We start from the raw sequence: 69241 nt of genomic DNA, 5'->3' as shown, positions 1-69241 counted from the left end.
GTATTGTAGTTCGTAACATGATTTGGTTATGTAAGCTGTGTTAATACATAAAAACACGTAACCAAAAAATATCCCTGCGAATTAGGCATGTTTGTGTTTTATTTTGTAAGTTTAACATTATTGCCTGGGGGGGGGGGGGGGGGGGGGGGGAAATATGCATAACTTGAAGCATTAATAACATTGCATGGACAAAATCAAATCAAACGGACCCTTCCAAGACTTGTGTTGCTGCTGCAGAGATTATGGGGCTATAGTTGGTAGTATAATGACCACTTTTGGTGTGTTAATATCTTGATGACAAGTCAAATTGACAGCTATTGGGACATTTTGCCTGTGGATGAGAAAGAAGCTGTGCTAATTGTGCACTAATGCAAAAATGCAGGCAACACAAAAATCCCACACTGAATGATGTCTACATAGGAGCTAAATAATGAACCAACCTTTCTTTCAACAGGGGACCAATCAACATTCAGTAATCAATTGTATATTATAATGCACTAATAAGGCATTCATTAAGCCAAGTAGCATCATGCTGTGTACCCGAATAGAGAGCCCTCTACACAACAGACAGGGTGTGTCTGAAATGGCACCCCATTCCCTATATAATGCACTACTTTTGACCAGGGCTGCCATTTCCTACACAGCCAGGGAGAAAGAAAGAGATTGTTTAACCAGGCTAAGCCCCCCCCCCCAGACTGAACACGGCACTCAATGGTAGTCAATGGTGAGTGAAGCATTCAGTCTGGTTCAACCAGGCTAGAGGGAAAAGTAGCACTTTGAAAGCTTTATACAAAGACTGCTTCAGTGGCCTCCTATTATAATCAGAGTAGGGAAAACAATGAAATTGGCATAAAATAATTACAAGTAGCCATCTGATACTGTAGATTATAGATGAATGACACTGCTTAGTGATCAATAAATATAATTTCTTCATCCAAGAACTGAACTAAATGTAGGTGGGGACATGCTATTTACACCATAAACACGTGGTGAGTGAGAACAACATTTTGGTCAAATAATGTAGTTAAGTATGTCCATGCTATTATTACTCAAGTATTCAAATGGCCTTCTAAGGCTGATCAGTGGACTGATGGGATTGGTGGGACAGAAATATAACATGATTTGAAAACCCTTACCCTTCCCTCTAGGCCTATATCCCTCTTCATAGTGACCATTCACCCTGGGGTAGTAAGGCCTCACCCTGCGTCACACACCCACCTTCATCCAAAACAGACAAAACTTTCCCACCACTCATATTATTCTCCATTCCCACAATGGAGGGCATTAAGAAGTCAGAATGTGCATTCTAAATGGCTTCCCTATTCTCTATACATAGTGCACTACTTTTGACCAGGGCCCTGGTCAAAATGTGTGGCAATAATGCACTATACAGGGAATCGGGGTGCCATTTCAGATGCAAACCAAACAGATACATACAGTCTAATTAAATCACATGGTAAAATCCAAAGATGCAGTCGATCGTCTCAAAGCTGTTTTATACTGAAAAACACAGCAGCGGCACCAGACACCAAACTCAGCCATTAAGGATAGTTTCACTTATACATTACTGAGGCTGGAATATGGAAGGAAAAAGAGGATGGAGAGAGGCAGAAGGAGAGGAGAAAGGGAAGGGGGGCCTTGAGTGTTCCTCTGGGAAAAGTTAAATGCTTTAGGAATAGTTCATCTTTTCCCTGGTGAGATATGATGGAGAGAATGGTATAGATAGAATGATAGAGAAAAGTGAGAGAAGAGAGAGAAAAATCACGTGGATCCTCCTTTCTCTTTTAGACTGTAGGCCTACAACTGGAGCAGGTGGTTGTGCGTCTTTGTGTCGTGGCCGCCCCCTGTGTGTGTGTGTGTGTGTGTGTGTGTGTGTGTGTGTGTGTGTGTGTGTGTGTGTGGTGTGTGGGGTGTGGGGGGGGGCTTGCTGTAGTGGTTTAGGTTCCTGAAGATGAATAGGATGGGGATGTTCTTGCTGGGTTGCTGTAATGCAGGAGTGAGGCTGGGGTCAAGGGGGACGGAGATGGTGAGTTCAGACTGCGACTCAGAGGTCAATCACTTGTTAGGGGGGATGTAGGGCTCCAGGAGTTGCATTGAGAAGGTGTTGACTTTTTCGGCCCCCCGTACCTCGTGGGGCAGCAGCGGCAACTTGATTATGTGGAAATCTTCATATAGATCCTCCATCTGGGACAGAGAATAAAGGTTAGGACATCATTTTAGGGGTTAGGACACCACTGTAGGGGCAGAGCACGTGGTGACAGACAACTGCCATTGACGACATGAAGACGACTAGCCGAGCTTTACCTGGTCCAGGTACTTGGACTGGATCTTGTGGCGGGCCTCGCACATCTTGCATGGCCGGTCTGAGTCGGGGAACACCAGCTGGTTGACGATAATGTTGTGCGTGTCGATGCGACACTTGGCCAGCTCCTGGATCAGCCGCTCCGTCTCGTACAAGGACAGGAACTCGGCGATGCACACACAGATAAACGTTGTTTGTTCCTATGAGGGAGTGTGGGAAAGGGCGGAGAGAGGCGTCAAACACGTAGAGACAGTCACTATACGGACTCCAAAAACTGTAATTAACACAATACTCAAATAACCACTACTTCACTATGTGGAGTTATTAATCAAATGAACATAATGCAGGTGTATATACACTGCATAAACACCACAATGTTTTCCTAGAGCGAAGATGTTAGGTAAAGCATTGTTATGGAGATCTAGGTTTCTAAATGGGTCGGTGATGGTCTGACTTACAGGGTCTTTGAACTGCTCACTGACAGAGCGGATGACTGGTAGGGTCTCCTCCAGCTTAGAGGCCAGCTGGTCCGCGTTCATGTCTCCCAGACCCAGCATGTTACACATCTACGGGGTAGAAAGAGTAAGCGAGAACTAGAGAGAAGATCATGTACAAGTGGCAACAATAAGAGAACTGATGCTACCGACACAGACAGCAACTCTGGTCAATAAAAACAGAGCAACTAGAGCTTCATGCTTAACACAGAAAAAAATCAACAGTCAGTAGGGATTACCTGTGAGATGAAGGGGCTGATCTGGTTCTTGATCTGCATGAGTCGTCCCAGGCCTCTCTCCACTATGGTGGGGAAGTTGAGCAGACGTAGCGTGTGGCCAGTGGGGGCAGTGTCGAACACCACCACAGAGAAGTTCATGCCTTTCACTAACCTGAACGGAGAGGAAAAGAGTATGACTGAGGAACACTGGAGTTAGTCAATATAACCTTATTAATATAGTTTCTAAGCTGAGGGGGGGGAGGGGATTCTACTAAGCTAACATATAGATTTGTTTTAAGATGGTCACACCAAGGATCATTTAGATACTTGATTATGAATTTTAAGAGCCCTTAAGGCAGGGTTTCCCAAACGGTTTTGTTTTTTGCCCTAGAACTACACAACTGATTCAAATAATCAACTAATCATCAAGCTTTGAATCAGCTGTGTAGTGTTAGGGTAAAAACCACAACGTGCACGAGTTGGGGAAACCCTGCCTTAAGGGGTCTTAAAATTCAAAATCAAATAGCTAAATGATCCTTGGTGTGACCATCTTAAAACAAATCTATATGTTAGCTTAGTAGAACCCCCTCCCCCCAGCTTAGAAACTAAACTAGTGCATCAAAGCTGGGACCGAGAGACTGAAAAACAGCTTCTATCTCAAAGCCATCAGACTGTTAAACAGCCATCACTAACATTGAGTAGCTGCTGCCAACATACTGACTCAAATCTCTAGCCACTTTAATAAATTGGATGTAATAAATGTATCACAAGTCACTTTAAACAATGCCACTTTATATAATGATTACATACCCTACATTACTCATCTCATGTATATACTGTACTCTATAACATCTACTGCATCTTGCCTATGCCACATGGCCATCGCTCATCCATATATTTGTATGTACATATTCTTATTCATCCCTTTACATTTGTGTGCATAATGTAGTTGTTGTGAAATTGTTCGATTACTTGCACTGTCGGAACTAGAAGCACAAGCATTTCGCTACACTCGCATTAACATCTGCTAACCATGTGTATGTGACCAAGAAAATGTGATTTTGGAAACGCTGCCTTAAGGTATCAAAAAATATATATATACAAAAAAGATTTGATGAAACATTGAATTTGGCATTACTGCTATTAAACGCATTGAATAACAGATCCATTACTTAGAACAGATCATTTTTTGGACTATACTAAGGAAGTTTGTTCTGAAGTGTCCATCCTATATCTGAGAGATAATAGAGATCTATTTTTATTTAGGCAATAAACTATTTTTTTTATCCCGTACAGGGGACCTTCATACGGGTCTTGTGAGCGTCCTAGAGACATGTATGTGTTTGTGAGAGACTCACCTTTCTACAGAGTGGTCATATTAGTGTGTAGCCCAAACTGTTTGGACGCTACAGGCAGAAGAGGCAGTAATGACTTCAGATGAGTCCCGTGATACTTGTGGGGGTCGTAGAGCAAAATGGAGAACACCATCGTGTTTGTGAGACTCTCAGTTTGTAGGCCAAACCGTTTGGACACTACAGGCATATTCGTGAGAAGACTGATTTTCGGGATGTCTAATGGTCTGACAAACAACGCTCTAGCTCTGCCACATTTCACCGCAAGTGCGGAAGGGCAATATCGGCGGATGCGGTGGATTGAGACCCATGCAAAAAAAACATCTTTCATTTAAATGGATGGATTTTGATGGGGATTTTTCAAATTATGGCCGTGGAAATTGTAGGAAAAGGGTTAAGCTAACCCAGACATATGAATTTGATTCGGGTGACAATAAAGCCCCAAAATAGCAGCCCAACTAATTTCTACCACCACAAGTACAGACCAACAGCAACACTATCATCCATGGATATGGTGCATTCTATCACAGAATCTGAACATAACCAATGATTGACTGAATTTAAAGAACTTTTAAAAACACTCAAAGCATAATGTGTATCGATAACTATGTGGAGAGCCATTAAGTGTTGACTTCATGACCTCTGTGTGTGTGTGTGTGTGTGTGCCTCCGTACCTCATGACCTCTGCGTAGCTCATGGCCTCATCAATGCCGGGGAAGGCACTCATGGCCTCCTGCATCATCTTCTTGCCCATACTCAGCATGTTGTCCTCTTCAAAGAACTCATCTGGGAGCTCCGCCACGCCCAGGCTGGGATCAATCTCCTGCAGGGGGGCACACACACAGCAGAGGTCAGGGCAAGACACAGGAGGAAAGAGGAAAATCTCCATCTTAGGGAAAAACAGACTTTGCTTGCAGGACTTTTTTTTATACTGATGGCTAGATTGTATGTGAAACACAAACTATTGTGTGAATCAAGAGTTTACAGTCTTGCTTGTGTTATTCTCCAAACAAAGCTTGCTGAATGTCACCCTCAAGTCAACATAAGCTCCTAAGTCAACTTCTATAAATATATTGATGGTGAGGAGGTAGTCTTACAAACCAGCTCTTTGCCTCTACTCATTCTCAAAACCTAGTAAGAGAGTGCACACTGCAGAGAGCAACATCACCAGTCTGTAGTGTAGACAGAAACAAATGGAGCAGAGAGACTGGGTCTAATGCTGACATACCATAGCGAAGAGGTTCTCGTAGCCCTTGACTTTTGTGGGCACCTTTGAGAACTTCTGGTCAAAGGCATCTGAGATGTTGTGTGCCGGGTCAGTGGAGATGATGAGCACGCTGTCACGCACCGCAGCCAGCTGTACAGCCAGACTGCAGCTGTGGGAGCAAAGGACAGACGGATACATTAGCACACATAGACAGAAATGTCATGAGCACGCAGACAGACAGATATGACCACAGACATGAACACTGATAGACAGACACATGAGCAGAGACAAACAGTTACCTTTTTCAACCCTTCAGTTAGAAACATTGTTTACGTATGTATACATTACTACATTAGAAACATGATGTCTTCTCAATAAATAATAAAAAAAAGAAAAAAAAAAAAATCAGCTTCACATGAAACTGACAACTTTATTAACCACCGAACTTTGAAATTGGTGTTTGAAAGTGATGGTCCATGTTGGTTTGATGGTAACTGTTAGTGTCTAGCTAAAACTAGTTAGCTAGATAACGTTAGATAGATAGCTGAGTTTACTAACCTGATGTTTGCTGTTAATGTAAAAGATTGTTCAGAACTGTTTAAAACTCGCTGGATTGCTAGCTAACGTAGTAAGTAGTCTTATGAATTTGACAGCTAGCTAACTAGTTAGCTACAGTTGCTAGCTGGCTAGCTATTGTTGTCATTTTAGTTAACCATATAACTAGCTAACGTTAGCTCACTGTGTTTCCCACTGAAATAAGAGCTACGCTGATGGTAAATGACTGTCAATAAAGAAACATTAATTGAACGTCGGGCTAGCGGTATTGAACAAGCTACGCTACCTAGCTAGATAGCTATACTTGGCTAGGGCTAGGCCATTCATTTTGCTAGTGACGTTAGCTAAGAGTGACAAAGCACTATTTTGCATCGACCTACCTGCATGTTGTTTTGCCAACGCCACCTTTGCCTCCAACAAATATCCATTTCAGAGATTTCTGTTCTATAATGTTTTTCAATGTTGGTTCTAAAGGCTCCACATCGGGCGCATCTTCAAATTCTTCTTCCAACGAAGCTGCCATCTTGTGTGTACAGGTCAGCAAATGGGATGTACCAAATAATATAAACAGCTGGGTAAAAAAAGCGACCCTCTTTTGGGCTATACCAAGGCTAAATAGTTCCGCGATCAAAATTTAAACATATTTTCAGCAAACAATCTAATCAAAAACCAAATTAAAAACACTCAATTTATAAGAAACAATAAAACAATAGATGGATATTGAGCAACAAAGACACAGGAGGCCCATCTATTATGAATTGTTGTCTTTATTCCACATCAAGAATAACAGTAAGAGGACACATTATAAGACATATACAGCTGACTGGCCATGGGGGAGTTCTGACAAATGCTTGATAGGCTGGTCCACCTTCAGCCAATTCTAAATTGTTAGCTTTTTTTGTTGCATTGAATTACCATTATTTGGCTGGGGTCCTCAAAGGGAAAACATGGGCCATGTGTGGGCTTCGAGGAAAATGAGCCGGTATGTCTTTCAAATTCAAAAGACATAAAATACATAAGCATGGAATAATAATGAAAATAATAAAATGTTTTAATATATTTATCTTTTTTAAATGTTCTGAATTTATAATAGACTAGACGCTGTGTTGCATATTGGGGCCGTGTGTGGGCTGTACCTTGCTCAAGGTCACATAGAAATGTTTCACATTGTCGGTTTGGGTATTCGAACCAGCGACCTTTCGGTAACTGTCACAACACTCTAACCTTTAGGCTACCTGCCTTTCGCAATGCGGATTACACATTGGTCCTAAAATAAAGAAAAGGGGAAAGGGAAAATCTTAAATTGCCCCACCACCTAACACTGCACCTATACACTATCCCCCCAAATCCACCACCCCATCCCACTACTTTGGCCCTAAACGATCCTAAACCAGACCGTCGGCCTGGGAGGATGGAACCCCTTCTCTCAAAACTTCCTGTAGATCTTCTGCACTAAAATCTCTCACACCCAAATATTTCTCTGCTGCAACTACCACATATATCTTCTGTGATTTCCGCTCCATCAGTGCAGTTGATCACCGTGGCTATAAACGCAAGACATCCAATCTTACTAAAACTCATTACATAGTCAAAAACGTGAATTGTTAATGCAGTAGTTTCCTTAAGATGGTTCATCATGGTAATGTCTTTGGTGGCCCTAAAAAGTTTCAAGTTGATAGGCCACTATGAAATGAATTTACAAAGGAAAATGTGTCCATTGATAAAGATTGATTTATCAATAACTCAGCCATCTTTTAACCAATCCCTTAGCTTTTCTCAAACTAAGTTAAGAGATATGCCACATACCCGTGTTATTTGGACTTCTGGTTCATGAGAATATGTTTTTCAAAGGTTTTCAAAATTGTTCAATATTGAGGAAAAATCGATCCTGACAGACCTTAGTCATTGATGCAAATTTGAGTCATGGGCAAGTGCATACATGGAGTGTTTGAAAGTAGGCATTACTAAATAATTGGGAGGGTCAACATAAGTGAGTGTATGGAAACCTAACCAGTAATTGTCCAGATTGGTTGCCACTTGAGACCTTTTTGCGTGGATGTTTTCTGCTTCCTTGTAACATTTTAGCTAAGCCTAACCATTTGCCCAACCTTAACCTCATTCTCCTAACCTGCCATGTTAATTATCCTAACCGGCTACGTTCATTCTCCTAACCTGCCTAGCTAAAATGTTACAAAGAAGTAGCAAGCAGCCACTGTTCTGAGGGCAAAAGGTGGTGAAACAATATTAGGAAGGTGTTCTTAATGTTTTGTCCACTAAGGGTACATCTACAGCTACTGGATAACATGACTACACCAGATAATAGCATAGTAGGACTCAGATGAACACATTGTGCAATCCAACAGACCGCGTGGGTGCAGACATTCGCCAACTCAAGAATGAAAACATCTCAACAATAATCATCAGTAATAGAAAGATATCATCTGTCCCAAATTGTACCCCATTCCCTACATACTGCACTACTTTTGACCAGAGCCCTATGGCCCTATGACTGCACTAAATAGGGAAAAGGGTGCCATTTGGGACAAATACATAGAGCTCCGCCTGTCTTGTCTTTGCTGGGGCCAGCCAGTCAAATCAGGTAAACTAAATAAAATGTTTATTTTTAAGGCAATTTCAGCAGAAATGTTGCAGTTGGGGAGGTTCAAGTCCCTAGTGAGACACCATGGTAGAATGATGATTTATTGAGAAAGATGGGTTGATCTGTGGCTGTCGGAAGGGTGGAATTTATGAGTGTTAAAGTAAGTATATACAGAAATGTACAGGGCAAATGTTTGGGGTGAGGGTGGGATGCGATTATTGTATGTTTTGCTTTTGTTATTTATGTTTTGTGGTTTGGCTTCATGCTGTGAGCAGTGTGTGCTGGTCCTGGTATTTATGGGAGCGCTCTCTTTCATGCTCGCCCGCGAGTCGGGCTTGGTTTTTCCCACCCTTGGAAAATCCCTTTGGGCCGGGGCCTTGCCTTGTTAGCCCCTCAGGGCGGCTGGGGGCGAGCGCACCCTCTGACCAGAGCACCCACTGACCAGAGCACCCTCTTACCAGAGCACTCTCTGTGGGAGCAGACATATATATTGTCTGTATTGTTGATTTAAAATAAGACATATACAAAAAAAGTCTGGTAAACTATGAGACAGACAGTCCATAGATACAGCACTGGGGTTCAATCCAGATAGCTCTGTACTGTACATAGCTACCACGGATAAATCAAATCAAATTTTATTTGTCACATGCGCCAAATACAATTTTACCTTACTGTAAAATGCTTACTTACAAGCCCTTAACCAACAATGCAGTTAAGAAAAATATTTACTAAATAAACAAAAGTAAAAAATAAAAGTGCAACAAAATTAAAATAAAGATGCTATATACAGGGAGTACTGGTACCAAGTCAAAAAAACAATAACATGTGACACCTACAATGGCGTAAAGAGGAGGGTCACAGTGTCTTGTCTTCCAGAAGTTAAGGAGTGATTTCATTTCTGGACAGATTCCAGGGAAAGTCAAAGTAATAGGGGGTTGGAGAAGAGTCTCAAGCCCTTTATGTCTGGTTAACCTTCTCCCAGTCCCCCTGCTCTGTTCTGCGGTAGTGCTGGGGCTGTCCTCCAGGGAAGATGCTGTCTGAACTGGGGTGCTCCAGGAGGAACTGGATGGTGGACTTGATGTGCTGGACAAAGTGTGGTGGCTCAGCCGTAGGGGACGTGGATAGGTACTGGTTGGGGGGGGAAAAAACAGGGGGAGTAACATATCACAGTGTGTATACTGATAACATACTATGCAACATTCATTGTATCAGTGTTGACAGAAACAGGGACTATAACACACAAGAGGTTGTCAATAAGGTTTTAAAGGGACATACAACTAAAGTTCTAGTGATTGTGGGATCAATATTAGTAATGTATTATTTTCTTACACCTTACCTTTAAGATGGTGTCATCGTCTTGCGACAGCCAGAAGGAAATATCCAGATTCGGGGACCACTTACATGGGCCTATCTTCACAACTCCTTTGTTCGAGTCATATATATCAGCCATCTGTGGAGATATAATTACAATGTTATATGACTGTCTGATGAAGTGTAGTTAGCAACTCAAGCATGGGTTCTATCCAGACAATCCACAAGCCATTCAATGTGTCATCTTTGATCTTTCTTTATATCAATCCTTCATGTAGTGTCAGAGATGAAGTGCAAGAGCATAGACAATATATCAGTAGACAGGAATTCTAGTTCTACTTGACGTCCCAATTAGAGCAGGCCCCAGATAAAATTGCTGACAAATTTGCCAATCTGATGCATAGTGGCTCTATGACATCAGCCTATTTAAGGTTCTATATCTATGAGCAAGTCTCTACCTGGCCCCCAGTGAATGTCCGTGCTGATCGCAGCTCCTCCGCGGGTCCTTTGTGAGGGAACGAGGCGGGGAACACCTCCCCTGTTTTAAGATTTACACCTGCCGACACACAGTCAATGCCATACTATAAACTGTGTGCTACAAAAAGGTGAATTGATTTGCAGTGTAGATACAGTACAGTACCTATGCCCTGCACACCCGGTCTGTGAACTCCGTCCACTAAGACGTCATTCATCTCTGCAAGTGGAAAAAAAGAGAAAGAGCCTTGAGATAGGTAGGGGCAGAGTCAGATATATAGAGAGCTGGGCCAATGCGGGTTTCTGTCTGAACGTTCCGAGAGCTCCACTTCCTTCTCCATAGCTGTTGCTAAGTGATAATTGACACTCCCGCGTTGTGCTGTTAATTTCGGATCGTTTTCAAAACCTATGAAGATGTCCAATGAAAGAAGATATGCAATTTGTTGACGCCACAACACAGTACAGACTTGGATACACCCCGAATGCCAATAAATAAAAACATAATATTCTCCTGCTTTGCTTGTTTACAGGGGGTCATTTCATAGGGAATTGTCGGAGACGCTCTCGTATTGTTACATCACCAAAACGTCAAGAATAAAGGCACTAACATGGCAGCCGTTCGAACATGGCCCCCGTGCTAACATGGCAGCCAAACTCTCTACATATATAGCTCTGGGTAGTATAAAGAAAAACAGGCTGAGAGAGAATATAACAGAGCGTAAACCTGTGATGCAGCAGGTCTCTAGGTGAATATCCTCTTTCTGTCTCTGGAAGGCCGCTGCAAAACACAATAGAAGGGTTGTAGTTTCGCTATGCAGCCTAATAATGGTGTTGCTACTATGGCAGCTACTATGGCAGAGATTTACGTACACAATAGGTTAAGGCTGAGTTTGTGGGACATCTTTGACTCATCATCAAATCCTCCAACGAGGTGGAGCTCCAGCCTGAAGGAAAAGAAGCAAGGGGACAATTACGTGTGTGTGTGTGTGTGGGTGTGTGTGTGTGTGTGGGTGTGTGTGCGTGTTATCTCTTACCTGCCCTCCTTGGCAGGGTCCTTGCTCAGAGATGTGACAGCTTTGACGATGAGGGGAACCTCACTCCACGTGCTGGAGCCATCACAGTGAGCAAGGCAAGCAGCTCCACTTCCTACAAGATGGTACAAATGCAGACATTAAGAAGCTCATATCTTGATGCTATCATAGTATCTACAAACACACATTACATAGATAACTGCAGTACCTGTGTGTCGCACCAGAACTAGGTGGCAGGTGGTTGCATCATCAGAACCAAGGACAGCGACAGAGTCTGGGGAAACAGAGGGGACACATTTCGTCATGGTCGTGGATACTGTGAAGCAGATTTTTAGCTACAATTTATCAGTGTAGAGGTAGCCTTTGGATGCAACAATATACTATGTTAAGCTAGGCTGACCTATTGATTTAACTATAGGTTTATACTCACTGTCCGCTGGTGTTGTGGCTGCAAACTCTCGTTGCTGTATGTATAGGAGGCACTTCGGGTCGACATCTACAACCGGCTTGGACCGAAATACTCGGGCGTTTTCCTATGATATAAAATAATAAAAGAAAATGTCAATATAGCATGAAGAACAAGTGATATGTTACTTAATGGTGATTAATTCCAACAAGGACAACTTGCTTACGACATGAGAGCTGCTAGTTTGCTTGGCTAACTAGTCAACTCACCTGTAAATAAAGGTGAAATAAAATAAAATAAATACAAATAGTTTGCTTGGCTAACTAGTCAACTCACCTGCAAATGCGGATATCTGGCGAACAAATCGACTGTCGAACCTGGTCGTTCGATTCTTCTATTTTGTATTAGCAAAGGCATTTCTTTCTACAATATAAATCTACCTAATATAACGTCATATTTATCTTCATGAAACATGAAAACTAGACCTATTACACAAGACAGATGGTTAGCTAGCTTGCACTTCCTGGATCCATTTTCTTCTTCTTTGGTAGGCTTTCTCCTCAAGAACGTCACTCACTGTCACAAGATGTATTACTGCCACCAACTGTTCACAAGTATTATTAGGGCATGAACGCTATAAAATGTAAATGTGGGCTACGCCGAATTCTCCATTTGCTCTACGCTCCTTGACACGAAACGTGCATGTTGTTTATGTGGGGTTACGACCCAAAACCTTACGTCCACAGGGAGGGAGTGACTGGAGGAGTTGACGTGATGTTAAGCAGCAGCAGCAACTGCAAAACAAAATTCTGTTTTGGCTTGTTCAATAACTTCAGGGCTCGTCTTACCTTTTAAGTTGTGTTTGTAAGTAAGTGTTTAACTTTATTGCACTTTCCTTATAACATAAGCTATTTTATCGGAATTGTAGGATCGAGACTGCACAACACGGTGCAACTCTTAAATATTTCTACAAGCAAGAATTTATTGACAACATGAGGGGGAGTTCGTCGTATGGAGACCGAGATAGAGACCGTGGACGAGACAGAGGGTAAGCAGATATTTTCTGCAGCATGTGAAATATAGTTACAGCCACGTAGGAATATCTGTCAAAAGTGTGTTTTTTATATGATACGGGGATATATTGGAATGCTGTTTAATGTTCGTTGAAACAACTATCTTGCTGAATGTCTACGTGCACGGGAGTGTCTCAGACATGTTGCACGCGCCCTGTTCGTGTATGATAAATAACTCAACTTGCTTGCAACAGAGTTTTAAGCGGTGCCCCCCCCCCCCCCCCCCCCACCACCACCCAGGGAAAATTGCACTAACTGCAAATAGATTAAAATGGCCAGGAACCTATTTAGTGTCTATGTTGCAGTGTTACTGATCATGGATCGTTCATCCCCTTTTTCATCACTCCTCTCGCTGCATGTTCTATAGGCCTCGGTTTGTGTCCAGTAGCTGGGGTGGCCCTCCCCCTATGAAGAAGTTTGGGAACCCTGGAGAACTCCTTCGCAGGAAGAAGTGAGATCTGGAAGAGCTACCCAAGTTTGAGAAGAACTTCTACAACGAGCACCCAGAGCTCCAACGCATGACTCAGGTACACACAAACACAATATATAAACATGTTCTTAGAAGGATGCTATCCATAGTGTGTCTATTGAGCCTGCTGATTCTCTGTTGTCTGTGTCTGCAGTATGACATAGATGAGTTCCGCAGGAGGAAGGAGATCACAGTCAGTGGTACTGGCTGCCCCAGGGCCATCACCAGCTTCCACCAAGCACAGTTTCCCCGTAAGTAAACAACAGTAGATACCAGTTGACACTTGTTGAACCTATATTATAGCCTGTCCCTTCACCTGTCAGCAGTCATGACGGTAAAGAGATGAGAATAGGAAGTTGAACCCATTTTAAAGAGTTCTTGGAACACAGCCCAAGCTTACAAAACACAAACCCCATAGGCTATTGGGAAGGGGAGGGGGGCTCATGGGCCACATTATTGGGTTAAAAAATAGAAAAACACTCCGGGCCACTCTTGAACATCAAACTAAATAAATAGTATGTTGAAATTATAATGGCCTGCAAATAGATTTTGACAAATCGGTCAAAAAGAAATCTGAATTTCAAAAGCCAAAAAGTTTGCCCATTCTTGGCTATAGGTAACTATTCCTTTAATTGTATATCTTTGCTGACAGAGTATGTAATGGATGTGCTACTGAGTCAGGAATTCAAGGAGCCCACATCCATCCAGTCACTGGCTTCCCTCTGGCCCTGAGTGGCAGGGACATGGTGGGCATCACTCAGACCGGCTCCGGCAAGACCCTGGCAGTAAGGACGCCATGATAATCCAACAACACGCACAGTACCGACAGCTGCAACATCTCTGTCTTTCTTTCTGTCACACACACACATACCAACAGCTGAGGTATAAAAACACATAAACTCCCAGAGGAACATTGACAGCTACAACACACAAAGACATATTGACACATGAGGACTAACGTCCCTGGACTGTCAGACTGGGACATATACGTCATGACCTCATTGTACTATTTGGCGCCTTTTCTTGCAGAATCTGCTTCCTGCCATTGTGCACATCAACCATCAGCCCTATCTAGAGAGGGGAGACGGACCTATTGTGAGTACACAACTGGAAACTATACACTGTTGCTTATTCATATATTTCAGGTCTGTGAGACTAGAATGTTTTGACCCTTTTCTATAGTGTACTTAACTCTGTTGTGCTTAGACCTACCTATGGTATGCTGTAGCTATATATCATGTGTTATTAAAGGTTATACACTACCGTTCATTAAATAGTAACCGCAAAAGGCAGAGTTGCAAAGAAAAAAACATATTTCAGACTCGCCAATAAAAATAAAAGATTAAGATGGGGGGAAAAGAACACAGACTCTGGACAGAGGAACTCTGCCAGCATCCTGGAGTCACCTCTTCACTGTAGACGTTAAGACTGGTGTTTTGCGGGTACTATTTAATGAATCTGCCAGTTGAGGACTTGTGAGGCATCTGTTTCTCAAACTAGACACTCTAATGTACTTGTACTCTTGCTCAGTTGTACACCGGGGCCTCCCACTCCTCTTTCTATTCTGGTTAGAGACGATCTGCGCTGTTCTGTGAAGGGAGTAGTACACAGCTTTGTACGAGATCTTCAGTTTCTTGGCAATTTCTCGCATGGAATAGCCTTTCTTTTTTCCGAACAAGAATAGACTGACGAGTTTCAGAAGAAAGGTCTTTGTTTCTGGCCATTTTGAGGCTGTAATCAAACCCACAAATGCTGATGCTCCAGATACTCAACTAGTCTAAAGAAGGCCAGTTTTATTGCTTCTTTAATCAGAACAACAATTTTCAGCTGTGCTAACATAATTGCAAAAGGGTTTTCTAATGATCAATTAGCCTTTTAAAATGATAAACTTGGATTAGCTGACACAACATGCCATTAGAATACAGGAGTGATGGTTGCTTATAATGGGCCTCTTTATACCTATGTAGATATTCCATAAAAATCTGTTGTTTCCAGCTACGATAGTCATTTACAACATTAACAATGTCTACACTGTATTTCTGATCAATGTGATGTTATTTTAATGGTTTTCTTTAAAAAACAAGGACATTTCTCAGTGACCCCAAACTTTTAAACGGTAGTGTATGTATTGATATCTCTCTCTCCTCAGTGCCTGGTCCTGGCCCCGACCAGAGAGTTGGCCCAGCAGGTGCAGCAGGTGGCTCATGATTATGGAAAGACCTCCCGCATCAAGAGTACCTGTGTCTATGGAGGAGCACCCAAGAGACCGCAGATACGTGACCTGGAGAGAGGTGAGGAGCTGCACGTTGAATTAAATGCTGTTACAAGTTACTTACTTACTTATATTATTTGTGCCTACTACAAACAAGACCTCTCCACTTCTGATGATCTAAAACCTGACTGGCTCCCTTTCCCCAGCTTAGCTTAATTTTCTGCTCATCCCCTTCAGTTACTAGTATTAAGATTGAAAAATGTACAAGTATTGGTCTCTTCTGACGCATTTGTGTCTCTTTTGAAACTGTGACACTTTGCATCCTATGTCCATATAGGTACAGAGATCTGCATCGCCACTCCGGGGCATCTCATAGACTTCCTGGAGGCAGGGAAGACCAACCTGCGGCGCTGCACCTACCTGGTGCTGGACGAGGCTGACCGCATGCTGGACATGGGCTTCGAACCACAGATACGCAAGATTGTGGACCAGATCCGGGTAAGCCAGGCACATGCTACACTTAGCAAACCGCACACACATCTCCTGGAATTAGGCAATCATTATGACTGTGTAGTACATAGCCATTCATGGATTGTTGGGTAGGTAGATGGATACTACAGAGGGTGGTAGATCATCTCTGTCTGTCTGTCCGTCTGTCCTATCTATCTTAATGACAGTTGATATAATATCAATCCATCACAAATAACTAAATACTCATGTTATAGAATAGAGTAATAGTGTGTTGTCCTCTGAAGAGGAATGTCCCCATTACCGTTTTCTCCCTGTGCCCCAGCCAGACCGCCAGACTCTGATGTGGAGTGCCACCTGGCCCAAGGACGTGCGTCAGCTGGCAGAGGACTTCCTGCGGGATTATGTCCAGATCAACGTAGGAGCTCTGGAACTCAGCGCCAACCACAACATCCTGCAGATAGTAGACGTCTGCATGGAGAACGAGAAGGACAACAAGTTAGTGAGGCCATCCACCAATGGACAAGATCAATCTCTAGTTTTACATTCTGTTCATGTCTCCTTTCCTTAATCATCGCTGATCTGGAAGGGATAAAACCAATGTAGTTAAAAGTATTCAGTGTTCTTAGTTATGAAGGACAGGAACAGAGTGCAAGATGCTATCTTTTTGTAGCGTGAGAGAATATTAGTCTTGGGATTACGGTGATTGAGGTATGTTTTCCTAATATCTTTCCTCTGTCTTTTTGTTGATGTCAGGCTGCTCCAGCTGATGGAAGAGATCATGGCTGAGAAGGAGAACAAGACCACCATCTTTGTGGAGACAAAGAAGCGCTGTGACGAGCTCACCCGCAGGATGAGAAGAGATGGGTGAGACGGAGAGAGACTGAGGGAAAGCACGGACTGCAGAAATGGGTTTTAAGTCCTCTTTCAAAGCCACGATACTGACTATGCAAAACAAGAGCCAGTTCATATGGCGTGTTTTGGGCTTCTTAGTCGGATAAGAGTGTAGAGAAATTGTCTAACTGTTCGTACAAATGCCTTTCTTACCACGTCCTGTTCTGCTGTTTCAGCTGTCTATTCCATGGCAACATTGTTGTGGTGTGTTTTGTAGGTGGCCAGCCATGTGTAGCCATGTGTATCCAAGAGCGAGCCAGAGAGAGACTGGGTTCTGACAGGTAGGTCACATTTCAACGGACATGCTTTAGTCTGGCTTTGGTGAAATGTGTTTCAGTATGGGGGTTTTCTTCAGTTTTTTGTTTCCTTTTTCAGTCTTCTACCTAACGTCTTTGATTTTGTCTGAACTTTCAGAATTCCGTAGCGGTAAAGCTCCTATCCTCATCGCCACTGATGTGGCGTCTCGTGGTCTGGGTATGTCTTCTCGACATTGAACACACACACTCACGTGTTCACACTTACACTCCTACAGAGCACAACATACAAATTCAGAACGTATACACACTCTCCACACACAAACAAAACATTTTCAGAGAAAAACACACACAATTAATAAATGTGATTTTTTTTGTTGTTGCCTAATTTCCCATCCCGTTTTGCCGGTTTAAGATTTACAACGACAAAATCATACATTTGTCTGCAGACATGTAATAGCGGTGTTATTGAACGTGTAAACAGCGACAAAAAATTGGTCAGCACTCTTTCTACAGCATGACCTCTGTCAATTACATTCTAAAGGAAAGTAGAAGCACCAGTAGCCTCACAATCCCCCAGGCCTTCAGCTCCACAACGTTTTACTGTCTGTTTCTTGTTACTGCAGTCCAAAACGTCCATCGACCGGGACACTCTGGCACGCTGCCTAAATGTCCCCATGCTCGCCCCAATACCCTCCTCTCATGTCTCCTTTATGATGTAACCCAAAACATGAAGGAAAACATCCCAAATATTCAGTATTATATGTTTGATTATTCCTCAAGATATGTTTACATCATTCATAGTACTGTAGTTGTACTGTATTTATTCTACTGGTATTTTCTAGGTAGGGTGTGTTTTAGGGGTATCTATAAGTGAAATCGACAGTCAGTTCTCCCCATGTCCACCCTGAAACTTGTACAGAAGTGCCCTATTCCACCTCCCTAACTAAATAGGTTGAACCTGGAACCTGAGAAGGGGAAGTAGACATGTTGGGTTTGCCAAGCTACCAATGACTGTGTCTTTGTTCTTTTTTTTCTCCCCCTCTGGGTTTGCAGCACAAGGCAGCTCCAGCACATGCTGGTGTCAGACAGTACTGGGGCTGCCCTCAGTCATGTTAGCAGCTAGCTAGTGGCTTGTCTAGTTACCAGAAGGATACACCCCCCCATTCTCCACCTTCTCTGGTTCCTAAACACCCCAAATAGACCCCCACAATAAACTGAGGGTATATGATTATCTGGTTCCTAAACACCCCCATAGACCCCCATCATAGACTGAGGGTATGTGATTCCAGCGAGCTCTCCTTGGGATCAACCTGAGGTGCCTGTTTGTCTGTCCCTCCGTCCGTCCAAAAGGCAGACAGACAGGGAGAGTTAGGAGCTCGGCTGGATCGAGTCCTGATTGATCTGCGGAGGTCCTGCAACTCGGCGAGAGAGCAACAGAACCGGCCGTTGGGGGGGGTGGGTTAGCGGTTCTGCTCCTGTCCGACGTTGCTGGTGTATGCGAAGGGTGAGGGGGAAACGGGAGGCTAGTTTGGGCCCCCTCCTCCCCCCCCCCCTAGCGCCTCCAAGCGAACCAGGGCTGATCAGGACAGGACAGGGGGTGACTGACTACCCTTGTAAAACAACTCTAAAGGGGTAAGTACCTCAACACCCCCTTTCCTACTACACCTTCCACGACCTCCCCAGTCGCATCAACTCATTCAGGTAGTTTCATCGATCCATATTGAAGTCAGTCACAGAAAGGTCTTTTTTGAAGGAATTGTGTTGAACTCTATCCTCCAACATTTACTCCATCACATTTTCTCTTGGTGGAAACATATTAAGGTTTGGCAGGTTCTGTGAGTAGTAAAATGGCCTCAGGTCCAAGGAGATGTTTTGTTTTCGGACCAACCCAGCAGTGTTGTCAGAGCTTCTGTAACGAGAAACAGACTTTTTGTCCTTCTACTGTCATTTCAACATCCAAATTTAAAATAAATATTCCTCTCATACCATTTCTCAGCGGAAAACATGTTACCATGGTAGAACTAAATGTTCTGAATGGTTCTACTATTATGTAAGATTGAGTAAACTGGGCATTGGTGCAGGTCCAGACAGAGAATGTCACATCATTAACTACTGAATCCCTCCTAATGCTGAGTGGTTCTCTCGTCACATTCTGATGAGGTTTACCACTAAACGTCTAGGCCTCTCCAGTCAAGATATTTTGACCCTAAACTGAATAACTTTCATAGGTTTTACTTCAAGAAGTAACATTTTTATTCTACTTCAATTTGGATAAATGTATAGTTATTCTTCTGTTATTATTGGACAGGTAAGTGGTAATCAATATTAATTAGAATTGGAATTATAAATAATCATCCACTTTTCTCTCATAGCTTTGGCATTGTTTGAATACCGTCTGTCTTCTTTCTCACTGTACAAAAATTCCTCAAACCCACACCTCACCCTCACCCTCTCCCTCCTAACCCTCCTCTCCCTCCAAACCGTCCTCTCCCTCCTCTCTCATCTCACCCTCCTCTTTCATCTCACCCTCCTCTCTCCCCCCTCACCCTCCAAACCCTCTCACTCCGTTCTCATCTCACCCTCCTCTTTCATCTCACCCTCCAAACCCTCCTCTCTCCCTCCTAACCTTCGTCTCCCTCCTAACCTTCGTCTCCCTCCTAACCTTCGTCTCCCTCCAAACCGTCCTCTCCCTCCTCTCATCTCACCCTCCTCTTTCATCTCTCCCTCCTCACCCTCCTATCCCTCCTCTCCCTCCAAACCATCTCACTCCGTTCTCATCTCACCCTCCAAACCCTCCGCTCTCCCTCCTAACCTTCGTCTCCCTCCAAACCGTCCTCTCCCTCCTCTCAAAACCACTTTCCCCCAAAGACGTGGAGGATATCAAGTTTGTCATCAACTATGACTACCCCAACTCGTCTGAGGACTACGTGCACAGGATCGGCCGTACGGCCCGCAGCACCAACAAGGGCACGGCCTACACCTTCTTCACCCCGGGTAACCTGCGCCAGGCCAGGGACCTGGTCCGAGTCCTGGAGGGAGGCCCGGCAGGCCATCAATCCCAAACTGCTGCAGCTGGTTAACTCTGGACATGGGGGAGGAGGGGGTGAGACTGGCTTGATTCACACTATAGGTTCAACCCGAACCATACTATCCTGGATCAATTGAGGAAAGGGTGTGATTTCTAGACCCCAGTGTTTAATTATTTTCTATCACCTTTACCATCTCAAATCCAAACATAAACTACACGTTCTGTGTAACCAGTGATGTTTGACATTCATAAACAAAAATATTTCAGCTTATATTATGACATTCTAATCCTCCTATGTGAATGTTCTTCTCCAGGTGGCAGGATGCGTTACCGTGGCGGCGGCTCCAGCGCCAACAACCCCAACATGATGTTCCAGGACGTGTGTGAGCGTCGCATGCGCTCCGTCAGCGGGGGCAACAAGCCAGACAGCCAAGGCAGCAGCTTTAGCCGGGACGGGCGCAGTGGCGGGGGTCGGGACGGAGACACTAGGTCCTCATCCTCTTCCTCCTACAGGGACCGAAGCAGGGTCAGCCAGGGGAGTTACGCTTCCAGGGGGGCCGACCAGTACCAGAGCTATGGTGGTGGTGGTGGTACCCAGTACAGCTCCAGGGCTGGGGGGGCAGCTAATGGGGCCCCTAGGGGTAGTAGTGGTGGGGGCCAGAATCAGTCCAGTCAGCCCCAGGGTGTGTTCGGTCCAGCTCCTCCACCTCCAGCAGGGCCCAAGCCCCTCATGGCCTAGCTGATGGCCCCGCCACAGCCCCCTCTCATGGGCTTCATAGGGCAGCCTCCGTACTCCTTTGCTCCTCCCCCGCCGCCGCCTCCTACACCCCCACCCAGGAAGTAGAATTACTATACAGTCATGGTGCTTGGAATCCAAATCACCATGGTACTTCAAACCCTAGTGTTTATCAGTGTGTAACTGTAACGCTACTCCTCTGAAAGGGTGTTTAGAGTTGCCGTCATGCCCTTACCTGCCATGGGAAGAAGGCAAAAGTCAAGAGATTTGAGGAGGTAAGGGCTAACATATAGCTACATATTTTTGTACTTGTTTGTTTCGCGATGATTTTAACTACATCTGAAAATAATAGTACTCATGCATGATACACTTCTCGCTTTTCATGTGTTCAAAAGTAGTCCATGCGTGGCCAGAATATGGTATTCTGTGAATCTGAAGCTGTGACTCTTTTTGGTGTTAATTGGCACGACAGGAGTTGATATTTCCATTTGCGATTTACTCTAAATGGTGAGGTTCTCATCCTTCAGTGAGTAACAAATGCTAAAATGTGATTTTTGTTGTTGCCATGTAGAACTCCAGTGATTTTTGTCAGTCACCTATGCTTTCTACTTCTCTTTTGGGGAAGTGAATGTTGCATTATATCATTCTCTATTATCCTATTCTTAATATGTATGTTAATTTGATACTGCAGTCAGCTTTTTCTATAAACTGTTTATAAACTACATAAGCTGTATGGCTATACCATTTTCTTCAGATTCATATTAGAACTATATCAGGACAATTTGGGAATGATAATCAGACACTTGTCATAATCCCATAAGTCAGCACATTGAGTGTTGCTTTGTGAATGTTTAATCAACATTTATTGGTAAGAGGTCATTCATACTTATGTTATTTTTCTACATTGCTTTATTTCACAGGATTTCAATAAAGTTTCTGAAACCAAAATCCTTGTAAATGTTGTATGGAGTACAGGATAGGTAAGCATGAGTGAACATTCATTGACAACCACCAATAGACAAAAGTCAGTTTAAACCCCCATGAACAAGAATATCTTTATTTCCCTTAAATACATATTTGCACTACATTCTCACCATTCCCCCCTCAATATTTATTTGCTCTTTTGTAATTATACTTTTTTTGGCAAATGTACATAATTGCAGAACCATTCTTATTATTTACAAAGTCAGAGCAGGGAATAGGTAGCCTGAGTCCCAGATCTGTTTGGGCTGTTTTACCAGCGCCTGCGGTCATTGAGTTCGCAAGACAGCACAAACAGATCTGGGACGCAGGCTAGGGAATAAAGGCAGGGAGGTGGAATGTGGAGGGGAGCTGCAGAATGACGTGAGAGATGCAGCTGCTGCATGGTTGGACGACTGCACCTGCAATGGACAGGTGGGGCTGCTGGCTTTACTTCAAGCCAAGCACTAACATGATACCTGATCAACTAATCTTAGTCTTCAATAAATCATTTTATTGGTTGAATCGGGTGTGGTACTACTTGACTGGAGCAAAAGCTTCCGCCTCCACTGTCCCTTCCGGATATGATTGGTCGCCCCTAGATTGAACGGATGCATCATCAATGACCATATCCCATTCGTTTCACATCTCGCACCAAAGGAAGCATAACCAAATTTATAAGAAAATCAGTAGTCCGACTCCGAAACGGGGAAAAAGATTGACAAACAAATTAGCATTCGTATGTACATGGAAGGTAACAACAACAAAAAAATACCAAGATACATAAAGAACAAACTCTCAGCTTTAGGCACATACGGCAGATTTAAACGGTGTCAGCATTGACAACTCAGTACTGAACTAACGCCTCTCCCTTTGGGTCAACAGCTGAAGGTGGAACAGAGGACAGCAAATGAGGGAATCATATTCATGTGCAAAACCAAACAAACAGGAAGTGCATGCATCGTGTAGTGGAATGAAATCACTTAAACGGGGAAAAAAAAGGAAATCAAAACAAAATGATCATGTGATTTCAATAGAATGAATAAAAGCGTCAGATTGGACAGGATATACATTTGTTACAGCTTCAGACACCTACTGCCCAACTTATCACATAACAGTCACAGACCCAAATGGTCTTACACCGTACAAATAATAATAGAAAATAATACAATACTTTGGGACTACACTATTTGAGTGTCATATTTTGTGCAGAATAATGCTATCAGGCATAGCCTGAGAGAAACAGTCCCACACATTCAGTTTAAAAGGCTTCGACTTGTTCTCTCAGAACTCACAGCAATGATTTGTTTTGGACAGATCACGTGAGGTGGTTATTATAAAGTAATGCATTGGAGACTAAGAGCTGATTGACTGTACTACAATGGAATGAAGAAAAACACAAAATGGAGTATGAAAGATGACAACATATGGACATGGGGTGGCGGATCATGGATGGGACACATGGGAAGGCATAAGGGAGAAACTGCCTACAAATAACTTATCTAGGATCAGCTTTCCCTGCCGATATTCAATCCATAACAAATGGGAAGACATAAGGGCTCGGACACACCAATAGCGTTTGCCTGCCGAGAGGACTTAGCACCTCTGAACAGAGTACTGGACGTAATTTGCAAACTGAGTGCAAACCGATTTTACATGTAGAATTACGCGAAAAAGTCGGCAGTCAGATGTCAACAGCACACATTTGGTGTGACCCTTAAGGGAGAAACCGATCCCAAATAACAGGTCTAAGACCAGATTTCCCGTAACCATCACAATGTAAAAACGCCATCTTTCCCTGGACCAGTGCTTGGAGGGGACCTTCGACCTACACCTAAGGGAAGCAGCGGATCAGGTGGCAGGAAGTTGATCAGTCCCACTAAAGGTTCCCCCAGGTGTCTGGAGGGGGGAACTGTTCTACATCGCCGGATTCATCGTGTGATTCTTCTCCCAGGTCGAATGTGAGCTTGTATCGCAACCTGACCATCTCCTGAAAGAAAGAACAGAACAGTTAGGCTACACCAGGAAAGGGGACAAATTAACATGCTTTCTGCTTGCACATGTTTAAGTTCTGTTGCCACGGTGACAGTTTGTCACCTCAGGGTTTTTCACAGCTACAAATGAGATGCTGACTTGGCAGTTTTGTTTTCATGAGCATATGTTAAACACCTTGGAAAGCAGGCGGGAGGAGTCTCTGTGTGTGTGTAGGTAGTACCTTGTGAGGATTGGCCAGCAGTAGGACCTGTGTGATGGCGGCTGGGGGTAAGATGGGGTTGAAGGCTGGAAGATCAGTTCCTGAAGGAGGCTGTAGCTTCACCTTCATCACCTAGAGACAGACAGAGGAGGAAACACATTCCACTCAAACTACAGTCAGAACTCAGCGCACATAGGTTACCACAGAACACAACCATCTAATCAGACAGAGTGGAAATTAGGGACAAAGAAATGATAGAGGTAGAAGATGGATCACTAAGAAAAAATTAGAGAGAGGGGGGGGGGTTTAGCGAGAGATGATAGGACCAACCTTGGGTACTGCAGACTGGAAGCGGATGTTGGTGACTGGTATGGGGGCGGAGGACAACATGGAGATGATCACTACCAGCACGTCAGGACGAGAGGGAGGAGGGTCACGGGCAAAGTGGAACAGCACCCGCAAACTGTGCTTGTCAAATACAGTCACTGGTAACAAGCTGCCTAGAGGACAGACAGAGGCTTAGTTCATGCCCAGCCATCACCATGTCTGGAGACATGTTGCAACACAGGTAATGGCTGGGTATGTTATAGTTATTATTTGGAGTCTGGTTTGGTATTTTTCTTGCTAACGTTCAAAACAACCATACAGTAATACAGATTGATCAGATAATTGGCTTACTGGGCTTGATTGATTCCAGGGGCACAGTCACGTTAGCTAAGGAGATGTCGTTCTGGGGGGCTGGGGTAGGAGGCCCGAGGCTGGGCAGGGAGTCTAGGAGAGACCCAGGCTGCTCCGAGGGGAAGGCCAGGACAGGGCTGGGGGTGGAGGTGCTAGTAGTGTTGGTACTGGACTTGGTCTGGAGGTCTCGCAGGGTGGGTCTGGACTGGGGCTGCAGTTTATCCCTGTGAGAGGGAAAGAGAGCAAGGGGTCAGCTTTTTTAAGAGAAAACAGAGTGTTTACATTACAGATTAGCAGCTGCCTCTGTGGCCTGCAGTGTTTACCAATTGACGTGCTGCGTCCCCGGGGGTAGGGACTGATGCAGCAGGGTCTTGCCCAGCAGGTCTAACTCATCCAGGGCTTTAGGGGAAGCAGCGGGGGGCCCCCCTGATGGAGCCTGGGGGATAGGGGTCACGGCCGGTAGCAACACTGTTGCAGTAGGCACCGCTGGGACGACTGGCTCTACACTGTCAGAACACTGCACAGAAAAACACTGGGTTAGGGACATTTTGTGTGTGTGTGTGTGTGTGTGTGTGTGTGTGCATGCGTCATATGCTGACAACTCTCTCTCACCTGAAAGGAGTTCCAGTCTCCCGACTGAGGAGTGTGGGTAGAGTTGGGCGTTACGTCATTGAGTCCTGAGTGAAAACAACAACAGAAAGAGGCTGTCGACACGAACCGAGAGAGAACACAATGCATAACCGCAGTTGGACGAGTCATGGCAAGTTGGAAAATAATTGGGCAATTTAATAAGAGTAAACAAGCTAGCGAAACGACATTCAGAACTGCTGCTTACCTAGTGACATGAGCTCATCATCTAGCAGGCTGATACCCAGTTCTTGTGACGGGGTCTGTAGTGAGGGGGTGTCTGGGTAGGAGGGAAGTCCGGTGGGCGAGGTGTCCAACCCTGTCAGGTCTAGGAGGGCTGTGCTACTTCCTGTGGAGAGATAGACTGACATGTTTGATCTCTCCTTTGTGATCAAATGTTTGAAACTACTGAACTAAACACACGGAACACATCTGTGAAAATGAACAGGGAAACAACCTGGTTGATTATGCTGGATGTCCTGAGGTTCAGTCTGTGCATGTGTGAACATGTTGGGAGTGTGTAGAACAGTGTGTCTGCCCCTCTGAGACGCCAGCAGGTTCAAGTCGTGACCCTACAGAGGTCCTCTTTCTCTCGCTCACCTGGTAGTGTGGGCATGGCTGTGCTGTCTCCGTTCACCTCTTCTCCCTTCACCAGCTGTCTGTACAGGTTGATGACCTGCGTCAGGCTGTCATTGGCCTGCAGGATGTCAGCTGGCGTAACAGAGACGTACACAGAGGGTGAGCTATGCAATGCGTCGATACAGAACACTACATAACCATATAGTACTGTCTAACAACCGTACAGAGGCATGCATCACTCTACAGCCATTTTGAATCATACCTGCTGTATTGATGTGATCACACTATATGTATACAACAAAGGGCCGCACACTCTTACGGCTCCCAATTCACTGCTTTATTGACAACGTTTCGATTCGAAACGGATCTTCGTCAGGTCCTGACAGTGTGCGGGCCTTCTTGTTCTATACTAGTATTCTTTATTAGCCCAGCACCTATGTTTTTAAGAATGTGCGTATGACCAAACTTTCCTATCACACTATATGTAAACATAAGATTCTCACCCAAGGCCTCATCATTGTCCTCTGTGTCGCTAGCCAATCGGAACAAAGTAGGCCTCATCTTTTCACAGCTCTGGTATAGCTCCTGCAAACACAAACACATTTAGAAATAGCCCATTGCGCGCGCGCGCACACACACACACCCCCCTAGTGGTGTTGCTCTGTGCTAACCTTGATGAGTTCCTGATTGCTCTGGGAGCTGCTCTCCTTGCTATAGTCTCCCAGTAGCTGGGTCAGCAGGCTCACACTCTCCTTCACCTCCTGGATGGCGTTCACACGCTTAGACACCTTCTCCATTCGCTTCTGGTCCTGGAGGACCGTAACAGAACACACACACACACACACACACACTCAGAACACTGCAATAAAATAAAAACATTATCCCATAAAAGAAAAGCTGGAGCGCTCTGAAGTCTGCATAGGTTGTTTTATTGCAGGCATATACAGTACAATTATGAGAGCAGTTGTAGGGATAGTAGATCACAATCGTGAGAGAGTTCAGAATTCAATCCATGAAATCATTAGAAGTGCTTTGACGATATAAAGTGCTCGCTGTTTACTTAGCATACGAGTAATAAATCGACTGTGTTGTGACTGCAATAGGCCTATATGCATTGATTGTCACCCACCCAAACAAACACACAATAACGCAGACAGGAGTAAACAGAGTAGGACACACCTCCTGCACCATTTCCTTAATGAGTTTGTTTGCTGCTCTTAGATCTTCAGGGTGAGTGCTATTCAAAAGCCGAGACAGCATCTACAAAAGGAAGGAAGGGAAGAGGAAGGAAAACAGGGGAAAACAGGAGGAGAGAGGTAAAAGAGGGAGAGCAGGCCGTTAGGGAATACATGAAAATTACAGTGGAAGAATGGAAAGATGACATCAATTCAAAATGTCCGCTAATGTCATCTCTATTGACAAAGCTCAAGGGGCTGCTTTATTGTAATCTTTACCTTGGACTTCTCCTCATCCTCAAAGATGACACTCTTAGTTCTGGGCGGAGGGGGTGGGAGAGGCTCATCAGGAAGTACTGGGTCCTGCTTCACAATGCCTGGAAGAGAGCAGGGAACCCCATCCATGTCACATGAATAAACAGCCTGTCACCGGCACTCCCTACAGTGTATAGTACATCATGTATATACCGTAGGTTTCCGGCACGTTGGTAATAACATTGTTTTCCCCATGAAGTTATTGTAAACACAAGCAGCCCAACCAACGGATTCAGGGACAGGCTAAGAAATATTGTTGGCCGTCACTCCCTGGAGCAAAACACTTAACTTGAGCACTATGTAATTATCTTCCATCATACTACACAAACAGTTTCTCTCTCTCACTTAGACGGACTAAGTGAGAAAAAAACATATTCTGGATGCAGACTCAGAGTTTCAATATGATTTTGTCTTATGTTGGTGCATAAACTATAAAAAGAAGAAGTGAGATTGACATGAACAAAATACTATTTATATCAGGAGCACACGTTAGGGGAACATACAGATAAATAAAAAATAAAATGAGTGTACTCCTGAAATTATCATACAGTTACAGTACTGTAATAAATCAGATGATTTAGCCATATTCCTCATCCTAAAGTTCCATCATAGTAAAAACAATAAGAGTTGATAAAAAAGGATCAACACAGAGAGAACGTTTTATTTCACTCCTATTCTTTCTACGTGTGTCATCACTATTAAAGCTCACCTTGTTTCTTCAGCATCTGGTAGGCGTCTGCTATCTTGGGCTCGTCAGGCAGGCCCACCGTCCAACTGAACATCACCTCCAGAACCTTCTTCTTCACTGGCTCTGGGGCCCGAGTACCCAGGTACTGCACATGAGACGAGATTTAGGAACATCAAAACAGACATAATGGAATACTGGGTTTTGTTTGTTTATAAAAAGGGGTTGAGTTACATAAAGGGTTGTTCCATTTGATTTCAATCACTTGTTGTCCGCACCCTTTTTGATTTGAACAAAAAAAACTTTCCATACATATTTGCCCGTAGTAGAAGTGGTCAGAAAGTGACTTATTGGACCGAAATGACAAAATATTCAGGTGCTCAAAATTGACCCATTTTGCGTACCCCACTTCTACCATGGGAAAATATGTATGGAAAGTTTGGTTCAGATCAAAAGGGGTGCAGTCAAAAAGTGATTGAATTCAAATGGAACCCTAGAGAAATAGCCCTCCAGACAGTACCTTGGGTGAGACCACCTTGATGAGCTCGTTGAGGAAGCGGAATTTGCCCACTTCATTGTGAAATCTCTTCCCACAGTTCTTCATGCACATCTCTAGGACCTAGGGACACATATATGTTATGATACTGCTGGTGGTGGGATCACTTACAATTAGCATATTCTGGCTAATGTCAGTGAGCATGTCAACCAATACATTAGCCCGATAACGGTATACTCACCATTAGTGCTTGCATGGCCTCCCATTCTTGGGGTGACTGGATCTTGTGGGCCAAAAGTCTGGTAGCCAGTTGAGGACTAGGGGGAGGGAGGGGACATCAAATAAGAGTACCTGTATGGTTTGCCATATGTTTAAACATGTTGAAGTACTGACCGACAAAGCAAGCCTATGACCAGCTCTCCACATGTTGGTCCTCCTTACCCTTCAGGCTCATTGTTGAGCTGTTCACAGAAGCCCTGGATACTGTCCCAGTCCGCCTCCTTGTTCAGAGGGTTGGTGGCTTTGTCTGGGGAGAACAAAAGCACATTCCAGAACCTCGGGCTTATCAACATTTTCAAGGGTTTCTCGCTACCCTAGAACCAAATACACAAAGAAAGCTTTCGTGTTTACTTGCTGCAAACGTAAGCAGAATGACTCCTCCCCAATGTATTTGCCCATTGACACTTAGCCACTGGATAATGTGGCTCGTTAGCTAAGCCAGTCTTATTCACCAGCTTCAAAGTCGGACTTTGTTGTATTTGTAACAAATTGCTTATTAAGAACATCTAAAATAAACAATATCCGTGTTTGTCAAGGCATTATTCTGGGTAAACAATACAGGGGTGAGGACTGTTTTTGTTCCGACCTTAGCGTCGCTACGTTATAGCACGCTAGCTAGCACTTTGGATAAAGCATCATCATCACTGGGATGTTCATCCACTGCACATACAACAATTATGCTCATAACACGACAACTACAGCGCGTTCTCTACCTCAGTTTTCTGAAAGTAAATTGGTTACGTATTGAGTCGTTATAGCGGTAAAAGCATCGTATGACTCACTGACGCGAGACTCCAAGCTCTCCTCCTCTGGCGGCGCCGCCATTTTCGGGGATTCCGAATGCCAAACTGGCAGCTATCGCGTTACTTTGCCTGTCTCATGCAACGATGTGGGCGTCATATCAAGCCATTCTTGGTAGTCCCTCTACTACCCGGTTGTCAAGGATAAAAAGTGAGGTGCGTGATGATGCATTTTATGACCGAAATCATCTTGCACCAAAAGCCTCCATGTCAAGTCATACTTTCCTCTTTTGTTTGTTGATATTTGTTAATCAAACTGTCCACTTAGGAAGCAACACTGATTGACAATACATTTCACATGCTGTTGTGCAAATGGAATAGACAACAGGTGGAAATTATAGGCAATTAGCAAGACACCCCCAATAAAGGAGTGGTTCTGCAGGTGGTAACCACAGACCACTTCTCAGTTCCTATGCTTCCTGGCTGATGTTTTGGTCACTTTTGAATGCTGGCGGTGCTTTCACTCTAGTGGTAGCATGAGACGGAGTCTACAACCCACACAAGTGGCTCAGGTAGTGCAGCTCATCCAGGATGGCACATCAATGCGAGCTGTGGCAAGAAGGTTTGCTGTGTCTGTCAGCATAGTGTCCAGAGCATGGAGGCGCTACCAGGAGACAGGCCAGTACATCAGGAGACGTGGAGGAGGCCGTAGGAGGGCAACAACCCAGCAGCAGGACCGCTACCTCCGCCTTTGTGCAAGGAGGAGCAGGAGGAGCACTGCCAGAGCCCTGCAAAATGACCTTCAGCAGGCCACAAATGTGCATGTGTCTGCTCAAATGGTCAGAAACAGACTCCATGAGGGTGGTATGAGGGCCCGACGTCCACAGGTGGGGGTTGTGCTTACAGCCCAACACCGTGCAGGACGTTTGGCATTTGCCAGAGAACACCAAGATTGGCAAATTCGCCACTGGCGCCCTGTACTCTTCACAGATGAAAGCAGGTTCACACTGAGCACATGTGACAGACGTGACAGTCTGGAGATGCCGTGGAGAAGGTTCTGCTGCCTGCAACATCCTCCAGCATGACCGGTTTGGCGGTGGGTCAGTCATGGTGTGGGGTGGCATTTCTTTGGGGGGCCTCCATGTGCTCGCCAGAGGTAGCCTGACTGCCATTAGGTACCGAGATGAGATCCTCAGACCCCTTGTGAGACCATATGCTGGTGCTGTTGGCCCTGGGTTCCTCCTAATGCAAGACAATGCTAGACCTCATGTGGCTGGAGTGTGTCAGCAGTTCCTGCAAGAGGAAGGCATTGATGCTATGGACTGGCCCGCCCATTCCCCAGACCTGAACCCAATTGAGCACATCTGGGACATCATGTCTCGCTCCATCCACCAACGCCACGTTGCACCACAGACTGTCCAGGAGTTGGTGGATGCTTTAGTCCAGGTCTGGGAGGAGATCCCTCAGGAGACCATCTGCCACCTCATCAGGAGCATGCCCAGACGTTGTAGGGAGGTCATACAGGCACGTGGAGACCACACACACTACTGAGCCTCATTTTGACTTGTTTTAAGGACATTACATCAAAGTTGGATCAGCCTGTAGTGTGGTTTTCCACTTTAATTTTGAGTGTGACTCCAAATCCAGACCTCCATGGGTTGATAAATTGGATTTCCATTGATTATTTTTGTGTGATTTTGTTGTCAGCACATTCAACTATGTAAAGATAAAAGTATTTAATAAGATTATTTCATTCATTCAGATCTAGGATGTGTTATTTTAGTGTTCCCTTTCTTTTTTTGAGCAGTATATATATATACTTTTTTTTTTTATGTCATACTGCCACATGTCAGCCCCAGACCTGCTGTTCTCATCCAAATACACAGACACTACTCACACACCATAACTCTATGTCATGCACGATCATCTCATCTTCCATGGTTGATATTCCAGGATGTTTATGTCACTTTTCTACACAGATGCCACGAAAAGGCACAAAGTTCAATGTTTCATCGTCACATGTAAAGGCTCCATCAGGAGAAAGACAGACACATTGCAATAGAAACACACCCAGTAGGCTAAAGCCTTCTGGCTGTTGCCCATGGTCTATTTATATGTTTTTTAAATGACTGATATACCTGATCCTTCTCTGCCTCCACAAAGTGTGTTCTCAACCCTCAACCATTGATGACAAGCCTGTGCACTAACCTGCTCCTAATAGCACAGACTGGAAACATAAACAGCAATATGCAGTTTAGAGTTTCAATTATACGTCTATTAAACTCCACAAAGAGGAGGAGAGACCAACAACATATTCCATAAAAGTTGTGAGTTTGTGTCGCTGTTAACAGACTGTGTGTCCTGTAATTATAGTTGCCAAAAAAAGTATTTAACTACTCCCTCTAGCGGACACATAGGAGTAACGTTGTTGAATTCGTTTCATTTCAACGGCAGGCAGTCGAAGCAAGGCTTGGCAGAATGATCGGCTGCCTTGATTACAATAATTAATTTTTCATGATACATTTAACTAACCATCATCGCCATCCAAACACAACTGTGCGTTTGATACATTTATCTTCTGATTTGGCGCCAGGAAGAGTGCACGAGAAAGAAAAGGCGCCTTGTTCTGGAGTCTGACCGGTAGAACGACACAGATGGGACTGCACCATATAACAAGCAACGACGTTTCCCATTTAAAGTTTTGGATGAATGCTTCAACATAAGGATTGTAACTGAGTTCACACGAATAAGGGACACGTTTCGGGTCAATGAATGTGTTTTTCCAAGTGAAAACATGGCTAGTTAGCTTCAGCTAGCTAACTCGCTAAAATGCTAACTGCATCAATCTGAAGCAGGGTTGAGATGTTCGTCTAAATTTGGACCCAAGCTAGCTAATCCAGGTAGCTAGCTAGTCACTGACAACATTTCTGTGACAAGCTGTCTAACCCATTGTATGTAGGATTATTTTTATATGGTGATTATTGATTGTGCGTGTTGGGGAAACTTGCAGATCGAAACTTTGATCACATCTGCTGGCGGAGTTGTGGAAACAATGTTTCATTGACATCGCAAAGTTAGCCTGCTTGCTACCGAACGTGACTTCAACGCTACTATCCTCGACCAGTCAATGGAATTCCGAATGAGTCATTTCGGGTGTTGTCCTCCAAAATTGGAAAAGCAGGAGGACAGCTTCTAGAATCCTACAGAAGCGTATTAGCGGGATGAGACCGATATTGAAAGGAATACAAATCTGAATGTTTCCAAACATGGGGTCGTTAAAAGCACTTCAAGAATGGTGTCGGATACAATGCGAGAGTTACAACGATGTAGACATCAAGAACATGTCATCGTCTTTCAGGGATGGCTTGGCATTCTGTGCCATAATCCACCGATATAGACCGGATTTGATGTAAGTATTTAGTTAGTTTAAATAACCTTTGAAAAACTTTCTCCACTTCTTCCCAGGCCTAAACAAGATGATCTTGTCCCTCTGAAACAATAAATATTTAGAAACATAACACGACAGCAACAAAGAGTGGGTTTATTTAACACACCAGGGCAAAATGTCAATATTGACAAGAATTCTAAATTAACAATGGAAATAACAAACTCATCGAGAATTTAACAATATGTTGCTCCAAAATAGGATCACTAAGTACAATGTTGCAACGTGCTGTTACAATGTAACAACTGTTAACAACAGAACTATCTGGGTGCTGAACTTCGATACCTTAATGCGTGACTGCTGATTTCACTGTAATCTAATCCTATCGGGACACTCAAGTACAGTCTGTGTTCCTGGGCAAACGCTAGGCTAAATGAACTGATCTTGTTCTTGCCTAGTTAAATAAAACAATCTAGCCTGTAACTAGATAATATCATGGGGTGGCAAGTTAGTGATCTCAGCCAGAGCCAGACCACCTTCGGAATTATGTAGCCAGGGAACGAAGTTTGTCATCACCTTCACAGAACTGTGGAACGGAAACCCTTTGAACTCAATCAAGATCATGTCACTTCAACATGCAACTAAATATAGGGAGGGTGTGCCCTCGAGCTTGTGTCGGTGTTGATCATTTTAGCACCAGTGTTTGTGTGCACAAAGATATGTTTTACTAACCTACATTGCCTTTCGCCACGACAATCACGTGTTCCACTAACAACGTTGTGAGCTACTACAGCCAGCAAACCAAGGCTTGACTTGTAATCCAGGCGTCATTGCAGAGACTGTTTCTAAGCAGCATTAGAAAGGGGGAAACCAAGGGTAAGCCAAGTGTACAGTATCTAATGTGGGTTGACGGGTCTGGCCCTGTCTGTAACAACACACTCCTTTTCCTGTGTGGGACTCACACACACTGCAGTCACAAAACAAAGGCACAGTTTAGGCCACAAACTAACTGCATCAGAATTATTGCGATGATGGGTTGCAAGGAGGCGGAAGATGGTAAATAGAACTGCCTTGGCTGAGAGTAGGAGTGAGCAAACCATGATGCCTCCCATTCAATACAGTACAGATGATTCAGGTACGACCATGCACCTCGTACTGTAACTCTGCTGTGTAAAGGAATGTCTTATTACTGTACAGTAGATGTTACATGTTGTGTGTCCATGTCCTTCAACGTGTGTGTGAAAACCAAGCGTGCATGACCTACATGCAGGATCTCATACACACTGCACCAGTACTACCCACTGCACCTATACGTGTGTGTGTGTGTGTGTGTGTGTGTGACAGGACATGAGATCACACAGTGTGACCTAAGCCTTCAACTACTACGTACAGTAGAAAGGGAGTGAGTGAGGGCAAATGACACCAGATATATTACAGTACGTCTATCTCTATGGGTCAAAGGCTAAAGATCCAGCTCTACCTCTGTCCCCTGAGCTCAGAGCTATTTGGCCAGGCATCCTCATCAGCCAACCAGCAGCGCTGCAGTGGCCTGACCTCTCTGTGACTGTCTTCAGTCTGATCCAGACAGACAGGCCGTCAGGGTAATCTGCAGCGGGGGGCCTCCTCCTGTCAACCTGCATTTAGCTCTCATGCTACTCTAGCCAGCCAGTGTACAGTACTGCACTCCGATGCTACTCCAGTTCTTAGCACAGACAGCGTTCAGCACGCCACTGTACTGTACAAATGACTTATCTGACTGAAGCCTAGTAAGGTCATTCAGGATCAGACAGGGTCCAGTTCTCTCTGACTGAAGTGGCTCTTGATTCAGGGTTAATAAGCAAGGTGATTAAAGTGAAGCTATAAGCCTGACCAAGGTTGGGTAGCTTAGCTTGTATTATTTCCTCAGTACCAACAATAAGCCTTGTTCAGTAGATCCATCAATGGGTTCAGACAGATTGGCCCATATCAGTCAGTATTGACCTCAGTTTCATGTGATTTCGGTGCCAGACTACGGTCTCCTCATGTCAGACGTGTTTTGTTTGATCTGTCCTTCTCCCCTGCACATGACGCTAGTGGCCTCCCTGTTGTCTCTCTTTTCCCCTTTTCTGTATTTCACTTCCCGTTTCCACCCTGACACGGTGTTCTCTACCTCTGTGTTTCTCAGTTGAACCTTTCTGACGGGTTGAAGTTAATTTTCTCCCACACCGTGCAGCTCACCCATCCAGACTGTTCAAAATGTCTCCTCTTTTCTCTTTATACTGTCCACGCAGCAACATCACCAGCAAATATGCTGAGGACATTTGAATACATGCTGTGTTTTGTTGTTAACCACCAGAGCATGTATGTTGTTGGCAGCGACACCAAGTCCACTCACACACAGTACAGGACTTAATCGTGAGGATGGTTGACAGCGAGCACCTGGTGGCGATGGCAGGCCCCTCATCGAAAATCAGCTTGTGAGCAGGGCAGCGATACTTGTTGGATTAGGTTCTCAGTTCCTCATCATTCCATGTCATGGTCTGCAGTGTTTCTCCCCCCAAAAATGTGCAATGCTCGCAGAAGGAGTGGGTTAAGTCGGTCTGGAACTGTTGGCAGAGAGAAAAATGTGCTGTTTTTCCAGTACATTTCTTGCAATTCTATACTTTTTCCCGTGGAGCCGAGAGAACATTTTGCAGTGTGAAAATGAATTTCCTTCAATTATACACATTTTGCCATGGCTAATTCTGTGTTCTTATGCTCAAACATTATAACAAAATCAATCAGGGCCCCTGGGCATGTACCCTAACCCTGTGTGCCCCATCACTAATCCAGCCATGCCAAAAATACTCCATCTATTGTTAGTAGACTTTTTGTTTCTCCCTGACTAGCTTTTATTGATTTCTTGTCCTCAAAGATTATATTCAAAAAAAAAATGTGATAGGTCAATTATTTTCTACTTTTTTGTTGTTGTGGCAACAACAATTTAGCCGCTGCTAAATGAGTACAGGGGAAGCATTGCTCTGATCTGGCCTGTCAGGCTGTCAGCTGTTGAAGCACTGAGAGGCACCTCTCGAGACTCCAGTGTTACTCAAGGAGGATTTGGCAGTGGCAGTTGCTGCACTTTGCACAACTTTGAGTAATAGCAGACTTGGCTGTAGCATTAGCGCTTTAGCACCAGTAGGCCTACAGCAGAGTGGCAGTGTGTGAGACGTAGTGTTAGGTCAGGACGGCTAGGCTAAGTGCATTTGGGGCCATGGGATTCAGATTAGGGGGAGAACAGAGCTCACTTTGTGCTATGGGCTGCCTCATACCAGTCTGTGGGCTGGTTGTGCTATAGGCAGTCTCATACCAGTCTGTGGGCTGGTTGTGCTATAGGCAGTCTCATACCAGTCTGTGGCTGGCTGTGCTATAGGCAGTCTCATACCAGTCTATTGGCTGGTTGTGCTATAGGCAGTCTCATACCAGTCTATTGGCTGGCTGTGCTATAGGCAGTCTCATACCAGCCTGTGGTCTGGCTGTGCTATAGGCAGTCTCATACCAGTCTATTGGCTGGCTGTGCTATAGGCAGTCTCATACCAGTCTGTGGCTGGCTGTGCTATAGGCAGTCTCATACCAGTCTGTGGCTGGCTGTGCTATAGGCAGTCTCATACCAGTCTATTGGCTGGCTGTGCTATAGGCAGTCTCATACCAGTCTATTGGCTGGCTGTGCTATAGGCAGTCTCATACCAGTCTATTGGCTGGCTGTGCTATAGGCAGTCTCATACCAGTCTATTGGCTGGCTGTGCTATAGGCAGTCTCATACCAGTCTATTGGCTGGCTGTGCTATAGGCAGTCTCATACCAGTCTATTGGCTGGCTGTGCTATAGGCAGTCTCATACCAGTCTATTGGCTGGCTGTGCTATAGGCAGTCTCATACCAGTCTATTGGCTGGCTGTGCTATAGGCAGTCTCATACCAGTCTATTGGCTGGCTGTGCTATAGGCAGTCTCATACCAGTCTATTGGCTGGCTGTGCTATAGGCAGTCTCATACCAGTCTATTGGCTGGCTGTGCTATAGGCAGTCTCATACCAGTCTATTGGCTGGCTGTGCTATAGGCAGTCTCATACCAGTCTATTGGCTGGCTGTGCTATAGGCAGTCTCATACCAGTCTATTGGCTGGCTGTGCTATAGGCAGTCTCATACCAGTCTATTGGCTGGCTGTGCTATAGGCAGTCTCATACCAGTCTATTGGCTGGCTGTGCTATAGGCAGTCTCATACCAGTCTATTGGCTGGCTGTGCTATAGGCAGTCTCATACCAGTCTATTGGCTGGCTGTGCTATAGGCAGTCTCATACCAGTCTATTGGCTGGCTGTGCTATAGGCAGTCTCATACCAGTCTATTGGCTGGCTGTGCTATAGGCAGTCTCATACCAGTCTATTGGCTGGCTGTGCTATAGGCAGTCTCATACCAGTCTATTGGCTGGCTGTGCTATAGGCAGTCTCATACCAGTCTATTGGCTGGCTGTGCTATAGGCAGTCTCATACCAGTCTATTGGCTGGCTGTGCTATAGGCAGTCTCATACCAGTCTATTGGCTGGCTGTGCTATAGGCAGTCTCATACCAGTCTATTGGCTGGCTGTGCTATAGGCAGTCTCATACCAGTCTATTGGCTGGCTGTGCTATAGGCAGTCTCATACCAGTCTATTGGCTGGCTGTGCTATAGGCAGTCTCATACCAGTCTATTGGCTGGCTGTGCTATAGGCAGTCTCATACCAGTCTATTGGCTGGCTGTGCTATAGGCAGTCTCATACCAGTCTATTGGCTGGCTGTGCTATAGGCAGTCTCATACCAGTCTATTGGCTGGCTGTGCTATAGGCAGTCTCATACCAGTCTATTGGCTGGCTGTGCTATAGGCAGTCTCATACCAGTCTATTGGCTGGCTGTGCTATAGGCAGTCTCATACCAGTCTATTGGCTGGCTGTGCTATAGGCAGTCTCATACCAGTCTATTGGCTGGCTGTGCTATAGGCAGTCTCATACCAGTCTATTGGCTGGCTGTGCTAGTGAGGTTTCCTGTATCCAGACTGAGAACCAACATGTTGGTGTTTTTCCTATTTCCCTTCTTTAATAGAGCAGAGATGTTGCATCCTAAAGCAACTCACAAATGTTCTAGGGTGCGTCCCAAATCCCACCCTATTCCCTACATAGTGCACGACTTTTGATCGGGGCCCATAGAGCTCTGGTCAAAAGTAGTGCTCTACATAGTGAATAGGGTTCCATTTGAGACGTAGACCCAGTTTTGCAGCAGGATGTTAACTGGTGGGAACATGAGGTTTAGTTCCCTGCTCCAGGCCTAGTCAACCAGCCACCTACTCATTACTGCTGTGTTGAGCCAACCTGCTGTGCTTTCATCACAGTGGGGTTCACCCATAAAACACTGATGTTGATGGTGCTGTGGCCCCATTCTCAGTGAAATATAGAGGTAACTGGTTGTGTATGGCCGAACATTTTTGCTCGTTCTGTTCGGATCTTGATGGTGTTTGATGGGCCATCACTCAAGACTTTTCAGATGAGATCAAACTGACTAACCCCACCCCCCCCCCCCCCAGATAGTTAGGCCTGTCATTACTTAGATGCACTAAGCAAAAATCGCTCCGCCATTTCCTGGTTGCTAAAATTCTAGTAGTTCGCCTAATTTCACTTTGTGTGACAAAACAAACAGTCATTGTGTAGAGAATCATTGTACCATCTAAACCGCTGTGAAATATATTTTCCATAACCCAAAATATTGTATATTCAGCTGTTTGAAGCAGGTGTACATAACCCAAATTAAAAGACGCAAACACAAAACTTCAGAACGGGAAGCAGAGAAATAGCACGTACAGAACAGATCTACCACTTCTTAGACATGCTTTCAATGGGAATCAATCTATAACTGATCTATAACTCAAGTTTCTATGTGAATTTGGTCGGGTTGCCCAAAAAGTGACATATTATAGCTTTAATATGCTATATGGGTTATTTCTGGTCTGGTTAGATGCTCACCCTTTTACCTAACAATAGCAGTGTGATCTCTCATCATTTGACCGTAGTATTGTGATTGTATCAATGACTTAGAGTAGGTTATTTGTTTAGATTTTAAATGTAGTCTTTTTTCCCCCTGTCATTCCAGAGACTTTGACTCCCTCTCCAAAGAGAATGTCTACGAGAACAACCGTCTGGTGAGTCACTAGAACACATCACTCCTCCACACGCAGACACACTCTAGTGGCCTTGGCCTAGATGTAATGGTTAGTTGTGAACCAGCTAGTGACTTCATGTTGCCGGATACTGTAATTAGATGTGACAAGTCAGTCATGGTTGTTACTCTGGTTCCCTCCTCTGTGTCTGTGGTAGGGTATGTGTTGGGTGAGTTCTGTAATGCTAGAACACAGTGTAGACAGGTGTAGGCCTGCTGGTGTCTATGAGAGTGTGAGTGTTGTTTAGGAAGGTAATAGAGATGAGTAACAGGTGTCACGTGGGTGAGACAGTGGAGTAGTGTCTGCAGTTAGTCAGCTAACTATCATACATTTTCATCTGTCTGTTTCATGTCTCTCTGTCTGTCTGTGTCTGTCTTTCTGTGTCTGTCTGTCTGTCTTTCTGTGTCTCTTGTCGTCCTGTCTGTCTTTCTGTGTCTGTCTGTCTGTCTGTCTCTGTGTCTCTTGTCGTCCTGTCTGTCTTTCTGTGTCTGTCTGTCTTTCTGTGTCTCTTGTCGTCCTGTCTGTCTTTCTGTGTCTGTCTGTCTGTCTGTCTTTCTGTGTCTGTCTGTCTGTCTTTCTGTGTCTCTTGTCGTCCTGTCTGTCTTTCTGTGTCTGTCTGTCTGTCTTTCTGTGTCTCTTGTCGTCCTGTCTGTCTTTCTGTCTCTGTCTGTCTGTCTGTCTGTCTGTCTGTCTGTCTGTCTGTCTGTCTGTCTGTCTGTCTGTCTGTCTGTCTGTCTGTCTGTCTGTCTGTCTCTCTGTCTGTGTCTCTCTGTCTGTGTCTCTCTGTCTGTGTCTCTCTGTCTGTGTCTCTCTGTCTGTGTCTCTCTGTCTGTGTGTCTCTGTCTGTGTCTGTGTCTCTGTCTGTCTTTCTGTGTCTCTGTCTGTAGAGAGCATAGTTGTTTATTGGTTCCTGCCGGAGCCTGACATGCAAAGGGGGGAGGGAAGGAGAGAAAGGGGAGCGAGAGCAAGCAAATGAGGACAGGAAAGAAAGACAAAGCAGTTAACCAAAGGGAGGATATGAAAAAAACACTAGTCCTCTGCTATAGGTTTGTTTGTAGCAATTTTTTAAATAACAAAGCCAAATATTTATTTAGCAACACCTGCAAAGGGGCCAAAATAACATTGCCCTGATGTTGAGTAGGCCTTGGTTAGCCTACCTATAGCATTTCTATCCAGTTATCCAAGAGCTTTTTCAGGGTTGAAGCAGTTGGTGGTTGAAATAACGGTTTGTTTCATTGGCAGCATGTCGGATATCTGTGAACATTTGCAGTGTTTCACTGTAGCTACGGCATTAGCCTGAGTTAGCCTGAGACAGCCTAATCCTGAACCCAAACACGCAGCATACTAAACTAAAGCTAGATGATTAACTTCCAATCACTGTCTACACGGTAGATTTCAGTTGTTCCTCTGCGTTTGTTTACCATTGTTTCTCAGACTTATCTGACTACTGATAATCCTTGAGAAGGTTTAGTCATCATGGGACGTTCTGTTTTGAGTTAATTGCTAGAGTTGATCTTGCTGCTGGGATAACATTCAGCTCAGCTACTGTCTGCAAGCTGTCGTTGTTTTGACTGATATTACATTTGATGAATATGTCTGTTTTTCACATGCAAAAACAGCTCCTGTTCACTGGTTTGTTTAAATGTACACAGTTTGTAACAGTTTGTTTACATGTACACAGTTTGTTTACATGTACACAGTTTGTTTACATGTACACAGTTTGTTTACATGTACACAGTTTTGCATCAATTGTGGCCCTGTTTACTGAACAGCTGCCAAGTGATTGTATTATCCCCAGTGTTTTGTAACCTGACCAGCTCTGCGTCCCAAATGCCACCTATTCCCTACATGGTGCACTACTTTTGACCAGAGCCCTATGGACTATATAGAGAATAGGGTACCATTTGGGGCAGAGAACTATTAAGGCCTTAATTTCCTCAGTGGAATTTTTCATTAGGCAGATGGTTATCCAGCCAACAGTATTCTGGCTTCAACATTTAATTATGACCAAATAACACAGAGGGTTTTTTGAAGCAGGGGGTCAAGTATCAGTGTACATAGGTGCGTGCATGTACACACACACGTACACACACACACACACACACACGTACACATATACACACACATACACACACACACATACACATGTACACACACATACAGTGGGGGGGAAAAGTATTTGATCCCCTGCTGATTTTGTAAGTTTGCCCACTTACAAAGAAATTATCAGTCTATAATTTTAATGGTAGGTTTATTTGAACAGTGAGAGACAGAATAACAACAAAAAAATCCAGAAAAACGCATGTCAAAAATGTTATAAAAGGATTTGCATTTTAATGAGGGAAATAAGTATTTGACCCCTCTGCAAACATGACTTAGTACTTGGTGGCAAAACCCTTGTCGGCAATCACAGAGGTCAGACGTTTCTTGTAGTTGGCCACCAGGTTTGCACACATCTCAGGAGGGATTTTGTCCCACTTCTCTTTGCAGATCTTCTCCAAGTCATTAAGGTTTCGAGGCTGACGTTTGGCAACTCAAACCTTCAGCTCCCTCCACAGATTTTCTATGGGATTAAGGTCTGGAGACTGGCTAGGCCACTCCAGGACCTTAATGTGCTTCTTCTTGAGCCACTCCTTTGTTGCCTTGGCCATGTGTTTTGGGTCACTGTCATGCTGGAATACCCATCCACGACCCATTTTCAATGCCCTGGCTGAGGGAAGGAGGTTCTCACCCAAGATTTGACGGTACATGGCCCCGTCCATCATCCCTTTGATGCGGTGAAGTTGTCCTGTCCACTTAGCAGAAAAACACCCCCAAAGTATAATGTTTCCACCTCCATGTTTGACGGTGGGGATGGTGTTCTTGGGGTCATAGGCAGCGTTCCTCCTCCTCCAAACACGGCAAGTTGAGTTGATGCCAAAGAGCTCCATTTTGATCTCATCTGACCACAACACTTTCACCAGTTGTCCTCTGATTCATTCAGATGTTCATTGGCAAACTTCAGACGGGCATGTATATGTATTCTTGAGCAGGGGGACCTTGCGGATGCTGAAGGATTTCAGTTCTTCACGGCGTAGTGTGTTACCAATTGTTTTCTTGGTGACTATGGTCCCAACTGCCTTGAGATCATTGACAAGATCCTCCAGTGTAGTTCTGGGCTGATTCCTCACCGTTCTCATGATCATTGCAACCCCACAAGGTGAGATCTTGCATGGAGCCCCAGGCCGAGGGAGATTGACAGTTCTTTTGTGTTTCTTCCATTTGCGAATAATTGCACCAAATGTTGTCACCTTCTCACCAAGCTGCTTGGCGATGGTCTTGTAGCCCATTCCAGCCTTGTGTAGGTCTACAATCTTGTCCCTGACATCCTTGGAGAGCTCTTTGGTCTTGGCCATGGTGGAGAGTTTGGAATCTGATTGATTGATTGCTCCTGTGGACAGGTGTCTTTTTTACAGGTAACAAGCTGCGGTTAGGAGCACTCCCTTTAAGAGTGTGCTCCTAATCTCAGCTCGTTACCTGTATAAAAGACACCTGGGAGCCAGAAATCTTTTTGATTGAGACGGGGTCAAATACTTAATTCCCTCACACATATACATACATACACACATACACATATACACACACACATACATATATACACACAGACACATACACACACACACACACACACACACACACACACACACACACACACACACACACACACACACACACACACACACACACACACACACACAATAAAATAACTGATGTCTGTTTTCACATTGTCTTTCTTTCTCTCTCTCCCTCCCGCCCTCCTTCCTCTAGGTGTTTGAGGTGGCGGAGGAGGAGCTGGGAATCCCTGCTCTGCTGGACCCAGAGGACATGGTCTCCATGAAAGTGCCTGACAGGCTGAGCATCATCACCTATGTCTCCCAGTACTACAACTTCTTCACCAACAAGTCCCATGGTGAGTAGTACAGCTCTGGGGTTGGAGGACCCAGACACCGTCAAAGCGCCAATCCAGGACTGTGTTGTGGAATGTTGCAGATAGAATTGTCATGAATAGAGCTGATGTGATTCCCTTTTTTATTTGTCAGAAAGGCATATTTGTTCTACATAATTATATTTCTATCTGAATGTTCCACAACGATGGCTTACTGACCGGTGGTCCAGTACTCCTGGGCCTTTAGTACACAGCTGTAACCTAAACGGTTCGCTAGCTGGATGAGAAGTGGTCCTGTGTTATTAGATGTGACAGTATCACTGACAGGCCATTACTGAGTTACTACTATACGATTGCATTTGTAACTGGTCTCTCAAAAGGCCCTCTGGGTTTTATAGTGCTCTGGCGCAAGGGGAAATATCTACAGTTAGCCAACGCATAAACTCAATTAGAAATTGACTGATACCATCTCCCTCTCCTGTAGCCAACCCCCCCTGCATGAAGAGGTCCAGTGGTACAGGCCACATTGAGCCGGCCCAGAAGAGACCGGTGGCCCCTCTGGAAGACAAAGTGGTTGAGCCCGAGGTAAGGGCTACGATGGTATCGGGAATCAGATGATGCATGAATAGATGTGGTAAAGAGGTTAATGGATGCGACCAAAACAATTGAATTGCCATGGAAACGCGTATGGGGGAAAGGCCCGTAGGGGAAAGGTCCTGAATCTCCTCATTGCCCCCCAGCAATATTAGCCTACATTTAGGCTATTGTTTATATGTGTTGCTAGCTTCCAACTAGAACATTAAGCTAGGCAAGACCAACAACACAAACAGACTATACAGCTACAAGTAGTGAATGGCGTTTCAAACAGACTATGCTAAACAAGTTAAATGTCTAACCTGTGTTGAATTGTTTTCCACACACATAGCTAGCTACGTGTAGCCTACTTGAACACCAGCTCCCCACAATTCCCCGCTGTCCCACGCCGAATAGCCTGAAGCCAAAGGGCTCATCTCACAGGCTCTAGTTCCCAACGTGGGAGCACTGCGAACCGTAGGTCGGGATTTTTGACCTGGTGTATGTTATTTCTCTACAACAAAAACTCGACGACAAAGTTGCCTCTTTTACACTGGGGGTCCATGGGAAATAATGTTTTCCTTGTTATTACGTGAATATCGGCTTGTAATATGCAGATATTCTGGATTTACGGATTGTGTGTATGATGTCATTCACATGATTCTAATTCTAAGCCTTATTAAGTGAAACTAATGGCTGTGTGGAACCCAGGAAGAGTAGCTGCTGCTTTTGCAACAGCTAATGGGGGTCCTAATAAAATACAAAAAATACTACATTGATTTAACTTTATTGTACATGCATGATAACTATAACTAATTCATTGTATTTGTTTAACATAACAGGGAAGGTATTTGTGCTTGTATTTTGGCATGGACCAACACCTGGACAGTCATTCAAAAGGTGTTAAATAGCATTGACTGTCACAGTATCAGGTGTCAATGCTAACGTGTCAGATGCATGAATGGATTGTCTGTCTGTCTATGGCATCTATTGGTGTGACCGGATGGTAGAGGTTGGGTACTAGTTGGTGTGTGTGAGTTTCGATAGAAGTCACGTTGTCCGTTACATCAACGCAGTACGGGACTGAGTAATTCTATTGACTAAATACATTTTAGGCTAAACTTGTAGGAGAGGCCATCTCAAAAAGATGGCCTATAAGACAGTATTGATGTGGGCTATATCCTATAAGTTTAGCCTCCACTGTTTTTCTTTTAAAGATAGCCTTTTGTATCCTGTCTCTCCCCTTCTTCCGCATGCCCTCTCTACCACTTCCTCCCACCGTCCCCCCCATACCGGCCTCCTCCCTTCTTCCCCCTCTTTAGACGGAAATCCACTCCTCCTCTCCCTACTCTTCCTCCTCCTCTTCTTCTTCCTCTTCTTCTTCCTCCTGGCCTCTGATCTCCTCCCCTCTCTCTGGTCCTGAGCCTAGACAGTAGGATGGGGGGGGGGGGGGGGGGGGGGCTAGGGGATCGAAACAGTTAGGTCAGTCATTTTGAACTTTAACCTCTGTACATAGACTAACTATTTAACACTTGTTTTATTGTTTTATACTACTAACATTGTGTGCCAAGTTTGAACACTTGCTGCTAACCCTTTGACTTTTAACTCAACCTTAAAAACACCTGCTAGAGTTCTTACATCACTATTACTAGTTTTCTACTAGACTTTCCTTGATAATTAACGGCTGGTTTGGAACATTACTACTTTTCCACTTAATACATATCACTTTTTAATATGAAGACGATGTTTTTCAACGATTATAATATAAATGTAGCTAGTTAAGGCAATGACTCTAAGCCGAGGAGGTGATGAAATATAACAGACTGGTTTTAGCTAGATAAGCAGAATGATAAGCAGAATGATAAGCAGAATGATAAGCAGAATGAATCCTCCACGTCCTCAATCCTGACTCCATGTTTGATCTCCCCCCACCTCCCTCCCTCCCCCCTATCCTCTCCATCTCCCCCATCCCACACCCCCTCCACCTGCGACCCTCACCCCCTGGCCACCTGCCTGCCACGCCCGTGCTAGCTGAGCCTAGCTGGTCCGATGGGTACGGACGGAGGGGTACAGGCGGGGGTGAAGCCTAGCACCCTCAGCAGCAGCTGCGCCGCCTGCCAGAGGCACGTCCACTTGGTGCAGAGGTTCCTGGTCGACGGCAAGCTCTACCACCGCAACTGTTTCAGGTGAACACCACCCGTTCACTTACTGTATCTCTGGTCTGCACAGCTACTACAACATGTCGTACTGCTGAATCTGTTCACTGTATAATGATAAAACACTGCTATTCCAGTTACTCAAAACAGACAGTTGTATATCCTCTGTTGACATGCATTTCCAGAGTTTGAAGAAATTCAACTTGTTTTTACAAGTGTTTAATCAATGTGCTTACCACAGGGTATGTCAGAGCCTACTATAGTCTGAATGTTGCCTCCTGCTCCTCTCTCTCAGGTGTAGGGAGTGTAGCAGCACTCTGCTTCCTGGGTCCTACAAGCTAGGAAACGAGGTCGGCTCCCTGGTCTGCACGCATCACTTTGCCAGGTCTGCCTTAGCCAATCAGAACGGCCGACCGGACCTAAGCAAGCGACCGACAACGGTTCCGTCCGTCAGGATTGGTCGACCCACGCTGCCTCAAACTTCTCCTCCTTCTGGGAGGGACCAGGCGGCAAAGACTCCGGCTCAAGAGACTCCGCCACCAAAAGACACTCCGCCCCAAGAGACGCCGCCCCAAGAGACGCCACCAAAAGACTCTCCGCCCCAAGAGACACCTCCAAAAGAGACACCTCCAAAAGAGACACCTCCAAAAGAGACACCTCCAAAAGAGACACCTCCAAAAGAGACACCTCCAAAAGAGACTCCGCCCCAAGAGGGCGTCACCAATGAGGATTACACCCCCACACCAACCAATGACTCTGACTCTACACCATGTCCTATCTCAACGCCAATAACGGACTCTTTGAAAACAGAGAAAGAGAGGGAAGACAGTGCAGGAGAAAGAGAGGTCAAACCTCCACCCTCCTCCATTCCTCCCAACCCTTTCGATGACATCGAGGAGGAGGGGGAGGAGACACCGACACCAGCCAAAGACACAGCCAATGGGGTTATCCCTCCTACACCTGTCAGTCATCTAGGACTAGGGGACAGTAAGCCAGTCCCCATCCCTCGCCGTTTGTCACAGCCCTCCCCTCCACCTCGTCCAGCCCCCAGGGTCCGCCCACCCCGCGTTGACAACCTTGCGGTCAATGGTGAGTGGTCGATTAAGGTGATTGACAGCTGAAATAAGTTAGTGCTATTTGCTACTGTAGATCCTCAATTGAACTGTGAACTCCATCCTAATATAAAATATATGAAACCTCTGATTTTGACTCTCAGGTGATCGTGGTGAACACAGGAGATCTCTTCCTCCAGCTCCCAGACCTCGAGAAAGATCCCATTCCCCTGGAAGGTTCCGTATACTGACTAACCTGTCTTTACTAGTCTACAGTGATTGGACTACTTCATCTGTTCCTCTCCCAGTCTCTGCACAGCAGTCTTTGTGTGTTAATGCATGTTGATGTTTTCATGCACTCATCTGTCTTTGTTGTTTTGTCTCCCTCCTCCCTTTCTGTTTCTGTCTCCCCCGCTCATCCTGTCTCTCAGCTCCAGTCTGTCCAGCGACGCCCCCAAACCCCCTAACCCGCCCTGGCTGGCCCTCGTCCAATCCCAAGAACCCAAGAAGAAACCAGCACCTCCCCCTCCCCCTGGAGTGGCCACACCCTCACACACTGGTTCGTTATCTTCTCTAAAAGGGGAGGGCTCCAGACCAGCCACGCCCCCTGCACCCGCCAACCCCTTCGATGAGGAAGTAGAGGAAGAGGAGGTGGGGTCAGGGGAGGGGTCAGTAGGAAGTTTGGTTTCTCCCACTGTGGTGGTGAGTCATCCGTGGTACAGCATCTCCCAGGCTGCAGACGCTGCAGCTGACCCAGACACGCCCCCCATTGGGGGTATTTCCTCCCGCTCTGCAAGCCCCAATAGCTCCAGGTGCAAGAAACGCCCTGCGCCCCCAAAGCCTGTTCCAAAGGCCCCCGGCTCTAACTCAGGTCAGTGGGACTTGATGGCAACAGGGTAGGATAGAAGTTGGTTAGAGAAGTGGTTCCCAGACCGGGGGACCTAGGACCTACCCACAGGGGGTACTTGAGAAAACTTATCAGACCATAGACTTCCTGCACGAGAGGGTACTCTGGGCAGAGCAAAATTCAGTTGGTGGTACAGTAACCAAAAAAGGTTGGGAACCACTGGGTTAGAGCATTGGACTAGTTTTATCCACTTCACCTCAAATCATGTGTCTTGTATGTCCTGCACAGCACTGTGGTTTTGTTGTTGTTATTTTGAAAGTTACCATTGGATGTGTATACATGGATGTTTACAATGTTTTTCTCTCCATCCTCCTCCCATCCAACTCTACTTCGTTTTCCATTTCAACTTCTGCTCCTTTTTTCTGATATCACTTCATCCCTCTATTTCTTCAGCCCTTCCTCACTCCCAGCCCTCCTCTTCCTCTCCCTCTCCAGCTATTAGCATAGAGAGCCTATCTTCTGCCTCCGACCATAGCTCCTCCCACCCAGCTTCCCTAGGGGGCGGAGCCACAGGCGATCAGGACAACCCTTTCACCAAGAGCGTATCAGAGCCCTCCATCTGTGGGCCCTGTGGTGGCTCCACCCCCTCCACCTCAGCCAATCGCCTCTCTCCGAGCCCCTCCCCTCCTCCCCAGCCACCCAATCCTAGATCGGCTCCGGCCACTCCGCAGAGCAATCGGAGTGCCAGGCCCCCGCCCCCAAGACCCCCGACGACACCCAGCCCCCTGGCAGCATCAAGTGCTATCCCAGTTCCACCCCCCAAGGTAAGGGATTCTGGACCTTTCATTTCTTCACCATGTAAAAGCACATGAACTCCACTAACTTCCAAGAACCTTTTAATGATACAAGATATTCAATGTAATGAGCTTTATACCTAACTAACAGATACTATGATAATTATTTAATACCTTGACATTCATCTCTGTCTTCTTCTTCTCTACTTCCAGCGGACTTGTAAGGAAAACCCTTTCAACAGGAAAGCCTCTCCCTCCCCCGTTTCCTCCCCTAAAACCAGACCCCCTAGAGGCCCTCGCCCTGCCCGGCCCCCCGCACCTGGACACGGCTTCCCCCTCATCAAACGCAAGGTGAGATTGTGAGGACACCACAGTCAGCTAAAGTTTGTAATTCAATGAGTCACTCGATGATTCGGCATCAGACAGTCCGTCTTTTTATGGAGTGTGGCGACAAGCCGACAACAGTCTACTATTACTGCTATTACCATTGGCAACGCTATTGGTTATAGTTTGACTAGTGGTACTAATGTTTTCAAAGGAACAACTCAATCTGGATGTAAATAATGCGATCTGTACCATATTGTATTATTTTAAGATTGCAGTGCTAGTGTGTTTTGTGATGTGTGTGTGTGTGTGTGGTCCAGGTGCAGTCAGACCAGTACATCCCAGCAGAGGACATCCATGGAGAGATGGGAGAGCTGGAGAAACAGCTGGATGAGCTGGAGCAGAGAGGAGTGGCTCTGGAGAGAAAACTACGAGATAACCCCAATGGTAAAACTATCAGATCAACCAGTGTTCTGCACTCCTGGCTATCATATAAACCTCTCCAGACTAGTCTGATGATATGGAGATGTTGCATGGTCCCAGATTAAGCCTACCCCTGGACTAAGAAGCATGTTCAATTGAGAGTCTCTATAAAAATGTTTGGTCCAAGTCAAATTGTATTGGTCACATACACGTGTTTAGCAGATGTTATGGCAGGTGTAGCGAAATGCTTGTTGAAAATCCTGAGGCTGCATTCTCAGTTCAATAGTTAATCGTTTAATCTTCAGTTCAATAGTAAAGTGTCTAATTGTAGGTTAAACCTCTTATATCTAGGCGTTCCGCTAGCGGGACCCCGTTCAGCCAGCGGAACCCCTAGCCAACAGCCAATGGCACAAAATACAAAAACCTAAAAAATCCAATAATTTCAATTTTTCAAACATACGACTATTTTACACCATTTGAAAGATAAACCTCTCCTGAATCCAACCACATCGTCCGATTTCAAAAAGGCTTTACAGCGAAAGCAAAACATTAGATTATGTTAGGAGAGTACATAGACCAAAATAACCACACAGCCATTTTCCAAGCAAGCATATATGTCAATAAAACCCAAAACACAGCTAAATGAAGCACTAACCTTTGATCTTCATCAGATGACACTCCTAGGACATTATGTTATACAATATATGTATGTTTTGTTCAATCAAGTTCATATTTATATCCAAAAACAGCTTTTTACATTGGCGAAATGTTGTTTTTGTTTGAAATAATCCATAGTTATGTCCAAATACCTCCGTTTTGTTCGTGCGTTCAGGTCACTATCCAAAGGGTAACGCGTGAGCGCATTTCGAGACACAAAAAGTCAAAATGTTCCATTACCGTACTTAGAAGCATGTCAAACGCTGTTTCAAATCAATTTTGATGGTATTTTTAACGTAAAATTGCGATAATATTCCAACCGGATAATAGTGTATTCATTCAAGGAGGAAAAGAAAAAACAGCGTTCTCGCGGGAACGCGCATATCCAATCTCTTTGTCCTCAGGCAGACCACTCAGTAACTGAGCTCCTATACTCTGCCCAGAGACAGGAGAAGGCTCAATCCACTTTCTGAAGGCTTTAGACAGCCAATGGAAGCCTTAGAAAGTGCAACGCAACAGCACAGATACTGTAGTGTTGATAGAGAATCAAAAGAACTACAATTCTCAGACTTTCCACAATTTTCTCAGGTTTTTGCCTGCCATATGAGTTCTGTTATACTCACAGACACCATTCAAACCGTTTTAGAAACTTCAGAGTGTTTTCTATCCAAATCTACTAATAATATGCATATTCTCGTTTCTGGGCAAGAGTAGTAACCAGTTTAAATCGGCTACGTTTTTTCATCCGGCTGTGAAAATACTGCCCCCTATCCATGTTAGGTTAAATAGTCAGTAGTTTAATAGTCAGGTCAATAGTCTTAATAGTCAGGTCAATAGTCTTAATAGTCAGGTCAATAGTCTTAATAGTCAGGTCAATAGTCTTAATAGTCAGGCCAATAGTCTTAATAGTCAGGCCAATAGTCTAGTAGTCAGGCCAATAGTCTAGTAGTCAGGCCAATAGTCTAGTAGTTAGGCAATTGTCTAATAGTTTAATAAATAGTTTAACCTTCAGTTCAATTGTCTAATAGCCAGTTAAATAGACAATACATTTACATTTAAGTCATTTAGCAGACGCTCTTATCCAGAGCGACTTACAAGTTGGTGCATTCACCTTATAATATCCAGTGGAACAACCACTTTACAATAGTGCATCTAAATCTTTTAAGGGGGGGGTTAGAAGGATTACTTTATCCTATCCCAGGTATTCCTTGAAGAGGTGGGGTTTCAGGTGTCTCCGGAAGGTGGTGATTGACTCCGCTGTCCTGGCGTCGTGAGGGAGCTTGTTCCACCATTGGGGTGCCAGAGCAGCGAACAGTTTTGACTGGGCTGAGCGGGAACTGTGCTTCCTCAGAGGTAGGGAGGCGAGCAGGCCAGAGGTGGATGAACGGAGTGCCCTTGTTTGGGTGTAGGGCCTGATCAGAGCCTGAAGGTACGGAGGTGCCGTTCCCCTCACAGCTCCGTAGGCAAGCACCATGGTCTTGTAGCGGATGCGAGCTTCGACTGGAAGCCAGTGGAGAGAGCGGAGGAGCGGGGTGACGTGAGAGAACTTGGGAAGGTTGAACACCAGACGGGCTGCGGCGTTCTGGATGAGTTGTAGGGGTTTAATGGCACAGGCAGGGAGCCCAGCCAACAGCGAGTTGCAATAATCCAGACGGGAGATGACAAGTGCCTGGATTAGGACCTGCGCCGCTTCCTGTGTGAGGCAGGGTCGTACTCTGCAATAGTCTAATAGCCAGTTAAATAGACAATAGTCTAATAGTCAGTTCAATAGTCTAATAGTCAGTTCAATAGTCTAATAGTCAGTTCAATAGTTTAATAGTCAGTTCAATAGTTTAATAGTCAGATAAATAGTCAGTAGTTTAATCTTCAGTTCAATATTTTATTTATTTTACCAGGCAATTCAGTTAAGAACAAATTCTTATTTACAATGACAGCCTAGGAACAGTGGGTTAACTGCCTTGTTCAGGGGCAGAACGACAGATTTTTACCTTGTCAGCTCGGGGATTCGATCTTGCAACCTTTCGGTTACAAGTCCAACGCTCTAACCACTAGGCGACCTGCTGCCCCAAAAGTCTAATATTCAGTTCAATAGTCTTAATAGTCAGGTCAATAGTCTTAATAGTCAGCTCAATAGTCTTAATAGTCAGGTCAATAGTCTTAATAGTCAGGTCTATAGTATAATATTATCCATATTCTCATGGTGGTGTTCCTGTTGTAGATGAGGAGGAGGAGACCTTGCTGGTGGACTGGTTCACTCTGATCCATGAGAAACACCTGCTGGTGCGCCGCGAGGCTGAGCTGGTCTACACGTACGTACCAAAACCTCAAAAGAAGCCTGTGATCATTGGTCCATTTAGCAGCTGTCTCTTTAAGATTCTCACACTATTTATTTTCTCTTGACAGGGCAAAGCAGCAGAACCTGGAGGAGAGGCAGGCTGATGTAGAGTATGAGCTGAGATGTCTTCTTAACAAACCAGGTGTGTGATCTCACTTCCTGTTTGTGAATGACATCATAGAGCACAAGGCCCTTGCAGCTACCTGGGATGGGAGGCTTGTTAACTAAAGACCTGATTCCATTACATTTTTCTTTCCTTCCTCTTTGTTGTTGGACTGAATTCACTGAAATGGAACGGGGTCCAGAAAAGAATCCACGTGTTAAGTCACTGTTACTCTTCATTCATCCTCCCCTCTTAATCCCTCCATCTTGTAGAGAAAGACTGGAATGAGGAGGACAAGGGCAGGGAGCAGGAGCTGATGACAGAGCTGGTCACCGTCATCGAACAGCGGAACCAAATCATCAACAACATGGATCAGGACAGGCAGAGGTAATCAATCACCTATCATCTACTGTCTGAGCTCATTTAGAGCAGGATGGGCCAGTAGATAGGTGATCTGCAGTCGATGTCTGTGTTTTTGGTGATCTTACTGTGCTTCTCCAACAGGGAAGAGGAAGAGGATAAGCTGGTGGCGACCATGTTGAAGAGAAAAGGTAAGACGAGACAAAAGCTTCATGTTTTGTTAGAACCCTCCCTTTCATCTTTCTTTCCGCTAGAAGTATTGAAGCTTCTCGTCCATGTCTCTCTCTTCCCCCTCTCCCTCTCTTCTTTCTCCATCTCTCCCTTCCTCCAGACTTCCAGAAGGAGCCAGCAGCAGAGGGCGAGCAGCAGCAGCAACAGAAGAAGAAGAAGAAGGAGAAGTTCAAACCCATGAAGGTTCTGAAGAGGTTGAGTGTGAACCAAGGAAAAGGTGGCAGCCCACGCAAGGAGATGGCAGAGAAGGACAAGAGCTGAACAAGGTATGGAAGGAGGGAGGTGGGATACCATCCTTTACAGAGGGACATATCAGATGGAAAGAGCAAGGAAATGACGGATGAAAACAAAACACGGTGGAGGAAGAGAAGGAAAAACAACCCAGGATTCTCACAGCTATGTTAAAGACTGTAATGTGTGCAACCTGTAATTTGCTCCTCCTTCCTCTTACTGTAGCATATCCTTCTAATCGCTCCTCCCTACCAGAGTATGTGAGCAGAGTTAAGCGGTTTGAAATCCCGCTCTTGCTAGCGATCCACCTCTTTTCAACTGCTCCGCTAAAAACCGTTCTGCGCTCACAGGAAAAGAAAATGGCCGCTCCAAATTCGCTCCATTCATTAAAATCACAATTTAACCAACACCCATCTATTTTTGTGACTACCTTGACTTACCATTTGGTATTTAAGTAATGAAACCAAACCATATGATTTGAATTAAAAGTATTTGAATAAACAAATACGTTGGAATATGCCAAGCCTATTTCTTTTAGCATGTGCAAATGGTAAGTACACCATCATGCTTTCGGGATGCGTGTCTTTTCAGATTCCACGATTGATTCTTTAGTTGTGGACGCTACATCACCGCAATCCCTCTCTTGCTCTTGGTCCTCATCTTGTAAGTCACCTTGATTTAGCACCTGTGTGTTTTAGCAGTTTCTTTATGAAAATATTTAGTGAACTCCATGACAGTAGCTAAAGCAAGGTGTTATAGCGGAACACAAGTAGACTACAGATGCATGCTGGGCCGGGCATGCCCTGAGCTCGTGAAGTGAGCGCTATTGGAGCGGGCGAGAAGGCCGACGCTCCAGCCTTTGGGAATCTCGCTCCGAGGCTCCAGTCAAATTGGGATCGCTCCACTCCACTCACATACTCTGCTCCCTACTGTAGCTCCTCGCTCCACTCCGCTCACATACTCTGCTCCCTACTGTAGCTCCTCGCTCCACTCCGCTCACATACTCTGCTCCCTACTGTAGCTCCTCGCTCCACTCCGCTCACATACTCTGCTCCCTACTGTAGCTCCTCGCTCCACTCCACTCACATACTCTGCTCCCTACTGTAGCTCCTCGCTCCACTCCCTTCACATACTCTGCTCCCTCCTGTAGCTCCTCACTCCACTCTGCTCCCTACTGTAGCTCCTCACTCCACTCACATACTCTGCTCCCTACTGTAGCTCCTCGCTCCACTCCGCTCACATACTCTGCTCCCTACTGTAGCTCCTCGCTCCACTCCGCTCACATACTCTGCTCCCTACTGTAGCTCCTCGCTCCACTCCACTCACATACTCTGCTCCCTACTGTAGCTCCTCGCTCCACTCCACTCACATACTCTGCTCCCTCCTGTAGCTCCTCACTCCACTCCACTCACATACTCTGCTCCCTACTGTAGCTCCTCGCTCCACTCCACTCACATACTCTGCTCCCTCCTGTAGCTCCTCACTCCACTCCACTCACATACTCTGCTCCCTACTGTAGCTCCTCACTCCACTCCACTCACATACTCTGCTCCCTACTGTAGCTCCCATGATGCTCTTTCAAATACAGCCACTCCAATGCGTTCTGTACTGTATATATTTGAAGTTGCCTTTGTGAAGAGAAAGTTAAGAGAACTCAACTGCTTTAAGACTAAAACCTTAAGAAATGTCTAAAGACTGAAGTGAAGAGGAGGTATATGTTCTGTAGCTTTGAGGTTCAGCGCAATATGTGGTTTCTTCTATCCCTTTTCATTACTACTTTGCACATTGTGACCCAGGCCTTTTTTAAAATCGGCTTTTAACAAAGATATAAGTACGGTGACTGCAGGTTTCTTACCATTTATCAGTCTCTTATCATGATAGAAACTAAAGAAGAACACTCCCTCATCTCCTGCTTATTCAGTGGTCCTAAGGTTTTCCCTTTGTTCATGGACGTTGCGTATGTGTCATCGTCTGTAGATTGGATACAGAACTAAGAGTTGTGTGTGTCAGTCAGTTGTCTGGTTTGAGTCTGTGGTAAAGAGGAACCCGTTGTTGTGAGTAAATGCACAATGTTAAGACTGCCAGTTAAGATGGAGAAATGACAACCCAAATAATTACTCTAGCTGTTAGCGAAAAGGTTATTTCTTAACTAGCTACTTACCATGTTTTCCAAATCGCTGACTATTGGACTGTAGATATTATATTGGACTGTAGATATTATTTTGGACTGTAGATATTATATTGGACAATGTTTAGGGTTGGATAATCACGGTCTGAGAATGAGACATAAGAAATAGTTAAGATGGAATGTAAGTAATGACTTTAAACAAGGAATGTAAAGCAGTTAATTTGACTAACATAGTTGTATCATGACAGGTGACTGACCTAATAGTATCACAGAATCTGACCAGATTTACAACCCAAACAAGTGTGAACAGTTCTAGGGGATACAATATACAATAAGGATTGTAATATATACGTGTGTGTGTGTGTGTATATGTGCATGCAGTGAGTGTACAAAATATTAACAACAGCTTCCTAATATTGAGTTGCCCCCCCCCCCATGCTGGCCCATGTTGACTCCAATGCTTCCCACAGTTGTGTTAAGTTGGCTGGATGTCCTTTGGGTGGTGGATCATCCTTGATACACATGGGAAACTGTTGAGTGTGAAAAACCCAGCAGCGTTGCAGTTCTTGACACACTCATACCGGTGTGTCTGGCACCTACTACCATACCCTGTTCAAAGGCACTTAAATATTTTGTCTTACCCATTCACCCTCTGAATGGCACACATACACAATCCATGTCTCAATTGTTTCAAGGCTTAAAAATCCTTCTTTAACCTGTCTCCTCCCCTTCATCTACACTGATTGAAGTGGATTTAACAGGTGACATTAATAAGGGATCATAGCTTTCACCTGGTCCGTCTATGTCATGGAAAGAGCATGTGTTCCTAATGTTTTGTACACTCTGTGTGTGTGTGTGTGTGTGTGTGTGTGTGTGTGTGTGTGTGTGTGTGTGTATATAAATTCCGTAGATATCTTTTAACAATGTAGAAAACTATTAGTACCTACCAGTTGATATCAGTTTAACTGTTTTGGGAGTCTGCAAAATATGCAAATCTTTTAATTTATATATTTTACAATGCCTTTGTTTGACTCTGTAAACGCTGTCTAATTCCAATGAGTTTTGCCTTAACTTAGAATCTGCCGTCAAAGTCGATAGTACTATGGGATCCGTTTATGTTAAGAGTGCCCTTATTTAAATGTATTCGTCAATAAGTCTCGTTTTTGTCCGGAGTTAAACTGAATGTCTTGTTAGTCTGTTCGTATGTTGTCTAGTACACGATCTTGTCTTCCATTCAAAATGGCTGCTTGTCTCTGTGTTTGTGCGTTCTGTTAATCCAGTGTATTTCCATGTCTGTCTCTTCCTGTCTTTGTGCCTCTTCCTATTTAAAAACTCACACCAAGGGCTTCTGTAGAGCTGTGTTGAAACATGGTCCTAAAGAAACAGGATCGCATTGAAATCTGGGAGACTGAGAAATAAAACATATTAATGCCTCTAAAAAGATGTGTGGTCATGTTTTAATGTACACTACAATGCTTTTTCACACTTTGATAAGGATGCATTGGAGTCTTCCCAGCAACATTTGTTACCATGCCATAATTTGAACAAGCATTATGCACAAATGAAGACTAGTATCCAAGTTTGAGTTCAGAATTCCTGTGCAGTGTATTCTCTGTAGGAGAGTATTAGCAGTATAGTAGATCCATTCAGCAGAGTAAGTAGATGAGTATTCCTCTCTGTCACTCAGTCTTCTTCTCTGGCATAATGGTCCTCAGCTCTGCACTGCGGGCCTTGTCAATCACCTCCAGCTCGTGGATTTTCTGGAAGGCAAACAACCGTTAAAAATGTGTGTGAGAGTGTACCTATGTGTGTTATTCCACGTTGTGTTCACCAGTGAATCTGTATCATCGAAACCGTACAATGTAAATACTGTTGTTTTTAGGTTTAGATCATTTTCCTTAGACATTCCTGTGACATGAGGAATATCAGACAACTTACCTGTGAGATCTCTGTGTTGATGTTGTGATACTGCTTCCCTTTCCCCAGGGCTGTCATCTCTTCCAGAAACTCCTTCCTCTCCTCAATCTCATCCAAAACTAGGAAAGAAACACAATCCTTAGAAAACTTGCGAAGACCGTACATCAAACGAAGGAGAAACTCCTTAATCAAACACTCTGTTGGGACGGGGTTACAGTATGTTGAGGCAAATTACTTTATTAGTTTAGTAGAGTCATATGGAACTGAATTGAAATGAGGGGAAAGTTATGTGAGGAGGAGAGATATGTAGGAGAGCAAGAGATGTGGACGACATGTTTCCCCATGGCCAGAAAGCAGTAACTCTCCCTCTCTGTGGTAAACCTCACCCTCCTGGAAGCGGTCCCTCTCCTCTGGGCCTTGGTCCAGGGAAATGTTCCTGGGATGATTGGGTCTGGGCTCCTCCTGCCCCGTAGCTAGAATGTTCTGGTGCCTCCTCTTCTTCTCTAAATCTCCTTACAGGAGAAGAAGTGAGGGAGAGAATGAATACACATCTCTTATCCAGATCTCTCATAGAGGGAACCTAGTCAGTTGTACAACTGAATGCATTGGAATGAAACGTGAGAGATTGAAATGGAGGGAGGAACTACTGTAAAAGAGGGCTCATACACATAGGCCTAAATTACTTTTTTCTACAAGAATAGCATGGTGGTACATTTTGTTCCCAGGTGTCCCTGACCAACTATCAGTGAACTAGTTCTGATATCAGAAGAACAGGGCCTCTATCTTTAGAATTCCAAACATCTCGGACAGTTGAAAGGTGGTAGAGCTGAAGCAGATCACGTACGTGTGGCACTGGGGTGGAACCCATCTCTGGTGTAGTGGTCCTCAGAACTACAATTGTCAGCGGTGCGCCTCAGGGGCTTGGCTGGAGTGCGGGTTGTGCTATTTTCTTACGACTTTGGGTTTGGGCAGTGAGGGAGAGGCCGATGATGTGGGGTTGCAGGTCAATGGCAAAGCTGATCCCTCTGAAAATGCAAACAAACAAAAAACATAACATTATCTTACCTTTCTTTGACAAACTTATTCATAAAACTTAAATTAATGATAGGACTCAAAATAGAGCAACAGGTGTGGAGGAAGTTCAAGCAGTAAGTCAACATTACTTTCCAAGAGAAGATGGATAACAAACGTGACACACTCTTAAGTTTGTCATTGATCTGTCTTTGATGGTAGTTGGTGAGTCTCGACTCTTGCATCATTACTGTGAAACCAGAGCACAGGTAGGCTTATTGTATTTGTGTGGATCTAACACTTACACACAGACACACACACACAAAGGGAGAGAACAAAACCCCACATTTCAGCATCTCCTGCATCTCCTTGCTGTACTGGGTCCTTCTAGGACAGTTCCGCAGACCTCCACCAGCTTGATCACGAGAAGACGTCTCCATCTGCAACGAATGACTGAGATGTTATCTAAAGCCAGCTGGCTAACGTTGGCTGCTGCTGAGCAAAGACCATGACAGATAGCAAAACGTTGCATGCTAGGAAGCTAATATACCCAAACTGCAAACATTTAATATATGTATCAAGACATAACTAAAGTGTTTTATTTCTTACCATGGATTTCTATTTTTCTCAACTTTCTTGACGCTGCACCATGGGATAATGATGGCAGTGTCTCTTCCGGACATACCTGGCGGCTGCCATAGAAACCATAGGTCTTAAAGCCACGTGATGAGGCATTTGGCCTTGCAGTACAACATTGACCCACTAGAGGGAGGCAAAACCACAGATAATTGTACAAGGCATCTAGAGCTATGGAAAAATGAGGTGTTCATTTTTGTACAATCATGTGTTTGAGTATAACTTAAATTTTAAATGTTTAAGAATGAACCTTAATTTTTTTAAATTATGTTTTCTATTTGTGTTTCTTGACTCAATTATCAACAGTGTAGAGCATGGCAGATGATTTATCAATCCAAAGAGTTTGGGTATCAAATTGTGCGTCGTGAGACTGTCTAACTAGCTAAAACATAATTTTTTTTACCCCATCATCTAGGTTGCTGAGTGCTGTTGAATGCTTGAATCCATTAAATGTCATAGCTGAACTGTGAAGTGCGAGCAAACGTAGGGAGGGAGACAGGGCATGAGGGAGTAAGTTAAGGCAGGGCATTTATGAAAGTCCATGTGTAAAGTAGGGTACTGACTGTGGTAGCTATTGGCCTTCTCACTGGCCCTCTCCCTCCCTCCCTCCCTCCCTCCCTCCCTCCCTCTCATATTCAATGGTTCTCTTTGTCTCTCTGAGTAACATGCAGCCTCAGCCGATTAAACGCAGCGAATTAGCAGTCAATTTTAGCTTGCCACACACACAAACAGAAATTAAACTGCTTAGGGGAAGGGTTTGTGTTGTGGGACAGAGATATTGTTGTTGTAGCACTGACTACATGGCAGTGATTTGATTTATTAGTGATGTTTGCAGTGCATTTGGAAAGTATTCAGACCCCTTGATTTTTCTCAAAAAAGTATTACTTTACAACCTTATTCTAAAATGGATTAAATCATTCCCCCCCTCATCAATCTACACACAATACTCCATAATGACAAAGCAAAAACAGGTTTTTGGAATTTTTTGCAAATGTATTAAAAAAATACAAATAAATGAAATTACATTTACATAAGTATTCAGAGCTTTTACTCAGTACTTTGTTGAAGCGCCTTTGGCAGCGATTACAGCATTGAGTCTTCTTGGGTTTGACGCTACAAGCTTGGCACACCTGTATTTGGGGAGTTTCTCCCATTCTTCTCTGCAGCTCCTCTCAAGCTATCAGGTTGGATGGGGAGCGTCGCTGCACAGCTATTTTCAGGTCTTTCCAGAGACGTTCGATCGGGTTCAAGTACGGGCTCTGGCTGGGCCGCTCAAGGACATTCAGAGACTTGTCCCGTAGCCACTCCTGCATCGTCTTGGCTGTGTGCTTAGTGTTGTTGTCCTGTTGGAAGGTGAACCTTTGCCCCAGTCTGAGGTCCTGAGTACTCTGGGGGAGGTTTTCATCAAGGATCTCTCTGTACTTTGATCTGTTCATCTGTCCCTCGATCCTGACTAGTCTCTCATTTCCTGCCGCTGAAAAACATCCCCACAGCATGATGATGCTGCCACCACCATGATTCACCGTAGCGATGTTGCCAGGTTTCCTCCAGACTTGAAGCTTGGCATTAAGGCCAAAGAGTTCAATCTTGGTTTCATCAGACCAGAGAATCTTGTTTCTCATGGTCTGAGAGTCCTTTTAGGTGCCTTTTGGCAAACTCCAAGCCAGCTGTCATGTGCCTTTTACTGAGGAGTGGTTTCGACCTGGCCACTCTACCATAAAGTCCTGATTGGTGGAGTGTTGCAGAGATGGTTGTCCTTCTGGAAGGTTCTCCCATCTCCACAGAGGAACTCTGGAGCTGTCAGAGTGGCCATTGGGTCCTTGGTCACCCAAATGACCAAGGTCCTCGATTGCTCAGTTTGGCCGAGTGGCAATACGTGGTTCCAAACTTCTTCCATTTAAGAATTATGGAGGTCACTGTGTTCCTGGGGACCTTCAATGCTGCAAAAATGTTTAGATACCCCTCCCCAGATCGGTGTCTTGACACAATCCTGTCTCAGAGCTCTACGGACAATTCCTTCAACGTCATGGCTTGGTTTTTACTCTGACATGCACTGTCAACTGTTGGACCTAATATAGACAAGTGTTTGCCTTTCCAAATCATGTCCAATCAATTAAATTTACCACAGGTGGACTTCAAGTTGTAGAAACATTTCAGGGATGATCAATGGAAACAGGATTCACCTGAGTTCAATTTTGAGTCTCATAGCAAAGGGTCTGAATACTTATTTAAATAATGATTTATTTAAAATACATTTGCTAAGATTTCTAAAAACTTGTTTTCGCTTAGTCATTATTTGTTATTGTGTGTAGATTGATGGGGAAAACAATTTATTTAATCCATTTTAGAATAAGGCTGTAATGTAAAACAAATGTGGAAAAAGAGAAGGGGTCTGATTACTTTCCGAATGCACTGTATATGTTGTGTTACTTGTTATTATTTTACCTGATGCTTTTGTAGGACAAAATATATATATATCTCATAATGCATTTTCTCAAATTTTGCAATGAATTTCAATAGATTTCAGTTTTGTATAAATAAATTGCTTTAATAGAATGACAATGTAATGACAACATCAATAATATTTGTACATTGTTGTTTCTTGTAGAAGAAAGAAGATGCATCAAATGTGTAGCATACAAAGTTTTAGAAACTATCCAGAAATGTACAAAATGAAGAGAAAAAAAGCTAAACATGAAATTATTTTTTATAAAAACTACAAAGCAGAGAGGGTCAGTATAAAATGACGCCGTATAAATCACCTATGGACAAAGAGGCATGTGGTGATCATTCACATTGCAGAGGGAGCCGAGAGGGACATTAAACAGGATACAGAAAAGGGAGATGCAGAGGGGAAAACCAATGTACATAAACTATAGCATGTGGCATTTGTTCTAAACAGCTCACTAATTCTCACTAAGAGTAAATCTTTAGTTTAAAGCTGGAGAATTCTAAACAAAAAGATTTTGCTGACTTTGTACTTGCCGAGTCATGTAGATTGTTTTGCTTTGATAATTTGGTAAACAAATGGAATTAGAAGCAACCAGAGCGTACAAATGCAATCCATATCAATAAAAAAAAGTCCAGTGACTTCAACAATTGTTTTATTATTTATGAGTAGTATAAGCGAAATGTGTGCCATATATTCTCATCAAGGATATTAGAGCGTGAAAAGTGTTATTGGCACATGTACATTGAGTTGAGGTAATGTGCTGCTTTCCAGAACTCTATGCTAAAGTGTTTCCAGGAATTCTCTTTCCCTCCTTTTCTTTTGTCCTTTTTCCTCATCAACTATGGTTTTTCACAATGCAACACATAAGGAGTCAAGCAGCATCCCAGAAGGTGATACCTAGTCAGTTGCACGACTTCCACATTTAACCCAAACCCTTTGAATCAGAGATGTGCAGTGGGGGGCTGCCTTAATCGACATCCATGGCGCCCGGGGAGTAGTTGTTGCAGGTTAACTGCCTTGCTCAAGGGCAGAATAGAAGATTTTTCCACCACGCCGGCTCAGGGTTTCAAACCGGCAACCTTTCAGTTACTGGCCTAACGCACTTAACGGCTTGACTACCTGACGCCCGTAGACCAACGCATGAAGTTTTTAGCCAAGTAAACTGACCTATTTGAAATAAACATTTTCTTTCAAAAGCAGTGGTGAAGACATGTCAGTGTAATATCGAACCAGAATGTAAAGTCATATAAAAAATAACCAAAAAATACATCACTTAAGACATAACAAAATACTCAAATGAAGTCACACAAACATTTCCTTTAGTTTGGTTAATAGAATCGGATTATTTCAATCTAAAACAACCCAGTTCTGATAAACATCACGTTGTATTTGTTCTAGGCTGATAGCCTGTCGAAACCCGCTGAAAGCCAGTCCTTGCCGGCAATGTTACTCAATCCTTGTTATATAGGTAGCTAGGGTTGGAAAAATTCCATTAACTTTTCCAAAATTCCCCAGTTTTCCAGAAAGCCCAGTAGGAAGATTTCTGGATATCCTGCTTATTCCCTCCTAATTCCAGGAACTTCCAACTAGAATTTCTAGAAAACTGGGGAATTTGGGGAAAGTTAGCAGCGTTTTGAAAGCCTATGTGTATCCTTCTTACCACTACGGTATTAGTTCTGTGTGCTCTGGGCTCCTCATCACAATAAGCCCTCTTACTATACACTATGACACACTGGCAGCTGGGATCCTGACCTTACACACTAAAACATGGCACACATTGGTTAAAGGTTTATTCTGATTGGCTATTGACCATTGGCTGTGATAGAAAATATACTATACAGTAAAATATTATAAGGACTCCATGGATAGATACACTGTCAAGTCCCAATGAATCCCAATACAACATCAGTAAGATATCCATCCTTTGTTAACCCCCCCCCCCCCCCACACACACACACACATTCAATAGCCACCCTACACCCTTCCAATCTTTGTCTTTCTTTATCCCTCTCTCAGGGTCGTGAGAGGGTGGTGTAGAGACGCATCACACACACACACACACACACACCCAATCCCATGCATCTCAGTCTCTCTCATGGCCGTGACAGGGTGGTATAGACAGGCTGCTCCCAGTGTGTAGGACTGTGAGACTGGGCCACGCTGGAGGGGTCAGTGATGGTAGTGTAGAGGGGCCTCTGGCTGGGCCCCATGTAGGAGAAGGCTGAGTACAGCCCCGGGGCTTGGCTGGAGTGGGCGTAGTACGGCCCTGGCGCCTGGTGCTCCCCGTACTCAAACTGGGCCCTGGAGGGCAGCGAGGGGAAGGCTGATCCGTAGTGGGGGAGGCTGAGGGGGGTGTAGGTGACATGTGTTCCTGACGAAGAGGAGGAAGTCTCTGTGTAGTGGCTCCCGCCCCCAGACTCACTCTTGATCTGGGCCTTGGTGGCGTCTGAGGCAGAGGGGGAGGGCTGTTGATGCTGATGCTGCTTGGAGAGCCAGGCGGCTGAGTGACCGCTGGCGGCGGCGAGGGCGTAGGCGTAGGATGTAGCGGGGGAGCTTGGTGTGGCGCCGCCCTGGCCGACCCCCGGGTGCCCGTTGGGCGGCAGGTACTGGTCAAACTCGTTGACGTCGAAGGGCTCGATGTTGGCCATCACGTCGTGGCTGATCTCGCCGATGTCCATGGTGCAGAAGTCGATGTGGGGTTTCCCGCCCGCTGATGAATGTCCCCCAGAGGCCCCCTCTGCTCCTACCCCCAGGCCTCCTCCACGGGAAGACCCTGAGCCACCTCCGCCCTCCCTCTTCCCCTCCGTCATCTTTCCAGACTGGAGCTCTGTCTTTGGGGTGGTGGGGGGTGTTGGCGGGCTGTGACCCTGACCTGGAAGGAAAAGGGAACATACCGATCAGCAAGCAATAGAAGTGAAACATTTGGAATGGAGTTCTGTTTTCTTCTTGTTCTCTCAGGTCACAGAAGGCCGTTTGGTACCAGGTGGCGTATTGTTTTCCCTAGCTAGTTGAAGTAGGACTTACTCATAGTATTGGGTAAATTCATTAACAAATAAAGTTGAACTCACCTGCAGGGTGGTGGTGATGATGGTGGTGGAGGTCGGCCAGGGGGGACCCAGCCCCTGTACTGTGCACATCCAGGTGGAGGGCCTTGTAATGGGACTGGCTGCCCTCCCCCTCTGCTCCCTCCCCTCCCTCACCATTGGTCCCCAGCTTGCCGTTCTTGCGTCTGCGGGGCTGGTACTTGTACTCTGGGTAGTCCTTCTTATGTTGTTTCCTCAGTCGCTCCGCCTCCTCAATGAAAGGCCTCTTGTCACTCTCATTCAGGAGCCTGTGGGACAAAACATGGCCGGGCGGCAGGTAGCCTAGTGGTTAAGAGGGTTGGTCCAGTAACTGAAAAGTCATTGTTTGAATCCCAATGCTGACTAGGTGAATAATAGTGCCATTTACCAAGGCATTTAACCCTAGTTGCTCTGGATAAGTGTGTCTGCTAAATAACGTTAATGGTTATATAATATAGTGCCTTTCATTTCAGAAACATATTTAAAAAATACAGGAAGGAAATGTATCTGAAGGAAGTAGTTATGCTCCAATTGCACACAAACGCCAACAAGGCCTACAGGTAGCCTATAGATTATCAAGTTCCCACGTAGGCCTATTCATTTCCATGCCCTGCCAATACCCACCTCCACAGTTTGCCGAGTGTCTTGCTGAGCTCCGCGTTGTGCAGGTGAGGGTACTGGTCCGCCAGTTTACGGCGCGCGGCCTGCGCCCACACCATGAAGGCGTTCATCGGCCTCTTCACGTGCGGCTTGCTCTTGTTCCCGTTGTTTACGCGCACGGGCATGGGCACGAGCGTCCAGTCGTATCCGTCCAACACCTGGCTGACCGCCTCGCGGATGCCGATGGGGAACCGGTCCATATCCACCTCTGACTTGGGCACTAATCCACCGTCCTCTCCGCCGCCATCTGCGCCAGAAAGCCCCGTCAGTTGCTGCGACGGACCGGTGAGCGGGGAGTCCCGGCCGCCGGTGGCCCCGGAGTGTGCCGGTGACAGAGAGTGACCATCTGATCCCCCGGGACTCAACTCTGCCTCGGATAGACTGTGCTCCTCTCCAGACATTTTAATGTATAGGCTATTATCGATTGGCAACAAAAAATATCCTTGCAGGAAAATGTTGTAAATTTGTTCAGAGAATGTAAAACTTTAAGCTACAGCTGAGAGAGAGTCCAGACTCGCTCCTCTATATGGAATTATTCCTATATGCCACGCGTAAACCCATAGCCTACTCGTGCGTAATCGAATGTACCCAAATCCTGTCCTTTGCACTTCCCATTCACTTCCACCGATGTCGCCTGAAATGAATAATATAGAATAGAACAACATTAGGCAATTAACACATTTTACATTGGGCAATGAGGTCAGACCCCATTTGATAACTTTTTTCACGTGTTTTTTTTTTTTTATAGACCTAAGCAGAGACTGTACCCAGTGGGAACAGACGTCAATTCAACGTCTATTCCCAGCGGATATTTTCATTACAATGGTAGGCCTAGAAATGACCGTTAGCTCTGAGACGAACAGAAAGGCATTCATACAATCTTTTCTTGTTTACAGTTATGTTAGGCCACAAACTGTAACGAATGATAGGCTAATATATGTCCACTGGAACCAATTTATAGGCTACATCATAAGAAGAGCAACTTCTTCTTCAACGGTTCTTGTCATTTTATATCAGTCCATATGCCATTATAGGCTAATCATAGGAGGGTTTGCTTCACCCAAGATGCCCTATTTTCCAAAGAAACAAGGTTCATGAAGAAAACTGAACATTAAAAACTAACATCCTAAATGTTTCAGTATTTATCTTTAAATAATTCTGAGAATATGTATTTTACTGTGTTAATCCTATTTTAAGGCTAAAGCTGGAAAAGCCCGTAAAACTCAGCCCAGCATCATCTTGGGAATTAAAAAAAACTCTTAGCTAATAAGATTTGGATATTTCTGAAATTCCACCCAAAAGAGTAAACAAATCTATTTTATGTTCATATGGAAAATAAAGTTACAAAACTTACCAATACAGAGTTTAGGAGGTCGCCCGTTCAACACGGGAGTTCGTGCGTTCCCCTGTCCACCAGTGTGACGCTCGCCCTGTCCCCTGCCCCCTCTTTTGGTTTGCCCTTCAATGAATGGCCGCTCTGTATCGCGCACCGGAGCTTAAAGAGCGCCGTTGTGAGAAGGAACGAGAAAAAAAAGTGATTGAAAGTGGAAAACATTCTGAGAGGCAGCATTCCAACACTGAGTCGACGCCACCCTCTTGCGCACACGCTGGACGCCTATTGGTCATTTAATATTCTCCGGCTTTCTTACTGGACGACGGGGTTACTGTTATTGCCTGTCCGTCCGTCACCACTAATATTTCCAATGAAAGGAGGTGAGATTTTACATCAGAGTGGCTTAAGTGACTTTACACTGGCTCTATTTAGGAACCAAATAAGGCCCGCTTTGTTTGATGTGTTGACATGTTATATTGAATAAATAAACTATCATGATAATACATTTGTGGTCAAAGTACACTACATTTTACGAAACATCTCCAATGATTAAAATACATAACGTCGTTATATTCATTATAACGTCATTATACAGTTTGTGAGGCCCTATTTGATGCAGTGAATATGTTACTTATATCTAGGTCATCGTTAACCCCAGGAAAATAATAATGAAAGAAATAGGTCTATGGCCTAAAAATTATTTAAAGTACTACTTAATACGTTTTTTGGGGTATCTGTACTTTACTATTTCTATTTTTTACAACTTTTACTTTTACTACATTCCTAAAGAAAATAATGTACTTTTTACTCCATACATTTTCCCTGACACCCAAAAGTACTCGTCACATTTCGAATGCTTAGCAGGACAGGAACATGGTCCAATACACACACTTATCAAGAGAACATCCCTGGTCATCCCTACTGCCTCTGATCTGGAGGACTCACTAAACACAATTTATTCGTTTGTAAATTAACTGTTCGAGTGTTCCCCTGGCTATCCAGAAATAAAATAAAAACAAGAAAATCGTGATGTCTGGTTAACTTAATATAAGGAATGTGAAATTATTTATACCTTTACTTTGACTTTTGATACTTAGGTATATTGTATTGATGACATTTACTTCTGATACTTAAGTATATTTAAAACCAAATACTTTTAGACTTTTACTCAAGTATTATTTTACTGGGTGACTTTCACTTTTGAGTAATTTTCTATTAAGGTTTCTTTACTTTTACTCAAGTATGATAATTGCGTACATTTCCAGTACTGCATGTGGCTGATATAGTACTGAAAGATGACAAAAAGTGATATAGGGTAGAGTGAGTTGCTGGCGGAGTTGAATTAGATCCAAAATCATCATCCCTATATTGTTGACCAGCAATAAGGGCCTTATGGGCCCAATCCTGAGGTCAATGTACGTGACCTTTCACCCCTATACTCTATGAAACACATAACTTTTCTCACTTCCGATATTCCTCTTCCAAATTGCTCTTGGAAATCCCTTAAAAATATTACATATGCATCTAAAATACATGTCAAGATCCAGAGTGTTCTGTGTGTAAGGTTGTGCTGTTGAGGTCGAATCATTCATGATGTTACTGCATTAAATGTATTGTTACTGTAACTGGCTCTATTCTATGTAACTTGTATGTAACTTACTTATAATCATTAATATGTCAGATATTTACAGTACATTGTCACACGTTAAGATAGATTAAGGGACTGAATATTATGGGCCACCACACACACACACACACACACACACACACACACACACACACACACACACACACACACACACACACACACACACACACACTGACTGCAACAATAACCACCAGTGTTTCCCTTTACCTTCTTATGTTGAATCCGTGTCTCAGTTTTCTCTCTCTCTCCCTTTCTCCCTCTCGTCTCTCTCTTCTTTAGCCTCTTTGTTGTCATCTCAGGTGAATTGTAACCATGTGATCAGATGCCCTGCAAGCCCTCTTCCATTAGCCTCTTAAATGAAAAAATGATAGGAACAAAAAGCAGTTTTGTGCATCTTGAAAAAATGATAAGAGAAAAGAAAGAGATGTGTGTCTCTGGGCCCTGTGTTACTACACAGACACAGTATCTCACACATAACACAACATCCAAGGACTGCAGTAGCTGGACTAGCTCTCCCCATCTGTTTTATTCTCATGTCCACCCAGACCATGGGTCTGGGTCTTTGGGTGCTGGTCTTGGTGGGTTCGTCTGAGAGGGGTTGGTTGGGGGTGCAGGATTCAGGATGGGGGCTACACTGGGATACTGAGGCCCTGTCCTGGCCTTGATGTGAGTGACTGCTTCTGTTTGTGTATGAGAGAGAGGAGTTTAAAGAAAATGCCTTTCACTCATATGCTGACAAAAGGTTTGATTTTATGTTGATTTATTTAAGCAAGCAAAGGAATCTGACAGACTAAGAGCAAGTTGGAATGAATTGTGATATGTATTTTGTGATTCAGAGTGACTGTGCTGTAGGCTATGTTATATTATGCATTAGGTGAAATAAAAATCACTGTACATTTATGCAGGGCATGGCATTCTTTTTTTTATGTGAATGCGAGATGTTTACTTAGAGTATTCCCAATGTATTGTAACTAGAAGGTAAACATTT

The 69241-nt window shown here is 44.5% G+C and overlaps 5 protein-coding genes, 1 long non-coding RNA gene and 1 pseudogene across 9 annotated transcripts; 2 read left to right on the top strand and 5 right to left on the bottom strand.

Annotated features, from left to right (window-relative positions):
• Nucleotides 1-1922: 1922 nt before the first annotated feature.
• Nucleotides 1923-6697, bottom strand: LOC106589504 (ATPase GET3). The gene is made up of 7 exons (XM_014179573.3): nucleotides 6509-6697; nucleotides 5595-5742; nucleotides 5041-5189; nucleotides 3036-3186; nucleotides 2761-2868; nucleotides 2305-2502; nucleotides 1923-2184 (listed from the first exon to the last, which is right to left on the bottom strand). Exons 1-7 carry the CDS (start codon nucleotides 6649-6651, stop codon nucleotides 2056-2058), a joined length of 1026 nt encoding a protein of 341 aa, XP_014035048.2. The 5' UTR covers nucleotides 6652-6697; the 3' UTR covers nucleotides 1923-2055.
• A 2603-nt stretch (nucleotides 6698-9300) lies between these two features.
• ntan1 (N-terminal asparagine amidohydrolase) lies at nucleotides 9301-12559 on the bottom strand. 2 transcript variants are annotated; one of them, XM_014179385.3, is made up of 10 exons: nucleotides 12286-12559; nucleotides 11974-12076; nucleotides 11752-11817; nucleotides 11547-11658; nucleotides 11383-11456; nucleotides 11237-11290; nucleotides 10679-10732; nucleotides 10497-10594; nucleotides 10064-10177; nucleotides 9347-9855 (listed from the first exon to the last, which is right to left on the bottom strand). In XM_014179385.3, the coding sequence occupies exons 1-10, from the start codon at nucleotides 12364-12366 to the stop codon at nucleotides 9685-9687; spliced, it is 927 nt and encodes a 308-aa protein (XP_014034860.1). In that variant the 5' UTR covers nucleotides 12367-12559; the 3' UTR covers nucleotides 9347-9684. The 2 variants fall into 2 exon arrangements, with proteins under 2 accessions (NP_001133538.1, XP_014034860.1); NM_001140066.1 differs by having other exon boundaries at nucleotides 9301-9855; nucleotides 10497-11290; nucleotides 12286-12516.
• A 94-nt stretch (nucleotides 12560-12653) lies between these two features.
• LOC106564565 (putative ATP-dependent RNA helicase DDX17) lies at nucleotides 12654-22034 on the top strand (annotated as a pseudogene). The gene is made up of 13 exons (XR_014381685.1): nucleotides 12654-12997; nucleotides 13390-13549; nucleotides 13646-13742; nucleotides 14144-14276; nucleotides 14521-14586; nucleotides 15641-15782; nucleotides 16041-16201; nucleotides 16497-16669; nucleotides 16928-17038; nucleotides 17283-17346; nucleotides 17480-17539; nucleotides 20191-20425; nucleotides 20665-22034. The product of XR_014381685.1 is annotated as a putative ATP-dependent RNA helicase DDX17 (transcript).
• Nucleotides 22035-22111: 77 nt separating this feature from the next.
• LOC106589449 (ADP-ribosylation factor-binding protein GGA1) lies at nucleotides 22112-30056 on the bottom strand. Its single transcript, XM_045707592.2, has 17 exons — nucleotides 29857-30056; nucleotides 29237-29321; nucleotides 29037-29112; nucleotides 28820-28918; nucleotides 28324-28447; nucleotides 27579-27676; nucleotides 27304-27384; nucleotides 26796-26933; nucleotides 26628-26709; nucleotides 26146-26256; nucleotides 25754-25894; nucleotides 25531-25595; nucleotides 25242-25435; nucleotides 24919-25142; nucleotides 24571-24740; nucleotides 24262-24372; nucleotides 22112-24036 (listed from the first exon to the last, which is right to left on the bottom strand). The coding sequence occupies exons 1-17, from the start codon at nucleotides 29897-29899 to the stop codon at nucleotides 23926-23928; spliced, it is 1953 nt and encodes a 650-aa protein (XP_045563548.1). The 5' UTR covers nucleotides 29900-30056; the 3' UTR covers nucleotides 22112-23925.
• Nucleotides 30057-32236: 2180 nt separating this feature from the next.
• On the top strand, nucleotides 32237-56975 carry LOC106589436 (MICAL-like protein 1). Of its 2 annotated transcripts, none has more exons than XM_014179436.3 (16): nucleotides 32237-33223; nucleotides 39329-39377; nucleotides 43203-43344; nucleotides 43805-43905; nucleotides 45925-46079; nucleotides 46345-47138; nucleotides 47266-47338; nucleotides 47533-47972; nucleotides 48444-48772; nucleotides 48956-49093; nucleotides 49387-49513; nucleotides 52365-52455; nucleotides 52550-52623; nucleotides 52857-52971; nucleotides 53089-53135; nucleotides 53276-56975. In XM_014179436.3, the coding sequence occupies exons 1-16, from the start codon at nucleotides 33069-33071 to the stop codon at nucleotides 53434-53436; spliced, it is 2991 nt and encodes a 996-aa protein (XP_014034911.3). In that variant the 5' UTR covers nucleotides 32237-33068; the 3' UTR covers nucleotides 53437-56975. The 2 variants fall into 2 exon arrangements, with proteins under 2 accessions (XP_014034911.3, XP_014034902.3); XM_014179427.3 differs by having other exon boundaries at nucleotides 48402-48772.
• Nucleotides 56367-59187, bottom strand: LOC106589431 (uncharacterized). The gene is made up of 6 exons (XR_001324845.3): nucleotides 59072-59187; nucleotides 58809-58902; nucleotides 58296-58476; nucleotides 57838-57963; nucleotides 57473-57570; nucleotides 56367-57294 (listed from the first exon to the last, which is right to left on the bottom strand). It is a non-coding gene; the product is annotated as an uncharacterized LOC106589431 (long non-coding RNA).
• Nucleotides 59188-61625: 2438 nt separating this feature from the next.
• On the bottom strand, nucleotides 61626-66800 carry LOC106589426 (transcription factor SOX-10). The gene is made up of 4 exons (XM_014179405.3): nucleotides 66627-66800; nucleotides 65237-65906; nucleotides 64619-64881; nucleotides 61626-64422 (listed from the first exon to the last, which is right to left on the bottom strand). Exons 2-4 carry the CDS (start codon nucleotides 65671-65673, stop codon nucleotides 63644-63646), a joined length of 1479 nt encoding a protein of 492 aa, XP_014034880.2. The 5' UTR covers nucleotides 65674-65906; nucleotides 66627-66800; the 3' UTR covers nucleotides 61626-63643.
• Between the last annotated feature and the right edge of the window lie 2441 nt (nucleotides 66801-69241).

Source organism: Salmo salar, chromosome 02 (assembly GCF_965601325.2).
Source record: "Salmo salar chromosome 02, fSalSal1, whole genome shotgun sequence".
NCBI classification, from domain to species: Eukaryota; Metazoa; Chordata; class Actinopteri; order Salmoniformes; family Salmonidae; genus Salmo; species Salmo salar.
The sequence above is the reverse complement of the archived record's forward strand: the minus strand, read 5'-3'. Positions and strand labels throughout refer to the sequence as shown.

What these genes read in the sequence shown, in the direction of transcription:
- LOC106589436 (XM_014179427.3), top strand. Translation starts at nt 33,069, where the DNA reads ATGTTTCCAAACATGGGGTCGTTAAAAGCACTTCAAGAATGGTGTCGG. An exon ending in CTTCACCAACAAGTCCCATG is followed by an intron (nt 43,345 to 43,804) that starts GTGAGTAGTACA and finishes CCTCTCCTGTAG; the next exon opens with CCAACCCCCCCTGCATGAAG. An exon ending in GACCATGTTGAAGAGAAAAG is followed by an intron (nt 53,136 to 53,275) that starts GTAAGACGAGAC and finishes CCCTTCCTCCAG; the next exon opens with ACTTCCAGAAGGAGCCAGCA.
- LOC106589449 (XM_045707592.2), bottom strand. Translation starts at nt 29,899, where the DNA reads ATGGCGGCGCCGCCAGAGGAGGAGAGCTTGGAGTCTCGCGTCA. An exon ending in CTCAACAATGAGCCTGAAGG is followed by an intron (nt 29,113 to 29,236) that starts GTAAGGAGGACC and finishes CCCTCCCCCTAG; the next exon opens with TCCTCAACTGGCTACCAGAC. An exon ending in AGCCATGCCCACACTACCAG is followed by an intron (nt 25,895 to 26,145) that starts GTGAGCGAGAGA and finishes ATCTCTCCACAG; the next exon opens with GAAGTAGCACAGCCCTCCTA.
- ntan1 (XM_014179385.3), bottom strand. Translation starts at nt 12,366, where the DNA reads ATGCCTTTGCTAATACAAAATAGAAGAATCGAACGACCAGGTTCGACA. An exon ending in AGAGACCTGCTGCATCACAG is followed by an intron (nt 10,733 to 11,236) that starts GTTTACGCTCTG and finishes TTCCACTTGCAG; the next exon opens with AGATGAATGACGTCTTAGTG. An exon ending in GGACATTCACTGGGGGCCAG is followed by an intron (nt 10,178 to 10,496) that starts GTAGAGACTTGC and finishes ATATCTCCACAG; the next exon opens with ATGGCTGATATATATGACTC.
- LOC106589426 (XM_014179405.3), bottom strand. Translation starts at nt 65,673, where the DNA reads ATGTCTGGAGAGGAGCACAGTCTATCCGAGGCAGAGTTGAGTCCCGGG. An exon ending in ACACTCGGCAAACTGTGGAG is followed by an intron (nt 64,882 to 65,236) that starts GTGGGTATTGGC and finishes TTTGTCCCACAG; the next exon opens with GCTCCTGAATGAGAGTGACA. An exon ending in TCATCACCACCACCCTGCAG is followed by an intron (nt 64,423 to 64,618) that starts GTGAGTTCAACT and finishes TTTTCCTTCCAG; the next exon opens with GTCAGGGTCACAGCCCGCCA.
- LOC106589504 (XM_014179573.3), bottom strand. Translation starts at nt 6,651, where the DNA reads ATGGCAGCTTCGTTGGAAGAAGAATTTGAAGATGCGCCCGATGTGGAG. An exon ending in AGCTACGCAGAGGTCATGAG is followed by an intron (nt 3,187 to 5,040) that starts GTACGGAGGCAC and finishes CTCTCCGTTCAG; the next exon opens with GTTAGTGAAAGGCATGAACT. An exon ending in TCAGCCCCTTCATCTCACAG is followed by an intron (nt 2,869 to 3,035) that starts GTAATCCCTACT and finishes TCTACCCCGTAG; the next exon opens with ATGTGTAACATGCTGGGTCT.